The 71,156-nt window shown below is 44.2% G+C and overlaps 2 long non-coding RNA genes across 3 annotated transcripts; one reads left to right on the top strand and one right to left on the bottom strand.

Annotated features, from left to right (window-relative positions):
- The first annotated feature begins 15,299 nt into the window (after positions 1-15,299).
- LOC118177298 lies at positions 15,300-54,703 on the top strand. 2 transcript variants are annotated; one of them, XR_004755747.1, is made up of 4 exons: positions 15,300-15,370; positions 43,097-43,321; positions 44,010-46,904; positions 49,424-54,703. It is a non-coding gene; the product is annotated as an uncharacterized LOC118177298 (long non-coding RNA). The 2 variants fall into 2 exon arrangements; XR_004755748.1 differs by lacking the exon at positions 15,300-15,370 and adding an exon at positions 22,552-22,795.
- A 13,870-nt stretch (positions 54,704-68,573) lies between these two features.
- LOC118177269 lies at positions 68,574-69,987 on the bottom strand. Its single transcript, XR_004755725.1, has 2 exons — positions 69,905-69,987; positions 68,574-69,371 (listed from the first exon to the last, which is right to left on the bottom strand). It is a non-coding gene; the product is annotated as an uncharacterized LOC118177269 (long non-coding RNA).
- Positions 69,988-71,156: the final 1,169 nt, after the last annotated feature.

The raw sequence follows: 71,156 nt of genomic DNA, 5'->3' as shown, positions 1-71,156 counted from the left end.
CTCTTTTCCCTCGCAAAACTAGTTGAGTAGCCTCACGCGTGAGAAAGATGGTGCTTTTAGTGAGGCATGCTGATGGAAAAGGCTAAGCCAAGTGCTTTAATGACTACTGTGCACGCACTATGAAAACTCTAATAAGCTTGGTTGTCAAAGCCAAGGTGACAGTGTAACGTATCAGGAGAAATTGACCTGGAAAATTATCCCAGTGGGAGAAGAAGGCTGAAAAGTGGATTTGTCAGTTAAATGGACTCTGACCACCATGCACACCAAAATGTAGCAGCCTTTGGGAAGAGGAAGTACTGAGTGTCCTTGCCATTAGTCACCTGACTGCATTCGATTGATGAAATGGGCAGTAAGTGAACTGGGGAGAACTGTAAGTGGCTGTACAGCAACAGGGAACAATCCGAGGCACATTTTGCACACCTGAGAGGAGCTGTCTCTCAGATATGACACTGTCTGAAGGTGAGTGCACCATAGATGGAAGGCTGTGGCAATCATTTCTCAAAATCACAAGTCTAAAACCTCGTGTTTCATTAAAAGTCTGATATCCAGTTATAAACCCTCCAGCAGGCTGGTGTCATGTGCGCGAAGAACAAAGCAGCGTGACATTGTATACAGATAAGCATTTTGTCATACAGCTGATATGTACAAACTATATGAACTATGCTAAATTAAGCAATAACACCATGTACAAACAGAATAACTTAGGTCCAACCCACATTCATTTAGGTATTAACCAAATCTCATGGAATTTGTCCTGAGGTTTCTTCTTGTATCTTCCCATGCATTTTTTTTTCTTCTCCTTCCCCCTGCTTCCGCCTCCATCCAAAGCTTATTGGGAGCATTGCATGGAAATACAGCTGGGACTATGGGTTCAAGCCTGTAACTTTGTGTGAATACGTTTTTAAGGCTAAAAGCTTTTAAACTACAGAAGAAATTGGAGTGGGGAAAAAAAGCGTGGGTGGGTGATGAGATGGGGCTTAGGTGCTAACTGGGGAAAAAGGAAGAAGATTTTTGCACTCTTTGTCCCTCTACGGTTACACAGGATGTGGTCTGACTTGTGTGGGCAAAGAGAATGTAAGAGTGAGAAAGAATAGTTAAATTGCCACAAAAACTTGAGCCTCTCTACTTGAGATCTGTAGATACCTGGGTGGTGAGATCCAGCTGTTTGTGACTGTGTGGAAATGCCGTCTGCCACAAATGGCTGAGCTTAGCAGGAAAGCGTAGCTGTGCTGTGGCGAGCTAGCGCCTGCAATGATGTGATAGTAGCTTCAATTAAAAAAAAAAAAGTCTGGTCCAAGTACAACTTTTTAATTTGGTTCTGTTATTTGACGTTGTTTGAAGGAACGCTAAGATATAGTCAGTAGCTGAAGTGTGCTTGTGCTGCTCTTGCCACCAGCACGATGAGGTCTGCTGACACGTCTAAAAGCTGCTTTGCATTTTTGTCATTTATTTTTAATGCTTCCTGGTGAGGAAAAAAGGTGAAATGATATAGTGTTTGTTATTTTAAGAGCCTTGCCGTATTTTTATTGTGAGCAGCATTCACATAATTGCATTTCTTTTTTTTTTTTTTTTTTCCAGGTGATTTTTGTTCCTTTAGCAAAGTGTTAAAAGTATTTTAAAACCACAATTTCAATAACAAGTGATGCAGCTCTGAGGTGTTTGCTGCAAATGATTAGGTCTTTATCATTTAGGTGACTGTAGCAGGACTAATATGGACGGGTTTAGGCTTCAGATCTGTCGTACTCATTTTAGGATGGCTGTCGTTTATAAATAAGTCATCTGTTTTGTTGCAATTTGACATCCATCGAAATAGAATATTCTCTTCTGCTTCACAATCCCCGTCCCCCACAGGAATGCCGTCAATTGGAGCGGAGTGCTCGGCTTCCTAAAACACTCGGGCTCTTCCAAAGCGTTGTAGTGCAGCTCGTCAGCTCGTCAAGTTACTGTGCCTTGATGTCAGTGCTCGTAAAACTTTGTCTCTAAATTTCTGAGGGCAATTACTCCCCTTCAAATGCCAATATGCAACCGTTCTGTCCTAGAGCACGATCCCTTCTTGCAAACTTAAGCCTCATTCTGCTCCTTTTTGCTTGTGATCTCCATTGTGTTCACGCTGCAGGCCCCCAGCATACAGCCAGCGTTTGCGTCCGCTCCTTATGATATGAAGAATTCTTAGACCTAAGTGAAATCTGAGCCTTTTAATGGAGATAAGGGAAAGGGAGACATGCAAAGAGTTCATTTTAAATACGTGTAAACAGATGCTCACTGTAAATGGTGCTTGAAAAAATTTTGGCAGGGATTAAAAAAAAAAAAAAACCAGAAAAATTTTTTTAATAATAATTAAGCTGAAGGTAACAATTTGGGGATAGGTTAACTGTGGAGGTACATCTTGTTTGCATGCAACTTTATGAATTACGTAATGAACAGCTACTGGGTAATGTATTGAGAAATGAGCCACAGGAGTCACGTTCAGGACCTTACCTGGCTGAGGGCACTTGCCATTAGATATTAGGGAAATTTTTAGGGGAAAAAAAAAAAAAAGAAGCTTTTCATCAGCACTTGCTGCCGATTCACATGCAGCCCAGACCACTGCTGACTGCAAGCTTGTGCTGTCTGCTGTTGGGTGTGAATGGAGCGTGCCAGCCCACTTCCCAGCGTGTCCGTGTCTCAGGCCCCCAGATCTGGGATGCTGGCTAATTTGGTAGATACCAGCACCATGGGCCAAACTGCAAATGCTTATGTTGAACCTTTCTGGCTTGACGTTCTTCTCTCCTGTGCCCCAGCCTATGCCATAGATGCAGCAGTCCTTCCAAAGGGCAATGATGCTGAAATACACCTTGGGGTTATTCCACCCTCAGGAACAGGAGCTATGTTGTTCGGTAGCAGCTGTGTGCGTTCTGTTCTGCTTGCAATAATTTGTCCAAAAGGAGGACGGCAGTTTTTTTTCCAGCAGGCCAGGCCCCGTTCGAGTGAAACAGATGGAAGTCTAAAACAACTTGTAGACAAATGAATCACGCAGCGCAGCAAAGGGCTGCCTCGGATTTTGGAAGCATGGCTAACGGATGAGATAATGCTCGTAAACATGTAGTAGTCGATGTAAGGTATACGTCCTCAGTAGTAAAGCCATCAGTTTTGCGTGTGAGGCTTACAGAAAAATAGGGTGTGTTTAAGTGCTCCTGCCTTGGAGCCAACGTGACATTACAGAGCTATGTCAGCTGAGAATTGTGTGTAGTGGCTCCATCGCACAGTGACTCGGTGCTCTGTCAGGTAGGGTTTTTTTCCTTTGGCATTCTGAGTTTTTATCCTGGCTTCTTCCATTTGTGCTGCAGCTAATAATCAGCACAGGTAAATGAAAATTAACATCTCCTGAAACCCATAAAACAGTTTATGTGAAATGGGAACACACTAGCTTGTGTTAGGGCATGCTTCCCTACCCCACCCAAGCCACAGATCCTTTCCCTGTATTGCACACTAACACTGTCTGTACCCGAAGTCACCCCCGACAGTATTTTACAAGTACAGTTGGCATCGTAGCAGATCTGGAGGCAGATGCTCTCAGCTTGCAGGGCTGGTGCTCAGCAGGAGCAGCCATTTGCTCTTCTGTGCCTGAGCTGATCTTAGGATGAGTATTTTCTGGAGATGCTGCTCACTTCTGGTCCCACTGCGTCGGGTAAGGGGCATGAAGAAGGTAGAAGATCAGGGAAAAATAGAGATAAAAGATAAGATTCCCCCCTCAACAGCATTTATTTTTTTTTTTCCAGATAAAGAGAAAAGCAAGTACAGATTTCCTGTCACTATTATCACAGGCTATGTTGGCGGGTACATAGTTACTTTCAAAAATAATCACTAGAAGGTAACAGCAGTATGTGAATGCTCTGTGTTGTTGACCATGATGCATGTTCTTTGATTTTAAAGGGAAATAAAACCCCTGAACCTCTGCTTTTAGGTCTTAGCTGATGGGGTGGGTGTGGTTTTTTTTTTTTTTTTTTTTTTTTTTTTTTTTTTCTCTAGTTTGAATTTGGAAACAAATGGTGAGTCTTGTCCAGGAAGGCATTTTTACATATTTTTCAATTTGTGCCAGGTATTCGCCTGCTGTAGACTAATACAGTCCCACCGAGAGAGACTTGGGAAAACAGATGCTTGTAATCCACCCGTTCTGCTCTCTGTAGCACGCTGCTGCCCTGCTAGGAGGATTGTATCGTGTCTATTGCATTCAAGAAAAAAAAGGTGTGATTTGTGTTCCCCATCACCACCCCCTGTTTCCGTGTGAAAACTGAGCACACATCACAGCAGGCAAACAAGAAAAAAAAAAATGTTGGAGAGACCAAAACGGCCATTAGTCATATTTCAGTGGTGTTGGCTGGACCATGACCTTTAAAATTAGAACCAAAGCACAAATCAGGCACGGCAGCTCAGAAATTATGGATGAGACAAAAAGATTCCCCAGGTCCTGGGACCCCTATCACCACAGAGTTATTTTCAGCACGACCTTGTCTGATAAGGGCAAGTTCACGCAGGTGCCACCAGTCCTTCAGCAGCCTTGCTGCTGTCCTTGCTCTAAGTTAGCAGGATTTGAAGGAAGCTTCCTTCAAATACCCTGCACGATCCTGCTCTCAGAGCCGTTAGCATCGTGCTGCTCTGTTGCTTGTGCCACCAGACGAAGGAGATGGAAGCTGGGCGACAGCTGAGGGGCCAGCTGATGCAAAACGGGACAATTTGTGTGTGTCTGCCATCAGCTGGGTGAAGCTGAACACATTTTCTTCATTTTCGAGAGAGTAGCTTGAGCCTGCAGCTCTAGTGGTCGAATAACTGACAAAAAGCCAAGAGCACCAGAGGTTAAGCATTACTTGAACCAAAATGCCCGGCTGATAGCAGTTTAGGGTCTGTATCTTAACTAAGAACCAGCTGAAGCAGGGAAGGATGGGGTTTTACTCGGGCCACGCAATTACATTTCTACTGCTGTAGTGACAGTTATCTAGGTGGAGGGTGGTGCTGCACGCTGCAGTTCAGGAGGAGATTAAACCTCCTATCCTGCCTTTGATTATGCCCTGATTTATCGGTACGGTCCGTGTTCCTTACTGCCAGTGGCTGGTTCAGGTAAAACTGCTCTGGGTGCCCCCACGTCCTCCTAGTGCTGGCGCGGGCTGTGGGCTCTGCTGGGGGTCCTGTGCGGCTCTGCATCACCTGCGATGAGCGGTGCTGGTACCTCCAGGAGCTGTGAACCTTTGTGCCCGTCCATTTTCTTCTGTTAGCTCAATCTGTCAGCTTCTGCCGCGTGGACCGAGCCTGCCTGCCTGCCTTCCCTTGGTCTGGGCTTGCCTGGAGCCTTCCCTGGGCTCCTGCATGCACTGCAGGTAGCCGCAGAGCATGGCCGTGGGGTGCTCTGGAGTCTGGGCAGACCTCGGTGTGGTGGGCAGCTCGGGGGGTAGCAGGCTTCGATTTCCCCGGAGGCTTGCTGTGGGTGTCTCCGTGCTTTTTATGGCTTGTCTTGAAGCAAAGCAAGGCTGCCTGCTGGTTGCAGTGAGCTGTAAGGCAGGTGCTAAATCAATCCAGATAAAAGCGTGTTTGAAAGTTAAATACTCCATCTATCCTTCTTTTTTTTTTTTTTTTTCCTTCCCAAAAAAACTTAAAGCCCTGTTGTTGTTGTTGTTTTTTTTCACTGAGCTTTGCCTCCAACCCCTTGTGCCGGCCCTTCCATCTCCTAGGGTGAGGGGGAGCGGAGCAAATGGTGAGTGCCCAGCCCCGAGTTGGTGCCGACGGGTGGCATCGAGCGAATTACTTCCAGGGGCTGCCAGCCGCCTGCCAAAGGCGCTGCTTTTCCTCTTGGCTGTGGATCTGTCTCCAGTTGGGTGGCGTCTTTGTGTGGGCCTGGCTTCATGAAGCACGGTTATTCCCGAGCAAAACGGCTCAGGGCTTTTTTCCAGCCTCGGCAGAGCACATCTAGCTGACTGCGAGCCCTTTTCGACTCTATTTACTTTGGCAGGCCTGAAGCTGAGAGGTTTGCTGTTTTGCAGTTCGGCTTCCTTTCTGGTTTACATAATTAGGAAGACCGGTTTTATCAAAATAAAATAGGGTGATAGCTTCTTAAAGCTTTCTGGGAAGTTCGGTCAACTCAGTGCCAATGATTGTTTCGTGCTCCTGGTGGAAATCTGCCCGACGCACCGAAAGTAATGGTGCAATCCCGTGTCCAGGTTTAACCTCCTCCGCCTGGGAGGCAGGAAGTGAAAAAAGAGCACAAAGACTTAATGGGGAAGTATTTCCTCCTGCAGATACATACCTGTAGGAGAGCTTGCTTTTTCATTTTTGCTGCCCAATCGCATTTTGGTCAGGCAGAAAATAGCCAAAGCCCCCGGTGCCAGGAGTTGTGTCAGTCAGTTTTTCAGCCGCCAATAGACCAGCTCTTCAAATTACACAAAGCTGAGGCCGTTAGTTAAGGGGAGTTAATTTAACGCTGTCTAATTCCAAAAGGGGAAAAAAAAAAAAAGGAGCTGATACCTGATGTGGGTGTCCTGGATTCAGCCCACAGCCAGGCAGGGCTGTCCTGACGTGTCGGGCAGGCTCTGCTATTAATTTCTCCCTCTCACAGGGGCATTTCGTTGACAGTGTTGAAATCTCTGCCTTGCCCTTCTCCTTCTCTGGAGTTTGTGATGGGAGTTCTGCCTGCCCAGCTGTACAGAAAGGAGCATCCAAAATTTTTATTATTATTATTTATTTATTTCCTGCAAATCGCTGGCAGTGCTGGTTGGGTTGAATTGCCAGCCCAAACCTGCCATTCTTTGCTGGCTGTCAATCATTCTGGCAGCTTTTAGCAGCTGTAAGTGAGCATCCGTTGTTAATTACTTTTTCATCAATTTCCAAGGAGGATGGCAAAGATCCTAACTAAGTTAATTGCATGATAGATTAGGGCGAGCTCTGAACCACGCAGAGTATTTCACTGCTGACACCACTGGGAGCATTAGCTTTTTTTTTTTAAATGAAATAAGTTCAACTTCAATACAATCTAAATGTTCTTTAAAAAGCAACAACAATATTACCTACCCAGACAAAGCAGGACTTTCCCAGTGGAAGCTGATGTTCCAGTCTGAGCGTACTATTGCAGTGCTCCTTTCATAACGCGGGAGAGGTTTTGTTATCTCTTGAAAGGCACCAGCTGAAATCTGCTCGAAACAATACTTGGTTGTTGTCGTTATCAGTTAATTGTTATCATTTTAACATCCCATTGCAGCATAGGCTAAGCAAGAAACGTGGAAATACAGATCTGCATCAGGCTTTCTGTACTCTCGGTGGCCTCGATACAAGCTTGCAGCAGCTTTCATCAGCTGATGAATCTGGAGAGTGTTTACGAGCCTGCGATACAAATATTGTCCTGAAACCATTGTCTGTGTTGTAACTGGTGCCTGCAGGTCAGGGTTGGGAAACGTAGCCTGCAATTGTCACCCCTCTTTTCTCTTCTCCCTCCCACTGTGCTCCAGAATTAGAATTTCCCCGTTACGCTCAGGATACCCAGAATGAAAGAGGCACGGCGAGCCGAGGGGTCGTGCTGCCGCCGGGATGCGAGCGGCTTCCCTTTGGGCTTTGCTTATTGACCTCGCGCCAGTTACTCGGGAACAAAAAGGCAGCATTATTTTCAGGCTTACTGGAGAGCACACGAAGGGCTGGAAATGCTCAGGCTCCGCGCGCTAAGTGCGTGACATGATATCTAGGCTTTCTAGCTATACGGTGCTAGAAAGCGCGATGCAAATGGGGAATTCAAGCACCACTTGAGAACTCAAGGAGTGAGAAGTAAATGGGAACAGCTTCAGACATATATGCTCACGAGCCTCGTCTTACAATGGCCCCGTTTGTGAGCCCGTGCCCCTGCCCTCCTTGACATATCTGAGTGCTGCCGTAACTGCAGAGGAATGCTGAAGGACCGGCGAGGAAAGAGAGCCAAGAGGAAGATCTGCTGACAAAGGGAGCTGAACCCGGGGCGAGGGCAACAGCAGAAGTTAGGGGAGTGGAAAAGCAATAGTTAAACACATCTGTGGGGAGCCAGGTCACAAAGCAAACACCTATGGGAGACAGCATTTTCCGGGGGGGTTGTAGTTAGGTATTACTCTCTGGCAGCTGTGCTTTGTGTCAGATTCTAGCTGGGCGGATGGGCTCTGATGCTGATCTGAAATATAGGTAAGGGAGCTGGGGAACGACACGGGGAGTGCATGTTGTACAGCAGGCTCCTGAGACCCATGGGCTGCAGGTTTCAACCAGGATTTAGCCTGGGATGATTCTGAGATACAAAGCAGATTTTTACTCTCCCACGTGCTTCCCCTTTCCCATTGTGTCTAAGGGGCAAAAAGCCGTATCCCCCTCTTAACAGATGCCCTAGCCCAAATTCTCAGTAGATCCTATGTGATGGGACTGGATGGCTTAGCACAGGGCTCAGCTTGGATGTGCCACTTTTATTGTACGCCTTCAGCTCTCTGTGGACCTCCAAAACGAGAGGGATTGCTGAAGCACCTTTATAATATTGCTCTTTGTAGATTGCTTTGTTTGTTGCATTTCAAGCACCACCTGCATCCCCCTGGCTGCCTGTTCAAAGTTAGAACAAAGCACTTTTGTTGCTCTTGGCATTTAAAGCTTCTATCACTATAAATTAAGCACAACAACACGATCTAGGTTTATCAGCAGCCCTTAAAATCTCCTCTTATATCGCACCAAACGAGTGCTAATTAGTTTTTAAGGCTCACCGCGAAGCAGGCTGCTGAACAGCACCTCCAGATTCATCTGATGTGACCCAGCTTCAGACACGGGGGTAGGGCATCGGGAGCAGACCCAGCCTTGTGAGGACAATGTGATTCGGTGTATTTTAAGGCACAGCATACACAGAGAGAATTTCTCTAGCTCTCTATTGGATTTATGTAACTGAACTAAGACCTGGCCTGTAACGGCAGAAATGCCCTTGTGCATTTATCTATTTTATTGAGGCCAGGCGAGCTCAAGGAGAGAAGGGGACTTGTCCTTTCTATCTGGCTTTCTGGGCATAGATTCTGCCTGTTGGTGTCTGGAGATAACCCGCTACCTCTGCTGATCTTCCCAGTATTTGGCAAGGAAAGCCGAAGAGTCCGAGCATCTCTGTGCTGCTGGTTCCTGTAAGTGCATATAATGACCAGAATAACAAGGAAAATGATAAAATAGGCTTATGTTTATTGTCTAGCTACAACCTGGGAGTCTTGCACGCCACTTATCAGCTTTCTAGCATTACACATCACTGTCTGTCACTACGTATTAGGGTTATGACCGGCTGGTGCCTACACCTCCCAAAGGTCAGGTGTATGGAGGCTGCTGCTGGCTTTTCAGCCTTGCTGCTAACAAGGAGCTCTTTAATCTGCTGTGCCTTGCCACGCCGCCCCTTTCTCGTACAATGCGGTTCCTGCTGCCTCGGGCACTATCTGCGAGGCCCGTCTGATTATTCTTGCTTTTACCAGCATCCCAGTAAATACTGCTCGAAGACAAGGCACATATATCGATGTGCCGGTTTACAGCACGCCACAAAGCTCTTTATGGCTGGGTGACACAAAGTCCAGGACCGTGACCTTTGGAAAGCTCTCACTCTCCCCTAAGGAATTTCATCAGTAAATCACTGCCTCTTTTCTTGCTGATAATTGTGGTTGAGCAGTGGGGAGCTTGTCCCCTACCTTATTTGCCTTTTTTTTTTATAGCGTGCTATACAGGGAAGCATCAAAAGAAGGGGCTAAAAGAGAAGGGGATGTTACTTGATATATGTCCCTAAAGTTCAATTAAAAAATAAAATCTTGAAATCAGAGGCTTCCATTTCCTTCAAAATACTTGGAGCAGCTGTCTCGCTGTTTTAAGCTTGATTTGTGAAAATCACAATTCATGCCAGCTACGAGATTCCCTTTATGCCTTGCATACTTTCCATGTTTTAGCCATGCTTTGCTAAAAATGCACCTTCTGAAGACAAGGAGGGGAATGAGAACTTTGCCTCTCCACAACAAAACTTAGTTTTTAGTGTTCTTGTGTAGGAGCAAATTGAAAACACTGAATGCTTGCTGGAAGCCAGTTTCTGTCCCTCCTAGAGGTAAGACTCTGCTCTGCTGTCACAATATCTAACTAGATATAGCTCAAAGCAAACGCTTGTCTTGCCTACAAGTGCTCTCACTCATGACCTGTTTCTAAGAATGCTCCTCTTGTTAAAAAAAAAAAAAAGCTAGATCGGTCTGCAAACAAGTTTTACAGCTAAATCCCAGGGAAGAGATGGCTGGAGATACTTGTTCTTGTTTACATTTTGAAGGCTGCAACTGCGTCAGTTCTTGAATGAATCTTCTTTAACAATGATGGCTTGAAGAGATAAGTGCCTTCTTTATAACCCATGGTTTATACAAGTAAACAAGAAGCTGGTCGTGACCAGTATGGGAACAGGACCCGTCCTGTCGCAACAAAAGCAAGTCCCATCTAGCTCTGCAGTTCTTGGGCTCTAGGAACAGCTTGCCCAAAAGGGAGGCTGGGCAGACACAGGGAGTTTGTGTGTCTCTTTGCTCCCACCCACCCAAGGAGCAAGGGCTCTGAGCAGCTTCTGGTGCTGATATTTACTGTAACTAAAAAGAAAAGGATCTTTTGTTATGTCCACATTACACGAAAACCATTGCAGGGCTGTGATGCTGCGAGTGGGAAAGCTGCGATGTGTGCAGGAAATTCATTCTAGCTGATTGCAGTTTGCACCACTTAATATTTGTATATTTTTGTTGTATCTGTCTTTTCAAGTAAGAGCTGGAGGCAGATGAGGATAGCCAGTTCTGTCTGTCTGTGCAAACCTGCGTGTCCGTGGGAGGCAGGCGATGGCCCAGGCAAGCAGCACGCCAGGTACCGAGGGCTTTGTGCAGCATGTTTTGCTCCTTCAGCCCCAGGTGCCTTTCACCAGGCTGTGGACATGAGCTAGCACCCGTTTTTACAGAGCAGGAGACCTTTTATTCTGCACAAGCTCCCTGAGTTAGACCCCAGCTGTTTTGATTTCCAGCATCTGTCCAGCAGAAGATGGAGCGGGTGTTTAGCACCCAAAGACCTCGGGGCTCCAGCCTGCACCCCTTCCCAATTCAGCAGGAGCTGGGAGAACTCGGGAGCCTTGTTTTCACCTCCCAGGGCTCAAGTATCTGGCATCAGTGGAACAGGAGGTGGGGAGCATTGTGGAGGAGAGCTTGCTCTTTGCTCGATGCTCACATGGCTGCTGCTCCACCCCTTCCCCTTTGTTCCGCGGCACATAAGAGGGCTTTTCTGGTTCTCAGCTCCAGCCCCGGCTCGGAGGCCTCTGCTTTTCCTGGGAGGTGCAGAGTCCTGCCGTGGTATTTATAGGCAGGAAGAAAGGCAGGCCTGTGCAGTCAGACAAAGCTGGCATTGTGCTGTGTGCTCAAACAGAGGCTTCGTGCACTAAACATCCCCGGGGCAGCGCTTGCTCGAAAACCCCAGGGTGAGCGGAGTGAGTGCCACTTACGTGAGGATGCTTTGTCTGCAGGGGAAGGAGAAGGCAGCCCCAAATCAGAGCTCAGTGCAACCTACAACCTGACAGAGCTGGCATCTAAGGCATCTAAAGAGTGCCTTAAGAACACAAAGGAGGGTGGGATAAGAAGGGAATTGCACTGAAGCAGTGAAGGCAAGAGGGTGCTGCTCTGCTCCCACTGCTGGAGGCTCTGGGCAAGGGTTGGCAGGGGGTCCCGAGGCCCCTTCATGCACTGAGCTGAAAGGGATTTTTTCATTTTCCCAGCTTCCTGCCTGGGTGATTGCCCAACTTATCTTGCTTAAAAATACCTTCTGGGTAATCTTCTGTAGGACTCTCTTGTAATTGGCATAGATTAGCTGTCAGAGGGCTTTCATCTCAAAGAACCAGGCAGCTTCACCAGTTTTCACCCATTAGTGCAAACTGTACAATCTTAATATATCCTGCTTTGGAGCAACAAATCAAACTTTCCTAGCAGAGGCTACTGGAGAGGAAGCAATGCACCACAGCACCTTCCATGCTCCTTTATGTTTGTTTGCATCGTAACATTTGTTGGATATGTGAAACTTTGAAGCTTTTTCTGGAAGCTCAGGTTTTCATGTCTCTATAATGTCATTTTTCTTCTTTGTAATAAATAATACCACTGAAAACTTCCAATATTGTGGGTTTTTTTCCTTTTTTTTTTTTTAATAAATGTTTGTTCTTTTTTTTTGGATGGGGATATGACAGAGTTTCATATACTTCTGATAGCAGTCAGAATTTTCATGCCACAGTTGGTTCAGAAAGCATTGTGGGGTATCAACCATCCAGTAAAACTGTGACCCTCTGCATCATGTTCTGGACCACCATTCCCTAAAATGTTGCTCATCATCCAAACTTCGATCATCTGCCCCGAAGGGATGCCTCCTGCAGCAGCAGCCCGGGACAGTAAGTGGGATGGGAGTGACACCTTGTGGTGCCCGGCATAATCTCACGAAATGACAGGCAGCTGCAGGATGGATGCTGAACCAGTCTGCATGCTATCCTGATGTGGTTGTCGCCAAAATTTCATTGCTTGTTTGCTCCTGTGAGGTCGAAGAACTTGGTGGAGTTTTTCCAGTAAAGAAGTAGTTTTCAAGGAAAAAAAAAAAAAAAAAAAAAAAAAAAGACAGAGTGAGAAAACCAAGTTTTTGGCTTGGAAGGTGCCAGGTGCCACTCCAGAGCTGAAGAGCTGGTTCTTTGCATGTGGTAGCACCTCACAGCAGTGAAATGGCGAGGCGCACACTATTAAACATCAAAAAGAATCCAATCTTCCTGAGAAGCTGTCTCCGAGCTGCATTTTTTATTGAAGATCGGGAATCAGTACAGTGGAAGTATTTGACATTTTAATTGCCTTGGTTGTGAATAATTTTGAATATGTACACCACCAAAAATAATGGTGGCTGCCTTATTTTTTCATTAGAGATTATTTCCTCATTCTCTAATACAATTTCAGTAAGGAAATTTATTTCTGATTAAGAGGGAGAGTGAAAAATAGAATCTCATTATCTGTTGTGATGATAGGAGAAGGGCTTTACGTTGAATGAGGAAAGAAAAAGCCCTACCATCACATTTAATTTTAGTTTGCAACCTGTCAAAAATCTCCTGCTTCATGAAAAATTCTGAATCGGAAAACATAACGAAGAGGGCAAGTGGGGAGATAATATTTGAAAATCTAATTCAAAGCATATGCTGCCCTCAGATAACGCAGCAAGAGGTAATCTGGTTCTCCAGGTAAATATCCCTTCAAGAGACTCAGAGCTGAACAGTGATTAAGATGAACAGAGCATGTAATTTCATGAATTATCTACATTCCCACTTCAGATTCAGTAGGGAGAATGCTTTATCTCATCCCACAACGAAAAGGGAGACAAGTGGTCTGAGCTGCTCTCCGAGGGATCCTTCATTATTTCCAATGTTGATTTTGTTTTTAAACAAATTTCGACTCTCAGTAACGGCGTTGGCTTGAAGGCTTCTGAATTTTGGCAGAGCCCTGAAAGTATGGTTGGTAACAGTGCGAGCATACCCACATGAATGTGTGTTTTAGCTTATGAGCCTGCATTTTCATGTGGTTAGAGCATCTGCCCACCAGGACAAGAGGTCAATCAAACACGGTGAACACAAGTAAGTCACTGAGGAGTTGCTAGAACCAACTTTTTATCCAGCACATAATGGGAATAACATCAAATCCCTGTAAATGAAATGCATCAAATTAAACTGCAAACAAAACAAAACAAAAAAAAAAAAAAAAAAAAAAAAAAGTGCATTTGGAAGAAAAAATATCTTTTCTGAGTGTGCTTTGCTGTGGAAAATGTGCTTTTTCTAAGCAAAAGGGGAGTTGCTCACTGCCCAGTCTTTATAATGACTGCTAGCTACTCAACACCAACACGAAGCAGAAACCACCCAGTGAAGTTTAGGGTCCAGTTCTAATACTGATGAGGACAGCAGTTAGAGCTGAACGAGAATGCAAAAGCTGATGTGGATGCAGGGCATCCCTAGAAGGAGGACTAATGAACAGGTGAGGGATTAACACCTCTCCCCAGGTAAACTCCAGCGACTGTCAGGAGGCTGCAGTAATGTAGGGCTTGTAGTTCTTGTGGCATGTGGGGTGGTTCAATTATGCAGTATACAGTACAATTAACTGCCTGCAATTAGAATGAGTGCCTTAATTACTGTGTTTACATCTTGCAACCTCTCTGCTCTGATCAAACAAAGCCTTCTCTGCATATAAAGCTGGGCATAAACATTTTGCTTTTCACTCTTGTTTCCCCACCATATGCTAATTTAAAGAGCCAAGATTGAGTTTCAGCAGATGATTAGCTCCAATAACATAAAGGAGCAAAGGGAGCAGTTTTTACAGTTATTTTGGTCTGGATTTTTTGCCTTTATGCTTAATAGATATGGATGTTTACTAATCACTTCACATGCATTCATAATGAGTCCTCCCATTTGTAAGCAGACATAAAATGGACTTTAAAGCCTCTTAAAAGATGTTTTGTCTGGAGTTGCCTCTTTTCCCTAGGCACTTTGGTTAAACAAGTCTTTGTCTGCTGTTGCAGGCAGGAGAGGATATTTTCCCCCTGTCCCAAGCGACTGCTGTGTAAGGTTTGATCCTGGGGTGTTAGAGAAGTTAACAACATATTTTCAGCTCTTTCATGATATCAGGTTAGGTTTTTGAAAGTCCTGAACTCCTACACTCTGTAAATTTGGCCAATTGGCTTGCATCGTAACTTCACCACCGAAACATGTACTGTTTCCAATGTGAGATGCTGAGATATCTGTACATCCACTGAAAGGACCCGAGTGCCCTATGTTGCTGCATTGTAAAATGAATTGCTTATGTTGACTTCACCTATGAGCTCGCAAAATAAATCCAAAGCAACTGATAAAGCAGTCTGGGAGATCACAATACCTCTCCACTGCAAACACAGTAATGGAAAGGGCCACACTGGAGTTCAACATGCAGGTGATGACTCCTAAAACAGATGCATAATTTCTCCAGAAGCTGTCAGGTCTGGCAATTCTTTGAACTCATTCACTTAAATCTGCAGTATTTCCTGATAACAGATCCGTACCCCATCAGTCTGCAGATGTTTTTTATAAGAGCCTCTAAAGATGCTTCCATTTTCCATTAAATTCTGCTGCCTACAGGTGAGGAAATGAGGAACAGACCCAAAAGAAGGCCGAGCTAGGTGGTGTCTTGCTGGGTTGCAAACCTGAGGCTTGTAATCCTCACCACCAGGTGTCAGCAACTATTAATAATGCTAAAGCTGGAGGGGCTGGCCCTTGGTAGGGTGCTTAGCACCCAGACCATCTCCTACCTGCACAACCAGAAAGCCCAAGGTCTTGCAAAGTCCATGGAGAACAGTGAGTTTTAAATGGGTCTTCAGGTGCTATTCTCTTGTCTGGTATGGAGCACTACCTTTCTCTTTCTGACCCCAAAATTGCACCCTTAGGGATGGCTTTGGCCATAGGAGCGCTGTTTGCTTAAAAAAAAATCACCCATCTGTTGTTTCTTTTCAAAAGGAAGCATATTTTTAAATGGCTATAATAAAATAAGGTAGTTCTTGGTCTTCTTCCTGTCCTCCATAAGCCTCTGAAGGATTTTGTTGAGCACATGCAGGGAAGAAGGGAGAAGTTGGCCTTTGCCAACCAGTTCACCCGTGAACATGCTGAAGTGCTAAGCTAACATACTGGGGTCATTTATCTTAGTAAAAAGAATGAAGCCTCCTATTTTAGCTTTCGTAGCTGCTTGGCCCCTCTCATTTATAAGAAGTGCTGATTCTTTGCTACTTGTAATTAACTCATTTTCTCTCTTCAACTTTCTCATGTGAACTTTTTGGAAAGTAACAGAAAAGTTGTGTGGTTGAGTTCAAGTCTGTGTTTGAATAAGAACTCTCATGCTTTTTTTTTTTTTTTTTTTTTTTTTTTTTTAATAACCACAATTTTTTTTTTTTTTTTTTTTTTTTTTTTTTTCCTGATTCCCCCTACTTTTGTGATAGAATATGCTCCAAAACGTTTTAGTGCTATGGATATCGCTGTTCTGAGAAGCAGGAAGCCAATAACTGCAAATCACTCTGTGTTATTGGCTGTGCTTTGACCTGGAGAGCAGATCTGTGAGCTGCTATTGAAAAGCAGTGGAGAAGAGGCAGGCTCCAAGCCCAGCTCCCTCCCCTTGGCCTTGTGTTAACGACACGGGGATGGGTGGGCCAGCAGAGAGTGCAATCATCATCAGAAATGGTCTGTTCTTTGCTAAGAGGTTCTGCTCCAAGCATGAAATCACTTAAAGCTCAGGGGTATTTATGTCTAGGATTATTTTCAGGTTTGTGTCTGCTGTAGTTTTTAATTTAGTTTTTTTTTTTTTTTTTTAATATTGCTTCTCTGTGTTCATTATTGTAAAAGCTCCACTGGCAACCGTGGTCCCTCTTGCAGTTCTTTTATCTTCAGCAGATAAATATAAATATGTGAGAGGCTGATACAGCAGCAGTTTTGCAGTATTTCAGGGTTTTGGGAAGGAGAGGGAGAGCAGCCTGTGTAAAACACGTTTTATGGTCAGGGTGTTAGGAACTAAATATTGGTACTGTTCCCACCAAAATGCAACAGGTGACAACCTGTGTCCCTTGACATACCAAACCTAGCTTCATGCTTTCTGCCTGTCCTTTGTCATCTTACCAAAAAAAAACCCACAAAACTCTTATTGGGCTGTGTCTTCCTAGAAGGCACCTGGCCTTGATTCTTAAGATTTCCCATGGGGGAATTCTGATATCCTTAGGTAAGCTGCTCCTGTGCTTTAATTTCTCTTGTGATAACTGCTGCAATGCTTTTACGCCTGCAGACCACCCTCAGATTAAAGCAAGATGAAGAACAATCTGTTTCCTGGTGTCTTTTGTGTGCCATCCCTCTGGTCTGGGCAATGGGAGCTACCACTGGGCAAATATTTACTTTACAAATTGGGTTAAACAGGATGGAGAGACCGAAGTATTTTGTGCTCTAATTGGAGTAAATTATCAGATTATGCAAGTAAACCTGTGTGGGAGAGGTGACTTTATCTGTTTGCCTTATCTTAATGCACGCTCAAAAATAGGAAGGCAATGATAAGGATGGCTCATGAAGGGAGGGAAAAGGCTGAAGGGGCAGAAGTCAGAGGGCAAAGGGATGAAAGTGAAGCCATTTACAAGTGAATGTCCCAAACCTCAAGGATTTAACTCTGTGCTCTGCTGGTGGTGGTAGAGGGGGCTCAGAGCTGCATATTTCAGGGTAGGTGGAGCTGAATGCTTGAGGTCACCTACCCCTGAGGGGTATGAGGCTCTGTGCTCCAAAATAGTTAAAATTATCTTCAAATCAAGTTCTTTTTTAAGGGTATTTCATGTCTGGCAAGTTAATTGACGTGGTCTAATAATTCTGAAAATACAAGCCTGGGTTTCCTTTCCTGTAATAGCATCAAAGGCAACAGAAAATGTGTTACCTTTCCTGTGCTGTTCTCTTTGGTGATGTTATCTGCTCCAAAGATACTTTTATTTCACTGGATATTAATGAGTCTTGAGAGGAAATGCAAAAATAGGAGCTGGCGGAGAGACGTGTGAGCTGATTGCAGGAGCTGCATTATTTGATCGGCTAGTACGGCGTGCATCCTTTCTGCTTTGCTGGTAAAGGACAAGTATTTTGGGCAAATGCAGAGTGTGGCTAGGTAGTAAAATTAGAACGAAGCTGTTCTTGTTATTCTCTTTAGATAAAGGTCTGTGATTCCTGCAGCAGCTGCGTGGTCTTTATGCTTACGTGGGGCCAGTTTGGGGGGATTTGGATGGGATGAGGGTCTCTGCCTATGTCCTGCTGGATGTGTCCCTTGCTGAGTGCTGATGGAGAGAAGGGATGGAGCTGAAGGCGAAATATTTTTAAGCCATAGGTTCCCTCTTCATGTATTTTTCACACCAGACAGGTGTTTACCAGATGTGCGCTGTTTCCCTTCCTCGCTCCTCTCCCCATCAAATTTTGGGGAATGTTTTAGCAGCTAATTACTATTTTTTTTCCCCGATTCACGTGGAATATCACATTGCTTTTGGAGTAAACTGGCATGGAGCTGCAGCTGTATTTACCTTTGCTGACTGCTTACGGTAATCCTTCACCTAGCTGTAGGTGGAACTGGGCTAAACATGGGGCTGCTGCTTCGCAGAGCTCCAAGGGCTGCATCGTTGGCAGCCTAGAAATGTCTTTGGCACGTCGTGATGGCAAGCAGGCTCTGTGGGTTTCAGATGTCTCTGGTGAGACAGTCTGAGCTGTAATGCACACACAACTGCCAGCCTCAATGAGCGCTTTTGTCACAAAATCTAGTGTGCAGCTGAAGAGAGAACAAGAAGTAGCAGTCTGTTGAAATGGAGGTGGCTACGAAAGGTGCCAACCTCTTTAGGGAAGACCAAACTGCTGGATGCATCTTTCCAGCCAGATGTCTGTGCTTCCCTTTGTTCTGCTCCAGTACAAGCCTTGGTGGCTCTGTCTTCCCCTCTCCTCCTTTTTTTCCTTTTCCTTTTGCAGCCGCAGCATGCTCTGCTGCAAAAGAGAATCATCTCAGCAAGAGAAATCAAACGTTTCTCCTGCTACAAGGCTGGCTCTCTCCCTGAAGCTGTTAAGCTCTGGCTTGCAGTGTTAACTTGCAGTGTTGGGATAAGAAACAAAGGACTCCTCCACCTGGGCTGCAGCCAAGGCAGTCCCTCCTCTTACTGGTGCCACACCTGCCCCCTGGCACTGGTCGGTGCCTTCTGTGTGTCCCAGTGACTCCCAGTACTGGCCAGTTCTCCGGGGACCTGCTGCCTTTCAGCTGGCCATTTGGTCCCCTTGGCTTCTTTTCTGCAGGCTGAAAATACACAATTAACTTGGGTGCTGCTTCCACACTGTGTTTGTGCCCTACTGAGAGATACAGGTACTACTTCAGGGCACTTCTACAGGAAAAAATAAATAAACAAAATCTGTCTCCGAAATAACTCCCATTAAACTTTGAACTAGAAATAGATATGGCTGGGTGGAGCCCAATGAGCTCTTCCCCCTCATAGGAGCTTTTGAATATTTGAGGATCATAAAAGAAGTGGACTCCTTGAACACAGAAGTTATGTTGTAACCAATGCTTTCATATCATCACCATCCGCAGGTTAATCCTCCTCTCCCAACGCACACCTCCTCCTGCAAGCTGTTCGTTTATACCGGTTGCCTCTTTGCTAATAAGCTTTGAAAAGCAAGTTCGTTAGTGTGCTGGCTGCCAGGCTGTGCTTTAATGAGCCTTTCTCAATGCCTCCTATCTTATCTTGAGCATGATAAGTACAAAACGTTCCTGTGACATTGCTATAAATCACATTTTATTGATGCATCTCAATACGGACTGGCTGCTGCAGTTTGGTGGTGTCTGTTTGCCTTGGAAGCGGCAGTGCTGTACAAATACAGCTCCGTGAGGCTCTCTGGTGACACGGGGAGAGATTTTTCTTGAGGTACTCAGGAGGCTTTAGCATGCACTTGGAGGAGGAGGACGTTGCCAGCTGCCTTCCACATCAATCGTTTCTTGAAGCATGCAAGGTTATTGTTAATTCCGGGCATTAATTTTGTGTGAAGTGAGGACTTCCTCCCCTCATCCTGGACTAAGCAAAAACTCCTGGGCTGCCTACAACAGGTAGGCCGGTGATTCAGCCTGCCCGTGGCTAAGTGAGGCATTTCTGCTCTGCTTTGCTGGCACGTGAAAGCATTTACAATGAAGGCAGAAACCAAGGAAGTTCACATAATGAATAAACTATGCTGCACAAAGCCAGAGGTTAATGTGAACTCTGCTCAGCGTGAGGAACCTACAGGCATAGGCAACCCGTGCTGGGGCTGTTTGTTCCCCTTGGGGTCTCTCCAGCAGCCCTGGGACTGCTGGGGCTCACGGCGGAGCATCCTCCCAGGGCTGTGCCTCCCACCCTGCTGTGGGCAGGGAGGTGGAAACTGCCTGCAGAAAAACCTGATTTAGCTGCTTTTTCCAGAGTAAATATTCTTTTTCTGCCAGTGTTCAGGGACAAGAGGGCTAAGCTCTAATTAATCCTGTAAGCAAGATTTGAAATACCTCTGTGTCTTCTGCATCTGCAAAGGACAAACACTTTGTGCTTCCTACATCCCCACCCAGGATGGGGAAACAAGCCATGGCTTTGAACCCCTGGTGATGGATGATGCCCAGCAATAGTTCCCCATTGCTGTGGGCAGCATCTGCTGGAGAAACAGCTATGTGCGTGCCACCGAGGTGTCCCAAGCTGGGCGTGAGTGGGTTTGCTTTCAGCAGCATCAGTCCCGGCTGTTCTGGAGGTTTTTTGTTTCAGTGCTTTCAGCTGATGCACGGTGTTATTCACAGTGCTGTTTGTCTACCTGAAAAACAGGCCAGCCGGTCTTTCAGCCCTTCCCCAGCAGGGTTTTTATTTCCAGTTGATGCAAATTTTTAATGGCTGTCAGGAAGTTGAATTTGGGGAAGTTTATTGTTTTAGGATTTAAACAGTAAATCGCCGCAGTGTTCAGCATAGCTGTGAACATTTGCCTGTGCTTGCAGGTGAGAGTGTCTTTGAAGTCACGCTTGAACACTAACATAAAAAAAAAGGTATAAAAACTGCCTATAGGTTCACATTTTGATGCTTCTGCTGTGTTTGAGATGGAAAATATTTTTTAAAACTTTTCTGTTTTCTTTGTGCCTTGGTCAAATACAGATTCTGCATGGTAGTTATCTGTAACTGTGGTGCCAAGTGGCTTGAAAACAATACTACTAATACCTTTGTGAGCCTCATGGAGTCTTCTGAGGCATTTGAGAGTTGCATGATGCCTCCTGTTGCTTCCAGTGTTTGCTGGAAAAGGTAAGCCCGTGCCTGGGTTCAGAAGCCAGCCCTTCCACCACCCCTGCAAACGATGCAGCTGCAAGTTGCATCATCTGCAGCACATCCAATATCCATGTGTCTCTAACAATCCTTTTTCCAGAGCTGCTTCCACCTGGAAAGTTCCACATTTATTTTTTTCATCCATGTTCTTGCTTTTTTTTTTTTTTTTTTGCTTTTGGTGCAGGTAAACAAGGAAACGCATCGGTCTGTTATAACCGCGCGCACGGCTGTTTGTACACCGCAGACAGGTGTTTGCTCAACTGTGTTGTGCAATAAATGATGTGCGTGACAATAGGCTACAGAAACGGTGCTCTGAGTTGAGTGTTGACAATTTGTTTTAAGAGAACGTTTCCCTCTTCTCTGAAATATGTCTGGCTATGCTGTATCTGCCTATTTCCTGCTCACGGATGAGGACAGACCCTGCAGCTTACTGAATGAGGCACGTTTGGAACAGAAAGCAAGATGGGAACAAACCAGGGAATTTTGTTTTTCTGCTTCCTGACCAGCCCAGAGTCTGATTTTTTTCTGGTCCAACAACATGTAATCAACAGAGACAGCAACTTTAAATATCTGCTTCAATGGAGCTGTAATTGTGCAGGTGCTCAGCAGAGCTAATTCTGCAGCTTGCAGGGTAGAAGAGGGAAGCTGCTACCCTCTCCTAAGGAAAAACCATGAAACCTGGGTATAACAATATGTAACTGGGTACAACGTGGTGCCTTATGCAAGGACAGAGGAATTTGCAGTGGGGCATTGCCAGGTTTATGGTTTACTGTGTCTGCGTGTGCTTCCTCCTGCAGGAGAGGCGCAGCTTCTGTACTGGGCTTTGTTGTGAGAACTGATGTCTATTAACCCAAGGAAATGCTGTCGACTCATGGCCTGGAACCTCAGCAGCCACAGAGCATTTTGAAGAACACGCATCCCACAGAGGTGTTTGCATGTGTGTCCTCTTGCAAATCCAATCTGTAAACGTCCTACAATTCAGGGCACCAGGCCTACTCCCAGTTCTCCCACTGGTTTGATATATAACTTCTGGCAGAGCTGAGGTGACTTGTTTCTTTGTGTCTTGCCCCAGATTTTTGCATATTTATTCCCTGACTTAAGGTAGACCCTCCTAGATTGTCCTGATAACGTGCCCGGCACGGTGGGGCCTGGATCTCAGGAGGCCCTCTGGAGAGGTAAAGCCGTACAAATAGCAACTCGAATCAACGATACTGCTAACTGCTGCTGTTTGAGCAGTTCTGAGTGGATTCAATGGTATTAGCTACACATCAGTAAAATTATTTTTGAGGGGAAAAAAAAAAAAGTGAATTGGGAAATCATAATCTGCAGTTCTTGAAGGAAACGGCCTCTCAATCCTGTGTTTCTCTTTATTTTCCCAGAAAAGTTCACCAGCTTTGCCCTAACCTTGTCGCCCCCCTTTACCCCCCACGATGGGGTAGTCCAGGGGATGGCGTGTGTCGCTGATCCCCACCTCCCCCGAAAATTAGGAGCTCTTGTTCCTGCTAAATAAATAAATAAAGCCTGAGCGAGCAGACAGAATGTACGAAACCCTGTTTTACCTCCCCGAGCTGAAGTTAAAAATTATTCAATGTAAAATTCCTGGCCTGTGAAACAGAGGCTCCGTACTGTACCAGGCAAAGATTTTCACCAGCATTCTCTTGCTTAGCCAAGGCGGAGATAACAGGCACTGCAAAGCACTGGGAATAAATCTGCTCCTCCGAGAGTCCGCCGGGGTGTTCATCTCTCACCTTGTTTTTCCTTTGCTTAATAAGGTACTGTGTGAGCTTAGAGTTGAGATTTGACTTGCCTTTTTTTTTTTTCCTTAATGTGACCCAGGCTGAATGAAGTTTGATGTTTTGAGGGATTGCTTTTTTTTTTTTTTTTTTTTCATTTAAATGACAAGAACAACAGGAGAGAGCAAGTAAGTGGTAGACTTTATCAAGTTTTCTCAAGGGGTTGTTATAATTGTGGTTTGCAGTCTTCTGAGGGAGTTCTGAAAGTGGGTTAGGAACAAAAGGGTAAAAATTACTGAACTTTCAGGCACTGGGGTCGACCGAAATGACGCTGAATGGCAGCAGTGCCTCCGGTCCAAGGTGACTTCTGGAGGCTGTGATTAGTAGCGGGGTGATTCTTGTTGCTGACCTTTGTGTGTTAAAAGATCCAGCCGCAAGTTACTTCCTAGCGTTCTGATCACTTCTGAAAATGCTCAGACACGGTCGCTTGAGAAACAGGAGAGAAATTGCCAGTGCGATAAAAAAGGTTATTTGCTTTTATTTTTTTTATACATGGGGATCTGCAGTGATTGCCTGTAGCCACATCTGGGCTATTTACTTGGTGAGGTGAACTTCCAGTGCTGGCTTATTGGTGCAGTCATCGGCCACCCTCTGAAACCTGCCTCCTTGCCAGGGGATCCGGGACCTGTTGTACCTGTGCTCGCAGCAAAGTGGGGACGTTTCCACTGCTGGGCAGTTCTGGTGCAAAGAGATACGCAGAGAATCTTTCGGCAAAGTACCTCTAATATTGAACCTGTGTGTGATGAATGCTCAGCAAAGAACAAGGCTGCATGGAGGGGTGCTGTTTCTAGACGAATAGTAAAATGCATGCAAAGGTTAAGCTGTAGGAGTATTTCCAGCCTGCTGTCTGAAAACTAAGTAACTAGGTACACTTCTCATATTTTTTGGAAGCTTTCATATGTCTATGAATGTCTGATATCCATAGGGGAAGGAAATTATTTTTTATAGAAAGAAAATCCTAGCAAAACTAGATGCTGTGAGTTGCAAATTCAGATTAATACTATAGCAGAGTGCAGGAGGCAAATGTGTGATTGGGCTTCAAATGAGACTACTGAAAGGAACATAGCAAGAATAATTTGCAGCCTCTGCTGACATGGTGCCAAGCATTCAGGGCGACTTGAAAAAACAAAGGAAGCCCTAAGGTCACCTCCAGGCGGCCTGGAGAATGCTGCAGGAGCAGCTGCCACCTATTTCAGCGCGGAATCTTCAGGCAACCAAGTGTCTGTCCCCTCCCTTTTGGGATCTGTGCACACTTGTAAAAAATTGTATGGACTTTTCTGAGACTTACTGAATAGGCTGATAGCACCCTTCTTATTGTGGTGCCTTTTACTTAACGCTGGCAGGGAAGCTTCCTTTTGTTCCATGACAGGGCACAGTGGAAGCAAATCACAGCATCAACAGGGCCAGGGTTTCTGATTTTTTTTCCATTTGCTTATTGCTAGTGATTGCAGGCATTTATTCTGAAAAAGACACGTAAACAATGTGCAGGACTTGCAGGATTTTCTTCATTTTCATTCTTTCCAAATGCTCCTGTCCTTCTGGCTCTGTGCTGCTTCTTCCTAATTCCTAGCATCATTGGTAGGCAGGCTGTGCAACAAGCTGCCCTCGAGCACCGTGACCTTTTTTCTCAGTGCCACGGCCTTCAGCTGAACTGGGCTGGCAGTGATGGAAGTCACACATCAGGGGTGTGCTGTGACACCGGGCACCTTTGGATGTCTGGGGCCAGAGCCAGGTGCAGGACATAAAGCTTCAATTTGGCCTAATGAGGTTTTCACCTCTGAGATAAAATCACCACCTAGGATTCTCGGCTATATGTAAATGTGTGTATATGTTTATGGATGTGTATGTATAGCAGTCTAGGCTATATGTAATTGAAATTTCCTAAAAGCACATAGAGGACAAGAGGAAATATCTTATCAGCTTCCCTGGAATTTGGATCAGGATTTTGATGAATATCTGCTGTCTCTTTTCTAAGGAAAAAAAAATGCTTTTTTGATATTTTTTCTTCTTTTTGGCTCAAGAAAAGAGGTTAAGTTTTATGATTTATAGAGTAGAGACAGGTAAAATGAGAACACATTTCAAAAGAATGGCAAAATATTTTCTTGGGAGAAACCACACTTCAGTAGCTTTCTGACCTTGTTGAGCAGCTGCTGGGGGGGGCGGGGGGGCGCACAGGGGGCTCCTTTCCTTCCCGTTGGACTGGCACGGGACTGAATTCAGGCAGTTAAACACAACCTGAAACAGTGCTGATAATATTAAGTGTCATTCCCTGTGCTGGAATCTCAGTGCTATAAACCCACAAGACACATCTGTTTCCTGTTGCTGGGAGGCAGAATTTGGGATACTTGAGTATAAACTGCCTTTTGGCAGCGTGTGCCTTGTGAGCTGTGTGTCTCCAGGTCTGCCAGCACAGGCAGGAATTTATTGCTCCTCTCTGCGTTCAGGTGAGCATGCTGCCTTGTCCACAGGGATCCTTGCTGCGATATGATCTACATCATAATATTGCATATTCTGCAAAGGCACTATGAGTCTTGGTGGTTTTGGAAATGCCTGTGTGGCTCAGAATGAAATCTGTGCTATGCTATCTTATACTGCCTCGTACCTGCATATAACAAGAGGATTTGGTATACTGACTGAACAATAACAGCAGAATTAATGCATGCTGGTAGGGACTGGAACCACAGCACTGCCTCCTGCATCAACGCTCATACAGAAATAGAAAGTCTTGTTATTCATGTTCCAATGATACCCAACCTGAGCGTAACGCTGCCTCAGCCTCACTTAGCACCCACGGAGCTCACTGGCAGTCTTTCCACTGACTTTGGGCTCCGATCTGGGTGCTCGATGGATACCTAAAAGCAACCAAAAGTAGGGCTTGAGGAACAAGAAGCTCACATGGAGCACAAAGCACTGCTGAGCCTTTGCAGGGTTGACACTTTTTGCCAGAATTCAGGAAGGGAGATCAGCTTTCCTGAGGGTTAATCCTACTGGGGAAGCAAAAGGGTATGTCGAAGGGATCCAGAAGAGTGTAATGTCAATACCTAAAGCTGTGCCTAAGCTTTAAGGTAACAAACATGGTTCTGGGCCCACGAAGGCTAGCATCAGGGACCACAGCTAAAGCAGCCAACCTGGAGTTGGGGACAGGATCTCCTGATCCTTAGCTGTAAGCTGGAGCAGTCTGTAGGTCAGAAGAGGCTCTTGATACGGCTACTGCCAGCTTTTACTGACAAGGCAAGGAGCAGTGGGACAGACTTGGCGTGCTACAAAACATCCTGACCCGTCCTCCTTTTGTTGCAGTGGCAGGGTATGCAGACACATCCCTGCCACTCGTCCTGCAGGGGTTAAAGAAACTAGAGGAGGAAGCCGCCTTAAAAACCTCCTCTGCTGTCTGTCAGGCATTCCTCCACCCTAGCTGATAATTCACTGGTGTCTTTGCAGTTTCCAGTGGGCAGCCAATAGCCGGGGTGTGCGTGTGTGCTGTGAGTCAGCAGCCTCCGTGCAAAACCTGACCCTGGCCTCCTGCACTGCCCCTGCCCTGCTGCTTTCCCTGCTTGCAACCTGGAGAGTTTCCCCAACTGGACCTAAAGCAGGTGGAACAGTTGTAACTTCGCTTCTCGGCCGATGCAAATCCATGTGCAAAGCCCCTCTGCTTTTAATTTCTTGTAACAGCTACCCATTAAAGCTGCCACCAGCAGTCTCTGCCTTCTGAAGGAAAATGTTCCTATGATGGGATTGTATTTTTGTTCCTTATTTTGGGAAACACCACCCAGCAGGTAGAAACGAGGCTTTGGAACAGAGGAACCACGCTTGGAAAGACCGTGTGATAATTTTAAGCTGATACTGATCTCTATCCAGGTAACACACCTGTGACAGATGCTCTGTGAAAAGAGAGGGGAATACACGTTATGAAAGGTAACACTCCGAAACTCTCCATCAGATTAACCTAACCATTAGAAAAAAAATAATAAAAAATCAGAATGAAAGTGGATGCCCAGAAAGAAAAGCATTAGAAGTTCCACTGTGGAGCACTTTTATCCACTTGGAAGTGCCAATTTTGTAAAGTACTGTGACAGCATACAAAATGACTCTGGTCTGCGCCTTAGTAATTAAAAGCAAATAGTCTTTGGTTTTATAAGCTCAAAGTAATACAGTAAGGAGTGAGATATAAGGGCGTTTTTGCTTCTTAGATGTGGTTTAGATATAATAGGATGGTGTTTGCTCTGAGGAATAAAATCCACATCCTTCCCTATCTATGAGCACCTGTCTGCCAGCATATTATGTTTTTTCTTTTTCCAAAATCTCATCAGCCTTTTAAAGGAATTTTGAATTCGAAACACTGACAAATAAGTTCATCTTTTCATGCTCCATTCTTGAAAGATAAGGACGCTGTAAAAGGACAAGAATGATAAAAGCTGTAATATGAAGGGCCTGGAGCACGTATAGGGACTTCCCATTAATGTAAGACCTGGAATGCAGAAAAATATAAACAGCATGCATGTTGCAAGCTTTCTGTTTCACAAACGAGTGTGATATTATGAAACTAAGTATGTATATAGTTTTTTGTTTGTTTGTTTGTTTTCCTCTGGAATTAAGTTTGCATGCACTGCCAGTTAGGCCTAACTTCCTTTTCCCATGAATTGGTGGTGCCAGAGGTTTTAAGTTCTCAGTTCTGGACCTATTGATCTGACCTTCGAGCAACCTGCCTATGTGATAGCTCCTTACAGTAAATTCTTCCTAGTTTTCGAGTCATGTGGATTGAGGGGTGCTCTGATTTCTATTGAGGGACGATCAGAGTTAGACGTGGGACTGTGGGAATCGCTGATCTCAGTCTCTGATGATTCATGGCAGGGGTGTGCAATTCGGAGTGTTAGCTCACCTGAATTCTTCTTCCTGGTGGCACAAACCTGTCTGAGGTTACTGCATCGAGGTGGCTCTTGCATCATCCTGGTGGGACTCACCCTCCTGACAGATTGCAGTGACTCGCGTGAACTCTGCAGTGTTTGCATTTAGGGAGCTGCACAAATAAATGATCTTGAGGCATCTTTTCCCCACCTTGGTGCCTGTTTTTAGGTTTGGACCTAGCAGCAGGACTGGGTTATGCAAGGACTTCATGTAATTGCTCCTTCTCTGCCTTTGGGATTGCTTTTTGGTGCAGCTTTCAGTGGAAGGAGCGAAACCACATTAAGGAAAATACATCCTAGGTCTGTTACAACATCTGATGGTGTTGAAAAGCCCCCAGACAACTGCTTTGTCTCTTGTCAGACTGTTCTGAACTAGGTGTGTTTGTTAGTTAAAACAAAACAAACAAACAAAACAAACTGAAGTTCAACTAAAAAAAGGTAGTAGAAGCACTTTGATTCCGTGCAACCCATGATAATAATAGGGATGATCTCTTTGTGCTTTCTCATCAGCATACAGAGAAAGCAGGTTTAGCTCAAGCCTATGAGTACAGCGTATAATTTTTTGTTTATAGCTGAAATGGGAAAATGTGCATTTTCCTTTTTGTTGTTGTTGCTGCTAGCTGCTCTACTGGGGAGAGGTGTTCTGCACGCCTTGTGGAGACAACCTGATGAGGAAGGCTTCTTCACAGCTAATCTGTAAAGAAAGCACAGTGCTTAACCTTCTGGCCCTGCCCAGGCTGGGATGTTAGTTAATACTGATTCACTACTTAACGTAAAGTGCTGTCGAATGTGCAAATGAGCAACATGAACAGAGTTCAGAAATGATGATAATGAAGTCCTTCAGATGAAACCTTTTGATTTTGCTACCATTTTAATTCCCCGGATTTCTGTAAATGTTCTAACTCATTAGGTGCATGTTTGATTTTTTCCAGGCAATTGTTTTGCTTTGAATGTATGTGCTAATGACCTTAGTGGGTTAGGCTTTCAGAGGAGTTAATCGTGTGAGACTTACTCATTGGCCACCTACTTCAGCTCTTGTAGCTCTTTTTGTACAAGGGATGCTGTAATCAGCCTCAGGTTGAAGGCTTGGATCAATTAGCTAGGAAAGCTATATGCAGTATAAAGGCGAAAGCACAGGAGAGGCTGAAGTGTGTCTTTCCAATCTTTGTCACACTGTGCTTCGCTGCTGGAGCTGAGGCTGAAGCCACCCTTACAAAACATGCAAGGAAAGTTTAGCAGAATGGGAATTGTCGTATGACAAGCCACATACTTGGAAAAGACGGGAAATATTTTTTGCGGTCATTGTGTGAATGCCCCTGCGATGTCCTTTTTCTAAATGTTTTGTCCTAGAGTCTTCAAATACTAAAGATGTGCTCTTTCTGTGCTTACTGAATCTGATCTCCAGCCACTTCTGTTTAAAAAAAAATAAATCTCTCTTCCCTCTCTGGCCTCTCCAGATCTGCTAATTCATCACTGCTCTGATCAGTAATGCCAGGAAATTCAACATCCAGTTTTCCACCTAGCTACAGGTTTGCTGGGATGTCTTCATCATGTTAGCATTACTTCTGCTGTCCTTAATAAAACACATCTGCTCTCTTCTTCAGGTATCTTAGCTGAGCTCTGTGAAAGGGCTCTGCTCCGTGTCCAGAGTGGCTCTGCCTCCTGCTTCAGGCACGTCCCTGAGTCTGCGAACAGATTGTGTGTTTATCGTGTGCTATTCCTCAGCTTCTCCTTGACAGGCACGGCCATCTTGTCAAAAGGCTGGTGAAAATTGTAGTATCAAAGTTTGAAATCCCACATATAGCATGTAAAGGGCCAAAACTTTGGCAATACTGATTCAGGAAGGGCAGTGAAACGTTTGAATGCAAACATCGTATCAAGCAGTGAAAGGTGTCCAGTACAGATGGGAAATAAGAGGATGGGTAAATCATTCTCTAGTGATTCGTGTATCCCTTTTCTGCTTGGGCTTCAGCTTTCATAAGGCTGTTTTTTGAATCATTAGTGAAATAGTTCACAGAGCCCAGGTGAGATGTCAGCTGCTTTAGCTTCAGCTGAGAAAAGTTCCTGGAATTATCCAGACTGACTCTGGATGCAAGCCTAACGCTTGGTCCTTGTTATTATTTATCCAGTACAGCAAGCTGTAAACAATTAGGATAGTAAATGCTTTCAGTGGAGACGTGGCCAGTGGATATCATCGGTAATTGTAGGACAAACGCTTCAAAAGGGGTGAAACAGCAAAGTGAGGGGTTAATGTGCTGTAGGTCAATTTTTTTCCAGTTCAACCCAAACTGCCAGTGGATCCGGTTCCAAAGCTTGGTTAAGTTCCTGCACAACCCCCGATTAAACAGGAAAAACCTGTGAACTGTTGGCTTTGAATCCTGGACTAGGGACAGGGTGCACTTGAGTAACATGCATGCTTCAGTGTTTCATTTAAATTTGTAAAGCCTCAGAGGAAAGGGAAAAAAAATCTAGGTCTTTCTATAAGAGGGGGGGAAAAAGATCTAATCTGTTTACACCCTGCATTCCTTGCGTTCCTTTGATAGTCTGCTACTATAAAAGCCCTCAGTCCCACCTACAGCATGAGCTTAATGGAGCTGCAGCAAAGCTAAATCTCTCTGAAGGCAGACATGACATAATGTACCTGGAGGTCCTGGCTTATTTGGACCCCAGAGCATCTGAGCTGGGTGTAGTTAGTGCTCTGAACAGATCCTGGCTTTCCTTTGGAGGAGGAGATGTGCTTGCACCCACCTTATTTCAAAAAGGCTCCTTTTCCTGGTAACAACTGAAGTGTCCTGGGATGGGAATGCCCTTTTTGGAATATGAAACACTTTTTTTTCCCTCCTCCCCTGTGTTTGAACGTGATGACTCAGACTTGGTGCAAATCCAAGGCAAATAGAAGGTGCAGGCGCCTACAGTCAGTTAACTCCTGAGCTGCTGGGAATGGAGATCATGAAGCAGACCCAAACTGCTTCCCGTGGCGTGGGCTTCAGTGGGCTCCAGCGGGCTCCAGCCTTCTCCTCCCATCCCCCTTCAGGACACGGTGCTCTGGGCATTTCCCTGGTCGTGATGCTGAAGGTGTAGGTGGGAGCTGAAGATTTTTTTGGTTACTAAATCACTCCCTTTGCTGCAATTTGTTGCAGCAGTGGGGTTAACAGCACCTGGCTTACCGAGGTTTACTTTCCCATGTGCAGGCACAGAGTGGGGCCAGGTGCTTGGTTACTTTTGCTCTCGTAGTGCCGTTGTGTAGGGCCATCGGAATCCACCAGCAGTATGCCAACTGGAGAGGGGTCAGGACCTGTAAAGCATGAGCATGGAGCGATTTGCTGGATCAGGAAGCCATGGAGTCCTTGGGGTGAAGGGTCTGGCTGAGGGGGGTGCTTGGCATACTTTGGTGCAGTTTGGGTATCAACATTTGAATTTCCCCAGCTGCAGTGGATGCTGGAGCACCGGTCCCAGAGGTGGATTAACTTCTTCCCTTCTTGGATACAAGGGCATTAACAGCAAAAGGCTTTTCTTCAGGAGGGAAAGAGAACCCTAAAACCTTAGTATCAATGCCATAAATGTAGAGTTAAATGTCTCCAGGGGGTATATCATGGCCCTAGCTTTCAGGTTCTGCAATATTTAACTCCTTGCTTTAAAAGTCATTTATTCCATTTGGTCAGTCTTGAACTCACAGGGCAAAGAGATTAACTTTTACCTTCAATGAAAGCACAGGAATTTAATGTGTCTTAGTTATCTTCCTGTGAACATATTTCTCTAGCTTTGCTTTGAGAAGTCATTGAAGAAATCGGTGACTCTAATGATGAGCATTGGAAATAAGGGCACGCTTTGCATGACTAAACAGTAATATCCTGTCAGGTGTCCCTGAAACAAAGACAGTGAGTGGAAAAAATGCCAACAGATTATCAACAGCTTCCATCAGAACTAATCTAGGCTCAGTGATCAGCGTTTCATAACCAAAATGGGATTTGAATAGTAAAGCCTTGACTGGAATCACAGCTTCCTGCCTTGATTTACTGTCGTTTTGATTTTTATTTGCAAATGAAGGTGTAAACAGCAATATTTGTTTAAATATTTAAATATTTCTGGAAAATAGCCTGAACATAGTGGCACAAATCCTCAAAGCGTTCCAAACAAACAAAACCAACACAATTTGAATTCTCTGTGGCTCAATCTTCTTACATCAGTTACAAATCACGCATCTTTCTTCCTGTTACCTTTTCATTTTCCTTTCCTCCTATCTCCCTTAAAACTAAAGATACTATTCAGCCTTGCGTGGTCTGGCATAGCCACACTTGCTCTTTTTGTGCAAATCCTCACCAAAATCCAGCTGGGCCCCAGTGTTGTTTGCAGCCCTACCAGAGCAGGGGAGGACCACTGACTGGTTGCCTGTTGCAAGAGTTTTGTCTTCTGCTTCAGAAAGAAACTGAGCAAATCATTTTGAGCTATTACTGCAAGCAGAAGAATCAATCCCTGTTCCTATCTTGCTCTCCAGAATCTGGGAAGTTCTGGAGGGCTGTGCAGCTTTCCACGACAGCGGGTGCAGAAGCGATTTGCTTTCGGAAGCTCTTCAGCAAGCTCTGGGAGCGGGTCGGTCCTATAAAAGGAGCATTTTAAGAAGTCCTTTGCACACCATTAGCTCAGGAAGCACTTAGGAAGCACCTCATCTCTGGGGCCAAGTCTTGCACACACGGCCGCTGAGCGGAGGAGTTGCCCCAGAGGTGCAGGTGGGATGCTTCGGGCCAGGACCACCGCTGGCTTCCTGCGGCCTGGTGGGTGCTGAGGGAGAACACACTGCCTGGCGGTGGGGCAGCATGATAAGCTGCGTGTTAATGAGTTACAGAGGCACTCAGGGTGATGCAACCGGCCCTGCACGACTCTGCTTTGCTTCAGAAAATCTGGTTTTGGGTAGCTCTGAATAAGGGAATGCTCCCCAGAGCTCTTCATGTGCTCAGACCTCTCAAACTCATTGCGTGTTTTTGGGGGACTTCCTGTTTATTTATTTATTTTTTTTTGCTAAGGATCTACATTTTTTTGTAGGTGATTCACAATATTGTCACCTGATACTTCCTCCTGTGGCTGAGGGCACGCAGTTAACTGCCCACCCCTCCCACCATTTTAATTAGCCCTGTGCCTTTTCCACCCTGGGAGGACTTAATGCCCCAACAGAGCACAGGAGCAGCAAATTATGGCAGTGTCAAGGCTGACGGGGCCCCTTTCTGGTGGCAGCATCCCCATTGGATATAGTCATCTGTAAAAAGAGAAATAGAGAAAGAAAATCAAGCACCATACAAAGGTAAAAGCAAAGTGTACGTTCTTGAGGCAGGTAAAAGCATTTACTTCCAGTATGAATGTTTAGAAGGACTTCTCTACCAGGCTAGCTCTGCACAGAGAATTAGATAATGTACAAAACAAAACCCCAGCCCTTAAATACAGCCTAATTTTTTTACAGCATTCTTTTTCGTTTCATCATTTGCATCCCTTGGCTTCCATTTGTCATTTGTTTTGCTGCTTCTGTTTCCCCCAAGGTACCTCATCTCTGAGGAATGAGATGTTTTGAGCCAATGCCTGGAGGCCCCGTGTTAATTTGTTTTATGGCCCTTTTCTCTTCCCTCCTATTTTCTGCAAGCAGAAATTCCTTTTTCATCTAGAGTAGCCATTTGAATCAGCAAGTTGAAAACATCACCATCAATCAAGGTCATGTTCCAGTCTAATTTTCAAGTGTCCAGGTGATTTAGAAACTAGATTTCTATTTGTAGAAGTGATCAAAGCCCGTATGCCAAATTTGAAGGCATTTCAGTGTTTACATCCATTTATTTGAAGGAGACCTCAGTTCCTAAACATGTGCCATAATGATTTTATGCCTTAGGGCAGCCATCCTCAAAGGTATGTAGCTTTCTAGCATCTACTGAAATCATAGATGCTATAAGAAAAGAATTTAGGTGTTCCAAGGTACATTTTTCAATATTATGGTCTTAATTCAGAGACCGAGACTTTTTTTAATCCTAAAATCTACAGCTAAAAGAAAAGCATTAGTGCAGACAGAAAGTCTGCATATCTTTCCCTGCTTTCAGTTCTCCTCCGCTCCTTCTCCCCCAGCTTTCCTTGTTTTGGAAGGAGTCAGATCTTGGGGTGCATGGAGAAATACCATCTCCTAAGCTTTTATTTCAGGCATTAACTTGTATGGGATTGTCTTTTCTGCTTGGAGCATGTGGACTCTGACAATCCAAGTCAACATCTGACCTCCAATCCTTCCAGAAACATGTATATGAAATTGTCTTCTGCCATTCCTAGCCGACAAGGACAGCTCTATCGATCTGATGTAGTGAGCCTCCTGGAAGAGTTTCCTGCACAGCTTCCTTATGGCTTGTTGAGAGATGTTTTCTGCCTTCCAGTTACAGATTTAATTAAGGGACAAGTTCATCTTGGTACAAATGGCTCAGCTGAATGATTTTCTTACAGTACACAGCACCAATTTTGGCTATAGTGAAACACGGGAACAAATCGAAGTCAATTGCTATTGCAACACGCTGATTTCTTATGCTGAAGCAAACATCTCTTCCCCTCGCTAGTGGGAGCGTAATGAAGGTCCAAATGAGGCTAGCATATTCAAAGTAATTCAAGGCCACTGGAGAAGCAGCTGTTCCAAAATTATAGTAAGTTAAATGATGTGGATTCCAATGACTTCACACCATCTGACCTCGGACCGCTGTGATAAGGAAAGTCTTAAATAATACTAAAACAGGCTTACGTACTTGGTGATGGCAGCTGCACTGAAGGCAGGAGAGGGAGCTCTGTTGGAACACCATTTTATATATTATGTGCGGATATCTTTCTGCAGCTTTTATCTGATAAGTGTAGTAGGATATTTAGTCATGTGCTTGCTTCCTCTTCTCCACAAATGTTAGTGCCAGGTGGGAATCCAGATGCAGGAGAATGGCTGCTACATGCCAATCTTCGTCGTCTTTAACAGAAGCCCTGTCTCTTATACTCAAAGACAAACAACTTTCTCATCTCGTGTTATATTCCTTCTGCCTGTCCTTCTCAGAAGGCTCAAATCAGCTCTGCCGTGGGGCAGATGGAAGTCCCAGCCTGCATTTCTTTTTAACAAACTTAGTTGTTAACAAACTGTTTACTGGGCTGCTTCTCCAGAGCAAAAGAAACAGCATCACCTATAGGCAGACGTCAGCTGAATAGGGTTAGGGCCACCATAGGGAACATGCCAAGCTGCTGACCTGGCTGTGTTGGCTACAGTCGCATCAAGTTTGAATATTTGATCCATTAAAAAAAGATAGCGAATTCAACCGCAGTGAGCCGTGATCAGTCATGCCTCAAATGATTAATAGAATAAAGTACTCTCCTGCAGCTCTGAACTGCAGATTAGCTCATCTGTCACTCGAAGCTTCATTTTGTTTTTGTCAATAAGCTTTGGGTTAGAAGGAGGGGGTTTTGAACCTCGCAAAACCCTTCTATCTGGTATAAATAAGTCTTTAGCCCTTCCAGCAGAATGCAAATAAAGGGAAGAATAAATTATTTTAAGGACTAATTTTCATTTTTCTTAAGCACTTACAAAAAACAAAAGTGGTGTAACATTATTGGGATAGCAGATTTCTTTAAAGAAGCATACACCAGCTTTTTCAACAGATACACAATTTTAAGAATAAAGAACACAAGAACACATTTTGTGTTCTGCACTGAAACTGTTATGGGGATTGTTTTACTCTTTTAGTGAAAACTATATTAGCAATTCTTTAAAAAGACAGAGCAGAATGAGTAATGTTTTATTGATCCTTTTTCCTTTTGTTTCTTCTAAGATGACAAAGAATCAGGTGAGGCGGTGAAAGAGAAAACTATGTATTCCATGCTGTTTTAATAATCTTTCAGCATGACCCTTAAGGAAGGGATTGCTTTACAAATAAAACATAATAATCCCAGTGCATTACAAATGACACAGCCAGAGAAAGATGCAGTCCCCTTGGCGACCCCATTTACAGCTTCTGTTGCGGTGGGAATTCTGCATGCTGCACAACGTTGAATCGCATTTGGGTTTTTTCATGGCATGATGCTGTAAGCAGCAAAAGAATTGTGGGGTAGTAAGTGGCATGATGAGTGATAGCTCTTGGCAAATTCATTCAACAGCAGCATTATTTCTCGTTTATACGTTGCCATCAGCTAACATAGCAAAATACAGCAAGCAAAATGAGCATTACAAATGATAGATTCTTTTCCTGAAAGGGTCAAGTCCACTGCTGCAATAAGCTCTTGCAAGCAGTGAGGGAAAATGATCAGAAAGCCATGGATTTGGTGTCAAAAAGAATAGAAGGACCTTGAGAGGCCACCTAGTCCCTTCCTCTATCCTGGATGGGATGAACTCAAATCACCACCCCAGCAGACTGTTGATGCCATTAACACCTTTCGCTGTCAGGCATTTTGCAAGATCCTTTATGACCAGTGGAGTCGAGGCATTTCCAGGGCAGGTGAGACGTGAGGAATGCACAAAGGAGTACTTGTACATCATCTGCAAGGCCACTCCAGGTGTTGTGGAGGCCACTGGTCCTGACGAATTACAGGGAAAACAAAAATAAAATCTTAAGACCAACACCTGGGGTTTTGTTCACGTTGACGCTGGATTTTCCTGTAGGATTTTTCCTATATCCTACTACTGTTTTTAAAGATGCACAATGATTAATTATGAGAAAGCCAGTTTAAAAGTTCCTTTGGCTTTGTCAAACAGCTTGTCAAAGCTAGCAAGAGCTTAATAATGCACTAGTCACATTTTCCATTTGATAGTTGGTAATTAACAATTATCAAGGCCAAGACATCTCAGATTAAGCAATGAAGAGGCCATAAGGAGAGATCTAGTTTCAGTTATTAACACTTTAGCTAATTTGCTCACAAGTGAAAAAGCACTGCTCCAAATAGAAGGGGGCATAGCAGCTGGGGCCACCCCGTGCTGCTCACCTACAGCAGTGGTGCACGTCTCCATCTCCAAAGGCCTGTCTCTGCTTTGTGATATGCTAACGTTTCTCGATGGTGAGTCGAAGACAGGGTTCCACCACAATTCCCCTACAGAGTCCTGTGCAGCAAAGGGCGGGATCTTGCACCTGGCTTTGCCCTATCTTGGGGCTAATTAGGGTTCTCCAAATTTGTTCACAGTGTTAAGCAAATCAATGAGTAAAAACACCATCATCCAAGGCTTAAATGCAAGCAAAAGAATACATTTATCCCAGGTTTTTGAGTTTCAAGAAATTTTAAGTAGTGGTAGAGGAACATCACCTATGGATTTTTTTCTTCCCTTAAATCTTTCTGTGCCTTCAAAATGTGGCAACTTTCATTCTAGACTGCTCTTTATCTCTGAGTCCAATTAAGATATCCTGCTGTCTGCAGTGCAAGGATCTCTGAGGAAGTGTAACTAGGTATATCAGCAGAAAAATCAGAATCTTTCCTTTGGGTTTAGCCTACTTATGCAAACGTGCATCTGCTGAGATTTTACACAGACGTGTTGCTCAGTGGGCGGTTGCCTGTTTCCACCAAAGCAAACTACTTTGGGTTACGCTAAATCTGAAAGTTGTCCATCAGCACCCGTGCCAGGGAAGGCTTATCTCCGAACCCGTGGGCTGGAGGTGACTTCACGTCAATTCTGCGCTAAATCCCAAATGCCTGATTAGCAGGCACTTCAGGGTGGGGCTTTCCCCTGTATTTAGGTGTCACGTAGCATAAGAGCATCTGGATCTGTAGTCTGGAGATCCTTGAATACTGGTTGGCTCTACGTTTATATATATATACACCCATATATATAGGAAAATAAACAACTAATAAGAAATCTTGACCACAATCCCTGGTTATATTTAATTTTTATGGTTAAGTTTCATTGGATCTACTTGCTGTGCTGATGTATTCATATCAGTTCTTAAGATACGAAGACACATGTTCACATTTAGCCAGCAAATGCCAGGGCCCAGAGCATTAAGGCTAAGTGCCCCATGTTTGTAATGCTTGGTCTGCTTTGACACTGGCCTTGTGCCAGAGCAGATGTGAAGTATGGTGACCAAAGTACGGTGACCTAAGACAAAGAGGCGTTCATAGTAATCTCCAGTATTGTTTGGAAGAACTTTTTGTCACCTGCTGTGTCCAAATTGCAATGGCTAAGATTGTTATCCTTAATCGGTGCTGCGCTTTTCCACATCTGCTTGAGATAGGTGCTCAGCATGGGATGGAAGAGAGGGAGGCGGGTGGGTAATGCTAGCAGGAGGTGTTCTGTGTAAGCCAGGCTGCCAAAAAAAAAAAAAAAAAAAAAAAGGTAAAGAGTTGCTTGTGTGATCCTGAAAATGCTGGAGAAAAAATGTAGCATGGAAAGTCGTGGGGACATTGGAAACTAAGTTATTTTCCTACACCTATGCGCCATCAGGTCAATGAGGGCTATGCCAGTGCATCCAGGTTTAAAACTGGAAGTAGTTATGCTGGAAATCATAAAATAGGTGGGGAACACAGCCTGATTTTGTCTACCTGGGTGGCAAAAAGTCGTTTTTGCTCATACTCTCCATTCTTTTTATTGCAATACTTTTCATTGTAATGCTCCACTACCCTTTGAATGCAAGTAGCTGTCTCTTGGCGCTCAGCTTTAAAATCTCCGCCTTCGCTTCGCTCAGGAACTCCTGCCGTTAACGAACAGTTTTCGGCTAGCAGTAAGGTGGGAGGAGGAACAGCACAGGCACGGAGCTAAGCGAGGCCACGCCAAGTTTCTCTAGGTACGGCCGCGTTTGGCAGTGACTCACCCAGGGAGCTTCCTGGCCGCCAACACCCTTCCTGCTCGCTGTAGGGGTGACTCAGTGCGCCCAGCAGCGCGGCTGGGAACGGCGCTCCCGTGCCCTTTCCATAGGGGTACCTCGGAGGGTGCCAAGAGGGAAAAAAAGGCATGTTCTAACTGGCTGCTTCCCTGTGCACGAGGCAGCTTTTACATAGAGGTTGCTTTGTTCGAGGTTGGAAAGGAAAGCAGGAAGTTCAGAGTTAAGGGCTGCACTTGATCTATAGGTCCTAAATACCTGCTGGATGGCACCAAAACATTACCATTCCCACTAGGTTAGTGAAAATCCCTCCTATTAGCGCAGCATCGGTTGTCTTGTGCAATTAGCTAGGCGATCCTGACCGGCCAAGAGAAGGGATGGGAAGTTTTTTTTCCCCCTCTCACTTCCCACAGGCTCAGTGGCGCGGGGTCTGTCTGGACTTGCAGAGGGCAAACCTCACCTCAGCCACTTCAGGTCTGTCTGTCTGACAGATACGGTGTAATTTAAGGGCAGGAGCACCTGACCTTTCGTCCAGAGGAGTCGTTTCCTGCAGGAAAAATAGTAGTTTTAAGGCAAGCCCTTTTCACCCCGACTAAACCTGAATGAAGTTTTAAGAACATAACGGTTGGATGCTATGGGTGTCACCAAGATAAAGAAGAAACATAGGAAATGAACAAAATACTTTTTTCTAGATTTTTTTTTTCTAGAAGTACATCAGTGTTGTTGTTTTTTTTTTTTTTAATTTTATTTTTTAGAACTGGACTGAAAAGTCCCCCAGACTACTGGCCCCACATTCTTGGCTTCAGGAAATCAAATGAAGCATTTTTAGAAATCACTGGCCTTAACCGTTGTGTTTTAAACAAAAAATATCAGGACACAAACCTTCTTTCCTTCAATTATCTGCCAATAGCCTTTCTCCCTTATTTTTTTTTGTTTGGTCTTCTGTCAGATGTTTCAGGGTTTAATTTTCCTGCACCTTTAGAAGACTAGAAGATTACAATGTTTGCTATGAGCATACTTCTGTGGCATTTGCTCATGCTACCTGCTTTACTAACTTGGCAACTAATGAAAATGTAGATTAAAAACTGACTATGTATCTTCACCTGGCCTGTGAACTGATTGATCCTATTCCACGTGCCTGCTTTTTGCCTTTTTTTTTTTTTTTTTTCCTGGATAGGGAATTTCTAGAGTTTCAGTACCATTACAGTATTAATAATAATATGTTTTGGAGCCCATTGCTGTCCCTGGATGTGTGCCTGCTCTGATCTAATTAAGACAGAAGGGAAAATGCACTCAATGGATGCACTTGTATTCTGGGAAATATGATAATGTTTATAAGAAATGACAAGAACTATTAACCTTAAATACTCCGCTTTTGTGAACAGACCTTTCATTACGTGTAGAAATAAAAAGTTGCCCTGAACAGTGAGACTACTGGCATAGTTTATTTAATTGATACTTGCATGGGCTGAACTCTAAGTACAGAGTAAAAGCCTACAGGCTATGAAACACCAGCTTCAACCAGAGGCTGATGTTTGCACATGTTCGTGCACTGGCGGTGGTTTGGGTGTAATGTGCGAACGAAATGGCAGGAAACAAAGACGGTCTTGAATCAAGTCCTCTTGCAAGCAAGGGCAGGACTGACCATGAAGGGTTTGGGAGCAGTTTTGGTGAGTGGTTCACAAGAAAGACAACATTAATGAAATTAATCCCTTCCCTTTTTTATTTTTTTCCCTCCAGGAAATAGTAATCTAAACACTTGTGTTTAGAGGGTTTTGCATCTCTGTGTTCTGGCTTGCTCCCTGTGGAGTATCTACGGGATCACTAGATAATGGGGAGTTTCCAAGCAGCGCTTGCTACCTCTCTGTTAGCCATAGGCTGACTTTGGTTGCTCTTACTATAAAAGATTTCCCCCCCAAAAAAACTTTTCAGGATGGAAATGTCTTGTCCACTGCTGTACTTACTGGTATAAGGATACTAAAGACAAGGCAATGAGTCTAGCTGTTTCTGAAGGCTTGATGGGGTTCTGTAACTAGACCAGGTAGCAAAGCTGGTCCCGTGTAGTCGTGTGCCTGCTGCAGCTTGTCAGGAAAATGAGAGGCTGCATCGATAACCCTGGCTTCTCAAGTGGTTCTTGTAAGAAAAGATCACCTCTGAGCAAGCAGAAGGATAAGGAAGGTTGTTTATACCTCAGTCAATGAGAATCAAAATGAGGTGGAAGTGGTAATTATTTGACAGGTGGAAAAAAAAGATGCGTTATGACTGATTGCTTCAGTTCTGCTCTTCTATTGACCCATGCAGCTAGTGTCCAGAACATCCTGTTTCAACATGTTGGCATCACTTGGGGTTATACCACTGCCTACTTTCTGTCTATATTTTTTTTCTGTTGTTTTTACACGAGAATGCTGATGGCTTAAGAACCACTTTATTTACCTCTTTTATTGGCAGAAGCTGCTGTGATATATGTTTGCGTGGGGCAGGCTGTGAATTTAATGGTCGCCCCATCTGCTTGCTTTAAAAGAAAGGGGAAAAAAAAGATTAAACCCCATCTGACAGCTGATGTAAGGCTCAGCCCTTCTCCCCTCCTCCTCTCCCTCCCCAGTAATCACGTTATTCACTGGGATGGAAAAAAGAGTCGGTGTTAATTTCCTCCATTCCCACACCTTGCAACCCAGCACAAGTCGCTGCCATTTCTCGTCCTTCAGAGACCAATTATTGCAGGTGAAGTCAGGCACAGGAGCAGTGTTGCTAGGAGTGGGAAATGGGGACTGGGGCTTTACACAACTTTTTGGGCCCAACAAGATGCAGAAAACTGTACGGGTCATGGGAAGCCTTGTAGAATGGAAACCTGGGGGCAATTTGAAAATAGCATGTATGGTGGCCACTGGGAAACATCCTGAGTCAGGTCTCATGTATGGGATTTCCATCCTGAGTCAGGTTCCATGTATATCAAGTCCTGTAGATGTAAATCTGGAAGGACTGTGAGGGGTGATGTGTGGATGGAGTGCTGAGATGCCCCCCATATTCTCGGATACTGCTTTGAGGAGGGATGCTGCAAAGGAGTTGTGCAGCACCAAGGTCCTCTATGCTTTATTCCTGTGGGCGTTCAGTATTCTTTTGTGTCCGTAATGCGAAACCTGTCCGAATCCAACCTGTCATTGGAATAATAAAAGGTGTGCTTAAATACATGCATCAACCTCAGTGTGTTTAGACTTCAACTGGCACAAGAAGACGTGATTAAGCAGTGATGGAGTGGCTTGTATTCTTTTCATGCCTCTGCCCCTTCTGTTCCCTCTGACTTAGAGAGAAAAATGAGCTATGTACAGTTTAAAAATGTCCAAAAAAGCAAAAACAGCTACCATGGAGAAAGAGATACAGGATGTCACTGTATCTTTCCTGCTTCTTTATTTGTCTGGTTTTGTCTCTCTTCTTTCAGCTTAGATTGTGTGGGCACAGCTCCCACCGTCTGTAAACACATTTTGGGTTTTGCTCGTGTGTCTGTATCACAACTTCTTCCTTGAGAAACAGCCCCCTTTGCAGCTTTGTTCCTGTAATTACAGTGCAGCACAGGATAGACTGGGAGAGAAGAGCCGTAATTAGGATTTTTTTTTTCAAAAAAACATTTCCTGTGCTGACTACTGATCTCCTGCCAGTCCTGCACTGCTGTCTCTTGAATAATACCTGCCTCCTTTCTGAATGTAATGCCACTGATGAGGCCAGCTGTCACAAAGACACAGTTTGTCTCCTTTCTGCTCTGTGGAAAGCTTCTTTTTTTCCGTTTTTCCCCTGCCCCTTTCCCCAATGGTGTTGTCAAATGAAGCTCACTGTAAAATGACAGTGCTCCATGCTGCTGTAGCATTTTTCATCTCAAGCTTTCAAGTTCCCTGCAAACAATCATATGAACTAGCTTGTTTTTAATTTTTATTCATTTTATGGGTGGGCAGACTCATTTTTCTTAGATTTAAATTAGGGCTACGGATAATTTTGTCACTTTTATTTTTTCTTTAGCTACAGCTTTGGAGACTTTTGATGCATTTCTTTTTCTAAACAGCTACCACTTGGAGGAGGTTGGTGTAGAGAAATGTGATGTTTAGACCTTTTGGAGTGTCCCAGTGCTAAAGAGATGTGGCAGCACTACTTACCAGGAGATACTCCTTCCAGAAGGGATTTTCCGTGTTGGCAGACAGACAATCATTCTAGTTCCTGCAGCAATTTCCACGACAGTAGAGAAGGCTTCCAGTGGAGTCTAGAACCAAGGCTACTATGTAGGTCTAAAGACAGCTCCTCTTCCAAATAGCCACGTTCCAGATTCCTGGAATGACAAGTCCAAGTCACAACAAGAAAAGTAGGTCAAGTTTTCCTAAAGTGCACTGTCTTTGGGGCAAGCTGACATTTGAGGTTTATAGAACTGATACACCATTTCCCTTACAATAATAAATTGTTTTAATGGGTAAGAAAAATCAGCACTGGTCTCCTGTTGCACAGCTTTTGCTAAATGCATCTCTAGTACTGAACGTGCAATTTGTAAAATTAACTAGACCTCCAGCTTGTTGGAGCTTAATTTTAGATTCTTATTGCTCTGATTAACCTAACATAAAAAAATAATCCTTGTTATTTATTTTAATACACACTTTGGGTCTAGCCATACGTAGACCGCCAGGTCAGACAGCGCCTTTATCTCTGTGATTCCTTGTACCAAGTGTTTGATTTTTCTCATACCAGATATATATATATATTTTTCCAGGAAGATACCAACCAAGAAACTGGCGTTGCCCATTGCTTTCCAGGAAGACCAGGAGGATTTGTGCTCTCTATCTGGACAGATTCCCGAGCTATCAGGAGGGGAGGTGTGCGGAGACCAGCCAGGAGCGCAGTGTGCCCAGCTCCACGTGCCTCCCACCGGCAGCTCTCGCCTGCCCAGGCACGCATGGAGCACGCCGTGCTGCTTGAGAGTGTACGAAACCACCAGGTATGTGCTCAGGACAAATCTCCTGGTATCCCAGGTGCTTTTTGGCTACACCAGAAGCCGTACTTAAGGAATTACTGCCTAGTCTGGACGGTAAATACCATCTTCACCATGGCAGCATGCATTTCTCAAACGTCTGCAGAGATGTAGCTGCAACCTCCTCTTTGCTGATACTTTCCCTAGGTCTGATCAAGTTCTAGATGACTCAAATGACCGGAGAAATTATGGGATATGAAGTCTCAGTGGGTAGAGACCCTACAGTTAGGTACAAGCACATATTCCCCACTTGGAGCAGGAAAGAGAACCATCGCTTCTGAGGCATAGAATTTGATTAGACACAAAGAAACCTTTTTTTCTAACCAACTTCACCATTTAACACTCAAGTAAGACCCTGTAGAAGGGTCACTGTGCATCGGTGTCCTATTGCTGAGTCACCTGCGGTATTTTTTCCTTTATAATTTCCCAGGATCTACCAGGTTGGGCTGGTTAGTTTGTGTTTTTATTGTCCTATTATTTGGCATTCAAATGCATGCAGTCAGTGAAGCGCTGGTTGGTATCCTCATTTGAATTATCCATGCAAAGTTGATCTCTGGTTTTCAAATGCCAGTTTGCTCAGATGTTGGCCGCTTATTCCAGAAGTTGGCATGGATCTGCAGCGCTGGGGAAGCTGTACCAGGTGCTTTTTTCTTAGGCATCATTCCCTCTTCACGCGGGGAGATGAAGCAGGAGGAGCTGCTCACCACGTATAAATGTCTGTAGAGCAAGAACTGCTATTAGTGTGTCAGTTTTTGAAGTCTTGCTTTAATCAGTGTGCTTTTGTAAGGGCCTCAGAAACTGCTCATACTCTTGGCATCTTCTGTTTTCCCTGCATAGCATGTTTATATCTACAATTGTGGTTTTCTTTCTAGTCCTTTTTTTTTTTTTTTTAATCATCCCTCTGAGGACAACCCTTGATACTTCTTGCCCTGATGATGCACTCATCATCTTAAAGCTGTGTAAAACAGATCTAAAAGGCACCGTATCAGGTCGTGTGTTTGTCCCGTTGGGTAGCTGCCTTGCTAACGCTGCTCGAAGTCAGCAGGCAGGTCGGTGTCAAAGATAAATTAATAAGATAATTGACCACACATTCAAATTTTTTGGAGTCATTCCACATTTTAGAGTAGGCATTTGATCAGATCTGCTATTGTAGTTTGCATTATGTGTTTTACTCTTCCTAATGCTACTCTTCATGCATCTAAGTCTGATCAGCTTACTAGACACCAATGTAAATTGCTTGAGTTGGGTGAATTTACTTCAGTTCTGCCTGACAAATCAGACTGAGAGTGGTATTCTCGCTATTTTTAAAATATCTGGGATAGGTAGAAATAACTGGCAGCCCTTCAGTGTGTCTCCTTAAAATTTCTCTTTGCTGCCATCTCTTCCCTCCAACACCTAACAAAGCACCATGTTCAGGTCATCTTTCAGCCCCTTCTTCTCTCAGGTATGTGACTGTTCTGTTTGCTGTCTGTGAAATGGTTTGAGCTCATCTAGGGAAGCCAAAGTATTTTTATCACAACTGTAGATGTCTGAATTCCAGCAAGGGTCTCAGTACTTTCCAGTACACTTGCAAAAAAAAAAAAAAGGGAGGGATGGGATGGCAGGAAGGAAGCTCCATCACGGCCACCTTCCTTTTGTATCTGCTCACACCACCCTATGGTCACTCAGGCCCTGGCACCAACCTTTCAAACTGCTCCCATCTGCTACTGCAAGCGATGTGAGTGCTTGCAGGCACCGTGGTGTGCTTGCATACCTGCTACCTGTCCTGTCCCATGCCTGGGGGATGCATCCAGCGAGCAGTGTTCCTCTCTTGCTGTATTCCAAACTCAGCTGGATTTACCTAAGCCTGCTGTATCTGCTGACACAGGTACGGTTGCCGGCAATGTGGACAGCGGCAGGTAGACAGGTGCAAGTATCGCAGATTAGGAAAGCCGCTTTAAATTTAATAGCCGAACAGTTGGTTAGAGTTGAAACAATCCCAACGGAAATAATCCTCCTGCATGTAAACCAAGTCTACAAAGGAAAATGCGATGTCGCTGCCGGCGGCCCCGATAAGGCAGGGCGATGCTGAGGATTTCTGGCCGAGCGCTGGTTTGCCATGGAGGCTGCACGTCTGCAGCCATGGCTGGGTCTGTCCCCTGAGCCCTGCTGAGGGGAGACCTCCGCCCGTGCCAGCAGCAAAGCCAAGACGCCGAGAACTTTTATTCCCTGGAGCTGCTGAGAACCCAAGGTGCTTTGCATTTCATAAGAGCAAGGGTGTTAATTGCTGGATGCGTGCATGTGTCTCTCCTGTCAGCAAGGGTCAGCTGCCCGTACCGTGGGCTTGTGCACCTACAGGCATCCGATGCTCTGCTATCACCCCCTGAAAATGAAAAAATAAAAGCAGAGCTCGAAGCTTAGCTAGCTGTGGTTGGGGTGCCCCAGTTTGCTGGCATGAGGTAATGCTGACACCTTGTCATTTGCATGCATGTTCTACTTTATGAGGTGGTAATGAGGCTTTGTACAGGCCTGGTGTCTCCTCTGCAGTTGTGTGTTTACCATCACCCACATCCTTGCTGCTTGTGATTTGAATGAGTAATCCCTGATGTTTGTTTCCAAGCAGGTGGCTCTGGCACACCCTGACTCCTGCATTCAAATACAAGAGAAAGGTGCAGGAAGGGGTGCCATGACCTCATTTCATGGGGCAGGACGGGGCCATCGCTCCACCAGGTAAAGGCACAAGTGGCACCACGTGAGCATGTCTCTGGTTGCTGTAGATGGAAGGGATGCATGCAACTGAAAAGATGGATTGCTATGGGGCAAGCAGGTGCTCCCTAACCTTCATTTTCACATTAAAGACAGGTTCAGACTGAAACTCACAGCATCAGATTCTTGACAAACTGTTGGAAGTTCAGCCACCTGCCACAAAACAGCATCTGGGCTTGATGTTCCCAAATATTCACACCGTAAAACCTCTGCCTGTGTCACACAAATACTAAAGCTATGTGGCAATGTCTGGCTGGAGCTGCGTGCGACCTTTGGACCAATTCGGGCCCAAACTCTGCTGAGTCTCCCAAGCACACGAGTAGGTGACTGTGTGCTGTGAAGCTGAGCCGAGCTGCCCTGAGCAGGAGCAGGGCTGTGGGATGCTCCCAGGTCTAACAGACGCACGTTCCTCCGAGCAAAAGGCTGCTCAGAGTACAGCGACCCATGGCTGACCCTTCCAGACATTGTCTCTGTGCTGCATATTCATAGACTAATGTTGTTTAGAGATTGGCAAAGCTCATTAAGTAACCTAATTTTTACAGATGCTTTTGGGCTGCTGCGGGTGGTACTAGTCAGTTGTTTTTTTTTTATGAATCGCTGTGTTACATCCTCCCATTCCTGCCATGAAGCCTCCATTTCAAAGGCCAGGCTCTCTGTGCTGCTCCGGGGGTTCCCTGTCTGCCTGGGAGAGGTGGCGACTCGGCAGCTTTTTGTCTGCTCTTTCAGCTGAGAAAATGGATGTGGACCTGCCACGGACACGCGCTGGATTTTTCGTGGGGGATGCTGTACCTGAGCCACACGGCAGGTGAGTGCTGCAGCTCCTGGCCCAGCCCGAAGATGAGGAGGGGAGCTGGCGCTGGGAAAATTCTGTCCCAGCTCAGCGAAAGTCTGGAGGCTTGAATTAGGCTGCTCACTGTTTTTACAGATTGGAGGACTTCCGCAAAGCTAACTTAGGTGGAGAGCCTTTCTGCCCCCAGCACGCAACCCCCAGCTCAGCACGGAGGCACCTGTCTTCACCCAAGACTGGTAATCAAATAATCGATGTGCATATTCAGCCCAACCCAGAGCAATAATTTGCACAAAATAAAACAGCAGCATGGCATGTCCAGTAAGGTAAAGCAGGTTGTTTGTTTCTTTTTTCCTAATTCTGAAGCGTTTCTTAGCAGTCAGTGCTAAATGCAGCTGATCTTTGCTGTTCAAAACAGGAGGTTAATCAGGGTGTTAGATCTGTTTTTGCTACATGGCGGTCTGTTGCTTTAAACAACAGGCCGTTGTATCAGACTCGTGTGAAAAAAAATACCAGGAAACAAGATTTTTAAAGCTGCTCTTGAAGGTGGTGTGTTTGCTCAGCACCGCATGGATTTGTATGTCAGAGGCGATGGCTGCATGCAGTAAGCCAGAAATCAGAGCAGTTTTTATTTCTTTTGCCTCATCATTTTATCATTGGTAAAAATTCAGAGCTTTGAAATTATTTTAGTTGCTTCTACATTGCAAGCAGAGAAAGGTATGTGTCTGCCAGGTAATGCAACTGGTTTCTGCCTCTTCTAGCTGCGGCGCTGGAAAATAAACGGCCGGCCAGGCAGGCACGGCCAGCAGTGCTTGCAGGCGTGTGCTTTCTGTGGAGCACAGCCACCCCGTGCAAAAGCAGCTCAACCAAAATATTTGCCTTTCTGGCAACACAGAGCAGCAGCTTTGAGATCATCCTTAAGGACTTGATCTGTCATTTTTTTCCTCCCAGTTTGCTTCTAAATATTTACGAGAAGAAAATACATCAGGAAGTGCCGATTTCCAATTGCAGTTGTCTGTGTTGTGGGTGTGAACCAAGGCTTAACTGTATCCAGGACATTTGCTTATCCAGGACTATCTGAATTGGGAAAAGAGCTCCGAATCAAGCTTGACAGATCTTTTAAGTACCCATTGCAGTTGTTCCAACAGTATGCTTATAGCTCAGTAGAGCTTTTGATGGTGAGATATGGCCTGTCTGAGTATTTGTCCTACCCCAGTTTCCAAACCAACAGGCTATCAACATCAGCAAAAAATGAATGGAAGGAGTATAAAAGCTCAAGTTGCTCATATATATGTGTGTGTGTGTGTAATTATGGTCATATATCAATATCAGAATGGGCAGGTGACCTCCTCTGTGCACTCTGCTGCTTTTGTTGCGATAGAACCGAACTAATACAGGAAAGATGGATGTGAGGTGGGCAATGTCTTATGGATAACCTTGGAAGGAGAAAAACACCACGTGCTAAGGAAATATGAATAACTGTAGACAAAATGGGTTATTTGTGTGAGCAGATTGAACAAAGGTGGGACTGTCAGTGGAGCACAGTGCACCGGAATATATTTTCCATCCTAGGGAAAGGAGGTGAGCGAGGCTGAAATCAAGTCTCAGTGTGGATATGCTGCATCAGCCCTGTTTCTCCAAATGGTGTCTCTTCCTCTAAGAAGGAACAAGCTTTGAAAGTTTCATGGTGCAATATCTAGGAAAACAACGCAATCCCAGAGGCAGAAGTGGTCATCTGCCAGGGTGCTGCGCTTTCAGAACTACCTTGCTCCAAACTTCGGGGAGAGAGCTGCTGTGTGTGGTCCTAGGAAGGCTCAACAAGGCTTTTAATGTGGGAATATTAAAAAAAAAAAAAAAAAAAAAAAAAAAAAAAAAAAAAAAGGCTATGAAGGATTAAGCAATGCCATGGCTGCGTACCAAAGTTAAGTTTACTGGGACGAAAGCGGCCAGCCCGAGTTGTACCAAAGTTGGCTAACCCAGCTGGCCTAAAGGTGCTTTCCTGAAGTTGATGGCAAAATTCTTGCTGTCCTCAACGCGAGCGGGTTTGAGTGTAATCATATAGCCAACGCGGTCTGAAGTAAGCAAGCTTTCAGATGGGTGGATTTCTTTCACCGATCTAAACAATGTATTGCTTTTTAGGGTCTTTTATGGTATGTCCTGGGTCTTGTAAGTTTTCTCTGAGTTGTAAGGTTCTGTTCCCTCTGCTTGGTGTGTGCCTGCTCTTGCTATAATCTGGAGCTTGCATGCTCTGGGGAGTGAAAATTATGCCCATTGTTCTAGATTTTGTGGGTATTTGTGCTGCAATTCACTGACTTGATCTGCAGCAAACCTGTTTTTAACTGCAGATCTCATGTGGAAGATTGTTCAAAAGGCAAGGTGTGTCTCCCTGATTAGCTGAGTTGAAGTCACCTGACCCTGAACAAATAGTTCCTGACCCGAATTTTATGTTAACTTTATTTACTTAATATAGAAACGTTAAAATTGGACTGCAGCGAACTGTGCCTTTAACCATTTCCTTTCTTTCATGTCATTTATAGGTTTATGGAGGACCTAACTTAAGGATCATCGTGAAGCTTGGCATTGTGCTATGGATTTGATGATTTTTCTGCTGGGTCGTTTTTCCTCCGTGGCTTCATCAGCTTGCCAGGTGCAGGGTTTCGAGAAAGCAGGTAGATGCAAAGCTGTTACAACACGCCGTGGAAGTGCGATGGGAGGGAGACGCTTACTCACGGAGCCGTGCCGTGGGCTGGTGATTCAGATGCCTGCATGCCATCAGCCCCGCACCACGGGCTGTGCTGGGGAGGCACGAGCAGGAGGAGGGTGCTGCCGCTGCTGGTAGAGCTCACCCCTGGCACGAGGCAGTGGTGAAGTCAGGGCTGTATTTGCACTGTCACGCGATGCAATTAGGAAAGAGCTGCTCCGTTGGTGGCTGCTGTCTGAACCGGCAAGCCGACATCAGAATTGAAACCATCTCTGCGTGGGCAGAGATGTTGACAGTGCCACTCGGTTGCCCAGTAGGTTCCTGATTACAGATTAAGCTGGTCTGAAGGGAAAAGGAATACTGCTTGCCCTAATGAAAAGATACGGTTTGTGGGCGAGGAGAAGAAAACCAGATCATTGTTCAGAGGTTCTTTGCTGGACTGTGTCAGCTGGAAAAGCTTGGCTGCTGCTGCTAAGCCTTGACAGGCATGTGGAGATAAATAGTGTGTAAGCCACTCTTCTTCCTCGTGTGATCTTAGCTAACTGGCTTTTCCCTCAGCCTCCCTTTCTTTACCTATAGCATATGCTATGGCAGTTGAGGAAGTTGGTCAGTCATTCCAGCAAAACAGTGTGGGATTCTCAGCTATTGCCGGTGTTTAGGCTGTGGTACTGGGGTTATGTCTACATGACCTCTTGCAGGTTCAAGACAGCCTTGACCCTGCTAACCCAGCAGCCCTGTTACAGCTCTGTTTCATGGTGACTTGGCCAGCCTGTGGTCTGGTACCAGCCTAACTGCCCTTACCAACAGCTATGCACATCTTCCAGCAGCTCTGAGCACAAGGATGTGGTTCATACCAGCCACCAAAGCACGGTGAGCCCTTAAAATCCAACACCCAGCATGAATCAGGCCCACGCACTAAAGCTGCACGGCTTTGAAAGAAGCAGTGCTTCTGCTCAGCTGTGAGCACGGGCTTTGTGCTCGGGATCGTTCCAGAAACTGATTAACTATCAGAGCTTTTCAAAGCAGCTCAACATCTCACTTGGTTTTAGAATTCCACATTTGAAGAACAAAGGTCTGTATAGAGATGAAGTGCGATGAGGGAGAGAATGTGAAATGAAACTGCATGCAAAGGGCAGAACATTTGTCAGGGCTGCTCTGTAGAGCCATTAGCACGGCCACCAAGCTCCATTTACCTGTCTGGGACACGGGAGCAGTTGCTGGGCCTGTCTGAATGTACTAGAGATTAGCAGGGCAGGAAAACACCTGCTTCCACTTAACTGATCCGAGAGGAAACAAAGGGCAAGAAAAGCTACGGCCTGAGCAACGCAGGATTGGATGAAAGCTAATATGCAGCTTCAGATTGGCAGTTGGCAGCCATAACCCTCAATTTAAAGCAGCTGAGAGCCCCAGCTCTTTAGATCTGAAATCTTGCTGCTATGAAGATGAAAGACTTTGTTTTCCCTCCTTTTTTTTTTTTTTTTTTTTTTTTCCCTTTTTTTCTTTTTCTTTTCATTCAACTGTGGCCAAATGGGGAGTAGGCAGATGGGAGTCCAGGCAAACCCAGGTGCTGAGTTGCTGCACTTGATAATAGGCAGCGAGGAGTGGCAGGCAACCCTGCCAGAAGGAAAGGCAGAAATGTTCAGATCCTTGTGCAGGAGCTCAGGGAACCCCTTCAGTTTCCCTGGGGGGAAGATGAGGTTGATTGGGACTCACTGATGAGTACAGTATAGGCTTCAGTGTAGATGTGGGATTGACATTCTGGTGGTAAAGAAGGGAATCTGGGGCTTCTCATTGACTTTGTGTTTTGCTGCTTGGCGTCTCTGCAAGGAAGGCTTTGAGGAAGGCTTTTTAGGTTGGATTCTCAAAAATAATTTATTGAATCAAAGAGCATTGAAAAAGCGAGCAAAAAGGCTAGACAGTCCTTATTTGAGGCTCAGCTCCATGGCCTGGCTCTGTGAGCTGCGTTTCATTCACAACACGGGCTCAGCATCGTTTGAAGTATGCTGTCATTAGGCTCGTGTTTTAACTCTGTTTGCTTTGATTGCAGCAGGAATGCTTCTGCTGGCTGCTAACAAACTGGTTATACCAGGGATACCCACCACAACGCCGCAGACCAGGCCCCTTGAAGGCTGCTGTGCAGTGATTAAAGGAATGGCCCCTGGCCTCTCCTGGGGCTCTCTTCAGTGCCAGGTTCAAGGGTTTTTATGGGTGTGCAAGGGAGGGTACCTTACCTTTCCCTTGTTCACCAGCGTGTGCCCTATGGAAGCGTAATTTAAGTCTGGCAAATTGAATGGTTGGCTCCAAGTTAGCATGTTTGCAAAAAGGGAAAAACAGAAGGCAAGGTTTCTAAGATTATAAAACTTTCTTTCCCTGTTCAAATAAGCATGTGTTAGCCTGACTTGCCTGCCTACCACTTCGGTCATCTTCAGAGCAGTAAAGAAACAGTGAAACGTACCCATGACCTTACACAGCACCACTGGCAAAACGTGTTTTAGCTGCAGAGTGTTTGATTGCATGCAAGCTGTCCCTCCAGGTTGTTGTACCTCTCCGAAGGCTGCAAAGAGCAGTACGCTTCTCCCCTCCTCCTTTGCTTGCTTAACTTGTTAAGACATGGAAGGTTACTCCTGCTATGACTCCTATTCCTGACCTGACAGGTGGTGCCTTGCACTGAACTTTGCTCTCACAAACGCAGTTGGGTTTCACGTATCAGCCTCCACTTTAGTGGGCTCGCCCATCTGCACAGAATTTGGTAATTCTAGCAAGGTGTGCTGCTGCAGCCGTCCCTGGTGCGGGGCTGGGGAGCGCTGCTGAGCGCTTGCTGCACAAACAAACAGGGGTTGGGGATGCCACGCGTTTAATCTCACGCCTGTAGCTCTGTACGTTGTGCAATGAGCTGCTGAGCGCAGGTACGAAGATGAAAGAGGTGGAGGTGATGCAGGAAGCGATACTGCTGTCTGCAGCCCGCAGATGAAAGGAGTGAGCACCTTTATGGATCTGCCCCAGTGTGACCCCTCGGTGCAGAGCTGTGCTAGGAACAAAAGAGCTGTAATATTGGATCAGAAGTCCAACGTGCTTGGCAGCCTGGTTTCCAGAACTACATAATATGAACTTACTGGAAAAAAAAAAAAAAAAGATAAAAAAGTGCTAAGAGGAATGGCTGTGAGATAGTTTGGTGAAAGGAAATGTTTATTTTTGACACAAGAAATGCTACGTTTGAACTGTGTGGCAAGGAGCATTTGCCTCGTTTCTTTCTTTATCCCATCTAAAACTGTGGGCGTGCCCCTATAGCCAGGGTTAGTGTGTTTTCATCTATCTGAGCATTTGCTTCCTACCAAAATTTTGGTGTCAGTGACATCCTGTGGTGTAGAGTTACATTAATTGGGATGGTTTTGGGGGGCAAGATACCTGTGTGCTTCAGTTTATCTGCATTTACCTGAGGAGGAATTATTAATGTGAGGATTTGGTTTGCTGCCAAGTGCTCGTGGCCCAGATGTAGCCCATTTGTTCTGATAACAACAGAAATGGACGTTGCAGTAGTAGGTGTAACAAGTTGCATGTTAATCTTGTTAAATATGAAAATTAGGTAATAAGGTTTTCTCTGGTGTACTTCATGAAGATTTATAAAGTACAGAGCCAACATCTTCAGCATCCTAACAGTGTGCCAGGAATTAAATTTTATTTCAAGGATAGTTTATATCTCTAGTTACAAATAAATAAATAAAATGGGCAAGTGTTTGTCCAGTCTAGTGGTGTTACGTTGTGTGCTGGGTTTTGCTGCTGTGATAGGGTCAAGCTTATAAGAGCAGGAGGAAGCATTTGCATCCCTGGAGCACAAAGAAGGGGTTTTTGTATGTATGGACTGCAGACGTGGGGAAAATGCTATTTGCACAAGCTCCAAATTAGTTAATTTATCTGTGTAGCAGTTTTGGACCTGCATTTGAATCTCTCAGAGTCTGACATGGGGTACATGCTGCTGAGCTAGTTTTCTGGCCAATGGAATGATGGAAATCTCTCAGCAGCTTGCTTTCAAAGATCATAAAGCCCTTGAGAAGCCTCACCTCAGCATACAGGGGAAAAGACTCGTTTACTATTGCTGCATTAGAAGAGAATATGAGAGGCTCAACAAGCCAGATTGTTATATAGCACCAGCAGGTCCTGTATGGCTTAGTCCTCTGCTGCATTATACGTATGCCACAAAATGTTGCTTCTGCTTAATGTTATAAATCATTTATTGAGGACTTGTGCACTTCTGAGTCCAGCTGATACAGGACTATTTCTGATCTAAACAGGCTGTTAACTTTTGAAGAATATAAGTGAAAATTGTTTTTAATTTCACAGTCTTATGTGGCAACATCGTCCACTGGCTGTCAGTGGTTTTACTGGCTGAAATAGGAAGGTAAGGGAAATCAGAGCAGTGGGCTGGAATGTAATAGCTTGGATGTTCTGGCTCTACAACAGATTTTTCTGTATGATTTCAAGCAAGTCACTTCAGTTTTCCTAATCTCTCTGGTTCAATTCCTCCGATATAAAACAACATTCTTTACAGATATCTTGAACATCACGACTTTTGTAAGGTGTGCAGACAGTGCAGATGGGCTGAAAGATATCCAAGACACTAAGCCCAGACTCGTTCCACAGACAGATCAGTGGTCAGTTGCGTTACCATATGTGAGGTTTTCAAGGGGAATCTTTTAGAGATGTCAAAGAATTTTGTAAACCAAATTAGCATAACTCTCTCATTACAGATGCTGGGTAAGTCTCCCTGATTTGAAGCTTCTCCTATGTTTGCAACAAGGTACAACAGCGACGTACAGATTGGACTGAGATGACAGAGACGTGTTTAGCGTTACCATCAAGCAAGTATGTCATATGTAAATAGTCTTCGTTTGCAAACAAATGGCCCTTGTGTACTAACCAAGGCCAGAGTGCAGTTTATTGCAGATAATAAGTAATTTCTTGTTGTGATAACAGAGAGGTTCATTTGCAGTCATTTCTCGTCTTTTTCTGTGGAAAGATATGGTTGCCTTATTCCATCACAAAACTCAGTTCTCTGTGTTGCCTGTCAAGGCCAGCTAGAAGCCAGCTATAGGTGAAACAGTTCAGAAAAAAACAGCTGTGGGGAAATGGGGCTTGGTTGGAAGAGTTCCTAAGGATCCAGTCTCCTGGAGTGGAACTACATAGAGGATAATGACTATTGCTCAAACCTAGGGGTAGCTTGGATAGGTCACTGGAAAAAAAATCAGAATGGGGGTGGCTCCTGGGCTGTAACTCAGGCAGGATGGAGATGTTGATGCTGTTTACAAAAGGAGGGGGAGGCTTGTGCACTAAGGGGGGTAATTCATATATACTAATATAATTCATGTACCTAAGCCATGTCCTGGCCGTTTCCTGTTGCTGGAGAAAATATGTCTGTTTGTGTGCCAGCTAAGATAATAATCTATACATTTGATGCTCACATAGGTTAAAATCTCAAATATTTTAAGTGTCCAGATGGCCCAATGTGGAAGTAGGCTCTAACTATATTGTCATACAGGATGGTGTTGCAGCATATGCTGACAGATTTGTGCTAGTTTTATTACTTTGGGTTTTGAATTGCTGTCAAGACAGCTGAAAAGATCAAAGTGAGTAAATCTTTTGAGAGATGTAGGGCCCTGGCACCAGGATTTTACCACCTGTGTCATGGCCAATGTCACTCCAGCATCACTTGTGCTAACTAGACGTGCCTCCACACACCTCTGCCCCACGTCATGGTGCATGTATCCCATTGGGATATGTATTTTGGAGGTGGGTAGTTTCCTATAGATTATAGATGCTATCTATGCCAACTGCCGTCCAAAGAATTGGACACTGAAATCCTGTATTTGGAAAGCTATTTACTAACTTTGACTTTTAAATTCCTTTTGAGGGTGCACAAATGCAGACTGGGATGCTGCAGGCATAAGTTTCTTCTCCAAAATGTTGTGGGCTAGATCTGTCCCAGGCAAAAACACGTTTCAAAGCGACAGCTCCAGCAAGCGGGAGAAGAAAAGGAGAAAGCCAGCTTGCTCTGAAGCAGTCGAGAGTACAATCTAACTGCAAATTGTATAACACCTTGCAGGAGAACTCAGTCTTTCGCAACTAAAGGTTTCCAAGGTTTCTCTTGAGTTAGCTGTGGGGATAAGTTGTGTCTTAGGGGAATTCTTCTGCCAGTTGGGCTAATTAACATGATAATTTGTTGTTTCATTAGCTACATCTTTCATGGGAAATGTGAGTGCATTTCCTTCATAACAAGGAGAAAATATTTCACTTGTTTTTCTTTTTTCGTGACACTGATGAGAATTTGCTGAAAACTTCCTTGAAAAGGGCTGAAATTGGTGTAAAGAAAGCCACAGTCTGGCTTTGTTTTAAATGCAGTTATTAATCATGGTGAGGAGTGAACAGTGGTTCCGTATCAACCCCTTTCCTGCATCCTTCAACACTTTCAAAACAAGGTTATCAAGGAAGAGATTCCACTTGTCAGCATCCCAGAAGCATTTTGTACAGGGAAAGGGAAGTATGGCTCTGTCGACTACAGCCAAAACAGGACCTTTTGCTAGCATTGAGAATGGGATTTCTACCTGGCTAAACTAGGAGTAAGTACCACAGAAATATTAGGAGTAAATACCACATGTCTGCGCTGACGTGTGCTGTGGTCATTGTAATTTCAGTCATGGTGCCTGCGAATGGATTTAGGAATCCAGTTGTAGGCCTCTGCTCTTAGTAGCTTGTGTATCGGTGGACTTGAGTTGTGGTTGGACTCTTTATTAGTTTCTGAAATAACTTTGGATGTCAAGACTAGATGGTGATGGGATTCAAGCTGCTCTTAAGATTTGAAAAAATAAAAAAATAAACTCTTGTGAATTTACCAGCAAAATTACATGCATGTCCTTGCATCTGTGCCTCAGGTCACCCTTTTTAGGGAAAGAGATCATCAGCCCATCCACGTAACTTCTATTCCATTGCAAACTGGGTGACCTAGGAGGGTTCCAGTTGAATAATCTGATTTCTAATTCAATGGGTGTCATATTCTGATTGACTGAAAATTAGTTGGTTTCTAAAACACTCGAGCTATCTCAGCAATGTTGAATGCCACTTCCTCCTGGAACCTTGGGTGCTGGTAGACCTCTATTCTTCTCCTACACATCTTAGGGTGTCTAGAAGGGGTGTGAGACATACTTTGGAGCAGCACTTCCCAATCCAAGCGTGTGCTCGGTAAATAGTTGAATCTTTGTTCACGGCAGCAGTGCGGAGACCCGCGTGCCCCCGGAGAGGCCGGTGTGTGCAAAGTAGGGCTGCAGCACGCCAGTCGGCCCGGCTCGGCCGCTCCCCGAGCGGAGGACACACCTGTTAATAGCTAGAGGCCATGAGATTGGTTGGACGCGAGGAATGCACCTGCGCAGGGAGGGGTGAAGGACTACATGTAAGACGAGCCCGTAGACACTCGCCGTCTCTTCTCAATTCCAGCTTAAACAAGCAACAGCGCTCTGGGCTGCGAAGAAAGCCATGCGTGGTTTCATCCTTTGCTTTCCTTTTTTATTTTATTTTTTTTTTTTTAATTTTGTTTTATCTCAATAGTCTGATACGATTTAGAAGTGTTGTTTTTTTTTTCAGGTACAGTTGTATTTTATTTTTAAAATTTTTTTTGTCTTCCGTCGTTTCGTGTGAATCTCGCTGCGAATGCCTCTCGCTCCGAGTTCGTCTTTTCCAGGACACGGAAAGATCAGGCGATGGAAACCCTGGCGTGCGCTCTCCTGACGGTCATTGCGTCCCTTTTGTTACCTCTCGAAGGCTGATGAGCTTGGTTTGGGAAAAGGTGGTTGTGCTTCCATGCTGAAGTTACTTGAATGTGTGTGTGTTCATGGTCCTGGTAAGCCTTAGAGTCCAGGTGCTGTGGTAAAAATGATCTGCCTAGCATGCAGCATGACTTCTTTGATGCCTTTCATGCCTACGTTCATCAAAATTCTCCTTTCAACTTCACTTTTTTTTTTTAGGGCTCTGTCCTCTTTTCTCTTCCTCCTTTTCTCCCCAGGTAGATTAAAGAGGGTTTTGTTGTAGGGATCAGGTTTTGTCTGCTCAGTTCTGGGGGAGGGGGAAGCGGCGCATGAATTCGAACGTTCATTTTCCAACCAGCAAAACCAGTCAGGGCAGGTAGGAGCAGAACCAAGAAACCGAATAGGAGGGAGCCATGGGGGAAAGAGAGTTTCACCAAGGTGTCATGGAGAGCCTGGAAAAAAAGACGCCTTCGGAGAAGTTTTATGGCGACTGAAATGAGATTAGTGTAAATTTTAAGAGATCTATGCAAAGAGAGTCGTTGCATTTCAACGAGCACCTAGCGTGGGTACTGCTAACAGTGACCCTCCGAAATGCAATGTGCTATAGGCTCCTTTTCAATTTCTTTGTGGCGATTGCCACTTTTCAGTTAGTTTTTAAATTAACTGGCATTTTAGTGTATTTTATTGCATTTGCAAAATGCCTAACCCTCTAGTTTTAGACATACTCTCATTACTTCTGCTACTTTGGAGCCAGAATTAATTCCTCAGCTGCTGTGCTGGAAGTGAAGGAAATTGATTGGGAACTTTTCAGCCGCTGTTGTTGTTCAGGTGGAAGGGGAGATCTCGTTCTGCTTCAGTCATCGGTTTCCGCTCATGGCACGGAGGAGCCATTTTGGGTTCGTTTTGTTTATTCTTTTCTTACCTGAGGCTTTTATGTGTGTGTGTGCCTGACAAAACGAGCATAATTAAGTCTTCTCCCCGTTCTCGCGCTAGTTCGCTCTCGTTGCGGAGGGAGCGGTGCCAGCTGCGACTAGCCTTTACTTGTGCTGCCTGCTTGGACACCAAAGAGGCAGAAGACAAAACAAAGTGGTTTGCTGCATTTTTGAAGTGTTGAAGTCTAGTAGTGGGCTGGAGGCAGTCGCTGCACTGCTTTCTCAGACGGGCAGATCGAGTCGAGGTACCCAAAAAGCCCCTTCTCTCTCGGCTTCTCCGCTTGGGTCGGCAGCTGGAGGGTGATGCTGTTGACGTGGTAAATTTGGATGGAGGAGTAAGAGGTGTTTTGTAAGGAAGCAGGCTTCTTGTATAATGCATCTACCCGGATTCACGAAGAAGCTCTGGGCTGGCTTTGCAGACACTCTGCAGTCAGCAGAAAATGTTTGCTCACTCGTTCCCTCCACCCCTTTGGTAAAACAGCCTTCGAGAAAGTTCTGCGAGGCACCGAGCTGGGCCGAAATAACGCCAGGGGATCTGGCTTCTCAGAGCCAGGGAGCTTGAGCTTGCCCTGATTTAAATGCTGTTTGATTTAACTGACTTCAGGAAGGGCTTTAATAGCTTGTTTCTGAAAAAAATTGTCAGGATCGCATGAAATACTGCTAGATTATGTACCCCTTCCTTTCCAGTGAGGTTAATTCTTCATTTTTATTTTTACGTATATTTTCTCCCTGTAATTGCAAGTATTTAAATTCAGATGACTTAACTTCTTCCTTGAAAGAATTATGATTTAAAGATGCTTTTGTTTTGTTCTAGACTCCTCTGTAACAGAAAATTAGTTTGCGTTTGTGTGAATCTCAGAGAACAGCATTACTATGGAAAAATGGCGTGCTGTTCTGTTGGTACACAAATAGCTAGCTGTGAGATTTTTTTCCATTTAATTTTTACTTTGCAAATTCTATACTGGTCCCAGTCTTTTTACTTGGCTTTGATCCATTTTTTAATTTAACTGGCATTACAGCTTGCAGATGTGGGTGTCTGAATTTCGGTGCCTGCACAAAGCTGGAGGTGTTACATGCAAGACTTTTGCAAGCACCTTTGCCTGTGGGTGTCTAAAGAGCTCTCAAAATCAATCATTTTAATTATTGAATCATTGGTTATTACTAAGTGAGAAATTGAGCTGTTAAAAGACACTGCTTGGCATATGGGCAACTGAAGTTGAACAACCAAAATGTTACAAACTTGTAGAAAACCGTAGGAATGCCAGGATTTTGGAAACTGTTAACTAAATACCAAATTCCGTCTCCTCTTCCCATTCTGCCCAGCAAGCAATGATCTTGGTGAAGATTTCTCAGACAAAATAAATTACTAGCCATGGTAATCATGAACCCAGTCCTGGCTATTTTAGTACATTTCAGGAAAGCTAAAAATTACAACTTCCAAGTCTGGTGTCTTATAGAAGTTGCTGAGAGCTGGCGATGACCAGCATCAAACTCCAGATGCCAGATACAGTGACGCTATTTGGTATTCCCAACAGAGCAGGGGCTCAGTTCTTGTCTGGAGCCTGCCCCTGTTAGCACCAAGGGAAACGCTGGTCTGTGCAGGGAATGAGTTCAGAGAAGTGTGGGTCCTGAAGCTGACCCGCTGACACAGTTTTACTCATGCATGTTGCTGTACAAAAATGGAGTAAAATTTCTTTATTTCAGAAAGAAGAAAAAAAAATCCTCCATGGAACAAAGATTTTAATTTAATCAGAATTGAAATGAATGAAAGGGCACATTAGAATATACTTCAGTTATGATATACCAGTTAATGATAGTGTTTGAAAATTGCTTCGATATGATATTCATTTAACTTTAAAAACCCTCCTAGGTTTCCCCTTTTGTGCGAATGTTTGCTCGCCTAGGAAATAGGGTTTTCTTAGCCTCCTTAGTTGGAGGGGAAAAAAAGGGGGGGGGGGGAGAAAAGCTGAAGTGCTTATTTTCTACATTCCTAATAAATAAATGAAGAAGAAGAAGAAGAAAAAAGCATGTAATGAGATTTCAAATTACAAAAATGTAAATTGGACATAAAATATGAGTGCAATCAGATGTTAATTTGTTAGACATTTTGTTTGCAAAACAAGTTAATTAGAATGTTCTTACCATATTTTGGGCAGGGGAAAGTGGCCCGAGGAAATCACATTTCACAGTCGGGATGCACATTTCACTTTAATTAGATTTTTTTTTTTTTTTTTTTTAATGGCTCTGTCATTAGAGCCAAATAAGTCTGTTTTAGGGGCTTACTATTTTGTTTTTCAATCTTTGGTGGTGGCAGAAGTAATCCCGATCAATAAGCCATCTGAACTCTAGAAACAGAACTTGGTTTGCCCTGATGCTTTTAAGCTTTCAGCTAAGCCTGGCTGTCCTTTCCAACTCCAGGTACAGCTTTTATCTGATGGAGCTCCGAGATATAAAGGCTTAAGTTTCACATGCTTTGTTCTTTTCGTTGGGCTGTGCCTATTGATTAAGGCTCACCCTGCAGGTTAACCAACAAGTTATTTTTTCCCCCACTGGAGCTGCATTCCTTTCCAGACCTGCAGCTGCCTGGGCAAAGCCGGGTACCTCTGTGTCCCCCCTGGCATATCTGATACCCCATTAATTGATACCCGATTGTTTTTAAGGCTGGGGGAACTTTGTCTACTTGAGAAGTGTGGGGGGGAGGTGGTAAGAAGTAGAAGAGGGGGGGAGAAAGAAAGGTAATATAGGTACAGAGCTAATTACTCACCATGTTTAAAGAAAAAAAAAAAAAAGCGGGGGGTGGAGTTCATTTGAGTTCCTTGTTTTCCACTCCTCTTCAGTCATTCTTTCCTTTTTTCTCAAGGCCTGAACATTGGTAATAGTGGTGATGATTAACTAAATGAAGTTGGTAACCTGGGCGACCATTAGGGTGGTTTTATATTTCATGGGTACCGCATAGGCAGAGAAAGCACACTATTGAGGACTCGGAAAAATGAGATGGGGCGCTTGGGGTTTTTGGTGGTGACTTGTTTTTTTGTTCTTTTTTTTTTTAATTATTTATTTTGTGGTTGTTTTGGTGGTTTTTTGCTTTTTTTTTTTTTTTCCCCTCATTGTGTTTCTTTACTTTGTGTTTTGCACCTGGGTGTTTCACAACGGTAAGGCTACGAGCACCTTCTTCCATGTTTCCCTTCTGCTCCAGTCTTTTTCATTCCTTCTCTCCTTGATCTTTTGAAAGATCCTGTGTCTGACTGAATTGCAGTTTCCACTTGTATGCAGGCCCACCTGGAAAACACTATCTTGGGGAGTAGGAGGAAGGTGAAAACGATTTATTTCTCAATTTATTAGATATATTCTAGATTAATTGGCTTGGAGATTTATCTTTCATGATGCATCTTACATTTGTCCTGCTTTTGACATAATAACATAGTGCTATTCTCTTGAGACAAAGCATTTAATTTTGTGCTGTCACCATGCTTGTGTTGAGTGTACCAAAAGCAAGTGCAGTCTTCTAGAACAAGAAATTCTCGAAACCCTCAGGCCTCTGGTGGGCATGAATTGTTTGTTTCACTGGCAGCATGAATGTAAGCAGCAAGCTGGTGCCATAGCTTACGTTTGTTTGTTTGTTTGTTTTTGAGGGGGTAAATATTAATAATTTTTGTGTTTTGTAGATACTAAGTCTCACTCAAAACAGACAAGAAAAATAGCTGAAAATGATTAGTTTACTAGTCAAGTGAGAAATAAGCAGGTATCAGTTTCTAACAAACTATTTTTATTTGGTGAACTAAACGGAAATAAACATGTTGGACTTAGTATTAAAAAAGAGGAAGATCCAGGGTTATGATTTGATGTGAAATGAGGGTTCATCTAGGAAATGTGGGCTTTATAAGTGAATGCTTCCTTTTGACTTGTCTTCGTGCACACCATGCTGGTTAGTGGGATCCACAACTCATTAGAAAGGTGGCCCATGCATTTTGGGGGCTTCTGTGCCTGAGAATTTGTCGTTGCAAGCATCATGTTGGCTAGAGCAGGTGGCTGGGTTTGCTGATTTTACAGCATTGCCTGCGTCTCCAAGTAACCTTCTTAGGGAACGCTAAGCAAAACATTCAAACCGTGGCCAATTTTTGGCAGCTTTTGCAGAAAAGAGAAAGAATTATGAAAGTTTTTTCTGTCCTGTATACAGAGTTGCACATGCTGAAGTGAAGATCAAAATGTGTTTCTCAGAATATCACACAAACTTGCATTTAATCATTTAAGCTAGTTTTTATAAAATCATTTTCTGAACTCATACTAGTTGTTACTGGGTTTGGTGTTGGCCCTTTGGCTGCCAACAGGAAAAAAAAATCACCTCATTTTTTACAAGTATAAATTTCCTTTGATTATTTTTCTATTATTCACTTCTGAAATTTGTTTTGTATATGAAGCATCTCCTATGGTACTAGGGAGGGAAAGTTAAACAGATGTAGTGTTGTGCAGAAGATAACACAAAGGCTCTTTCTATTTTCTGTATTCCATTATTGACAGCAGTTAGGCAAACCAAACAGATTATTATTCATTCAGTGGATTAGCTCTAAAACAGTTCCAGAAAGTACAAGGTAAGAATTTAGGTCTTCCTGGAAACTGTTTCACAGCTTTTGTTTGCTACAATGATAGATTATTTTTTTTTTTTCCCCTCACAGAAGACAACATTTTCATTGCACGGTGCTGAGGGGTAGGCCATAAATGATATGAAATTTTGAGCAGAAAATTCACCAGCCGCTGTTGGGTTGAATAATGATTAACACAAGAGCAAGGAATGAGGATTGTGTGTTAGAACTGCATTATGCAGCCAAGAAATACGTGCCTTCGAAGTAGTCATCTTAGCGTGTTACCGTGTACCAGCTTATACAGGAAACCCATGCGGAGCTGCAGAATTTTTGTTTGTTTAACTACATTGTCCTCTTTGGCTTAATCTTCAGGTGTTTCTTTCTGGTGTAAGTCAATATAGGACAAGCCCTAGGAGGTGTCTGATGAGGAAGTCGGTGTAGCACTGATGTACAGTTCTGATACTCCTTTGAGAAGGAGTTTCAACTCCTTTGGAAGTGCTAGGTTGACTTGGTGTGCCAACAACATATTCTATTGGTACACTGCACCAATAGAGCCCCTGTTTTCACTCAAATGGAGGACATTACAAAGAACCCATTTAATGCAAGGGCTTTCAAGAGCCCAACCTAGGGCGTCACCCAAGCACAGGACTCTCTTGAGAGCAGTTCTGTCAGAGACCAGAAGCGAAAGAAGCGTGCAGGAAGGGCTGGATGACTTCGCAGGTCTGCTCCAACCTCTGGCTTTATAATATTATACTATTGTCCCTTCATAATAATACAGTGAGAGTCGAATCCTGCTCCAGGCTGCCATTCCTGACGTGCTGTGAATGGATAGTAAAACGTGTTAGCAGAGGGCCTGGTATGTCAAAAGGATTTTAATTAAAAACATCTCCTTTTAGCAATGGAAAAAAAGAAATAGGACTGAGGCCTTTCGCCCTTCCATGGTGAATTTAATCAAGACTGGTACTTTTTTTTTTTTTTTCTTTTTTATGTCTTTCAGCATGTATGAAGGGAATTGGTTGATCCAATTTCATTTCTTTAGGAACAGGCAGACTGTAGCTGCACACCCCCTCGTGGATTTCTTAGCCTTTTGTTCGCAATTGCAGAAGGGAGGGTGAGAAATAGCAGAGCTTTAAAGGTGGATGGGCAGTTGTGTTTTGTTTCGGGTCCTCAGAAAAGTGCCTGGACACTTGGACTGAGGGTTGCCACATCCAACTGCTGCTTTGTGCTGGTTCAACATGGCCATTGCCCCCTTCCCATGCCTTGGTTCTTCTGCACTGAAGAAATTAAAGGTATTTTTCTATCAGGAAATATGCCAAAGTCAGGAGGGTGAAAGAGTTTTTAAAGGAAAGAGTCCTGAAAAAAAATCTTGTTTACTTTCCCTTCTGCCTTTTCCCTCTGTTTACACCTAATGTGGAAAGAAGCAAGGCTTTCCTATGCCACTGAAATATCTTCATTTTAGATGCTCTCCACCTCTGCTGGGTGGGAGAAATGTGAGAGCTGATATAATACTGCTTGCCAGGTACCACTGCCACTGATTTGTACATTCTGGGCACAGAAAGATGTGTCCCATTGAAGCTCTTGGAAAGATTTGCATTTTATATCTTTGAAGCACTAGTTCATGACATTATGTATATGTTTTCTGGGTTGAACATGTGTCTTGGTCCATATAAAATCTCTGAGATTGTTGAAAGGTTTCAGTAATGGGCTTAAGAAAAGATCCACTGAGTCCAGGAGCAGTGAGTTTTTAGCTTAGGGTATATTTCTAGTACACTTTTGCTCTTGTGCTCATGAAAGCAGGAGATGTTACCTTCTAGCTGGGTCACAGATGAAAGTGTTTTGGATCAGGCTGAAATATTCCTGCACCATCAGAAAACAGCAGGATCATGCCGCCTTTTCCTGCTGGGAAAAGCAGGAGCTTTTCCAGAGCATCATAAATGAAACGGTGATTGCCTTGAACTGTCCTTATGGCATCTGAAATACTAGGTGGGGCTGCTAAGGGTCACGTAGTCTGATCCAGGGCTAGATGGGGTGGCTCAGCACCTTTTCCAGCTGAGCTCAGAAAATAGGCAAGGACGCAGGTTTCACAAGCTCTCGTCTCACCCGAGCGGTGACACCGGTCTGTGACACACGCAGCGTCCTCCATCTCATCTCATGAGAAGGTGGGGCAATGACTGGGCGCTTGCATGCTAATGTAAAATGTTTATGCATTTTTCCTTTTGCTGTCACTATTTTAAAGTGGCAACATAGTTTCCTGGCAGCTTTCCAAGGTTATTGTGGTGTAAAATGTTAAGATTAAGCAAAGGCCCAGTTGCAGCTTGAAGAGGACATTTTAAAAAAGATAAATCCCTGTGTTCTCTGTGAGCGCTGACATCTCAGGTATTTTCTATTCCAAGTTCAAGGGAGAAAAATGTTTCCTGTGCACCTCGGGTTGCAGGGAGCACTGGCAAACTCCATCCACACAGCAGCAAAGGCAATTCCACGTGGTTTCTGAGGGCAGGACTAGATGGGTGAATTCAAATATGCGATCCCACACTCATCATGATAGCACGTATTCAGTGGACTAACTTTCATCCACAGTGACAACCTCTCAGCGTGCAATTGGTTGAGGTTCTGGCCTGTAATTCTGCTCTGCTGGATGACCTTTTCTATTGAAGGTCTGGTTTTATTCATTACGACCTTTAGGTTTGACCCAGGACACTTAATATGTGTCTATCACCTTCCATCTCTGAGGATTTTATGAAATCAATGTAATTCAATATTTTTCCCCTAATTATAACTAAGCATCATGTAATTTTTTTATAAACTGTGGTCAGTCAAGAAAATTATTGATGAAACAATCACAGTTTTGATACACATCAACCTGATCTGTTAACACAACCTGAGGGTTTTTTTTGCATGGAAATCCTACATTCTTGCTATTCTAACTAACATGTAGGCTACTGTAGACAAAGAGCTATTGTTTATTTCTTCTTGTTGACTTTCTTCATTCAATGTTATTGATGTAGAAATGACAACTTCTGTTGTAACGGTGAAGTGGAGCATGTCTGTTAGCTGCCTCAGGAAGCTTTATCTTTCTTGACGCTTACCTACTAGCAAGGGGCTGATGGTGTTCAGTGTCTTCTTGTTAACACCACCACAAAATGTGAAAGCAATCCCAACCCTTCTCCACCCATATGTTTTTTTTGCAGTGGTTTATTTAGCTGTTCATAAGTTGGCCTTCTGAAACAGAAGGGGGAATCATATGTGTATTTTTGCTCAAATGTCAATGCAAGGGCATGGCACACAGTACAAAACTTTAAAAGTTGTGTGGGGTAGCCTCATGGAAGAGTTCTTGTAATGTTGGCATCAGAAGTTGACTGGAATTTCTCTTAAGTGAATCTTGAGGAAGTGTTGTATTGTAGTGACCAATCTAAAATATCGGGTAATGTAGAGGGTGACATGAGAGTTGTACATCTTAAACTGGTGGGATTCTAGTTGCAACAACAGCTTCATTTATCATTTCATCACATTTCTGTCCAGCTGTTTTTCACTTTATTTTTTCCACCTTTCTACTGAATGCAGTCCTACTGTTCCAGTGGTTGCTGTGCTGCTGAGAGTTTGGGAATGGCTTTCACCTTACAGCAGTTTGGAAGTCTTCATGCAAGCAGTAAGGGTTGTTTTTGCTGTTGTAAATTAAAACACAAGCTCCCTTTATTCAGGAATTTAGCTTTTTTGACTTGGAGTTATCTGGAACCAAACTAAAACGTCTCTTCCCCTGCTTTCAGCTGCACCTCTTGCCTCCCTGAATGCTGGAGGTCATTTTGTTGTTGTACCCCATCACGAACCACCCCGGTGTGGTTTTGGCTAAGAAACCTAGCAGCTGCACAGGTAAAGGAGGAAATAGGTGGAGGGAGGGAATGACAAACCCCGTCCTGTAGCCACACTGTGGGTGGAAATGGAGATTTCCAGCGGGTTTTGGAATGCAATGGAAGGTGTGTTTGTCAGGTTACCAGTCCTGGCTTCGTAAGGGTATTAAATGTCAACACTGAGCCTCTTTGTGCTGAAGAAACTGTAGTCATGCATTTAGCTGCTGCAGAGCTTTTTTGGAGGATTAGGTGTGTTTTTTAATGCAATGCTTCAATATCATAAAAATCTACATATGCAAAAATACTGTGAACGATGAGAGGATCCAAATCCTCTTTCTTTAAACACTCATGCCTTCTTTGTATCAACTATGCAAAAAATAAATCTGATTAGAAGATGACTGAAAAGAATCAGCAAACTTTAATTGCTTAATAAAAACATGGATAAAGGTTAAAGGGCTGGAGGTACCAGAAGAAAGGTAAGAGTCGTATGCCTAAGGCCACAAGCTTGCATTGCTTCCTGGATTTTGCATTCCCCCACATTTTCAATTGACGTTACCAGGTAGGGCATAAGGTTGGCTGTAATTGCCCATACCTCAAATACCGTCCTGTTACAGTTTTCTGCTGGTGAGTGTGTTCCAGTAAGTGTAAATAGAAAGGAGAACTCTCCTTGGTAAGTGACAGCTCTGAAAGTGTGCGTGGGGAGGCAGAGGATGGTGGGAAGAGGTAGGACGTGTGTGTATCATGACCTGTACAAGTACTTCTGGGATAATTTTCAGAATGTTGTTGCATCTTCCTCTCTCACATGCATAGTATTTGGTAATTGTTGAAACCACAAAGGAGGGACAGCTACAGGTGGTGTTTTTCCCCCCTCCCCTTTTTTCTTCTCCAAATAATGAGGCCTTCTAGCTTGTTCTATATCTACTGCTTGTAGACCATGATCCTGAGATGCCATTACCATCTTACTGGGCAGCATTGGATGTTTTCTGTTTTTCTAATACTGCCTGGTAATGATGATTATGGTGTTTCGTGTACAACGTGGAAAAGTTCAACAGCAAATTTGGAAGCAGAGGTTAGTGGCCAGTAGAGAAATCCATGCTTGATTGACTGTCGAGACTCCCCAAGCATGATTAAATTTATAATGAAATGTTTCCTGTTCTAGAAAAAAGGATAAAAGCAAATATAAGAAAATCTTGTCCTTACTGTAGAATTATGAAATAATTTTAGAGTGAGCCTGTATATAGAAAATCATGTAGAATGTAAAGGATAGCATGTTTCATGCTGCAATGATAAGAACACATTCAAATGAAAATGTTAAGTTTTGTAGCAATGACGAATGCAAGGAATCTTCTACAAATAGATTCTTTCTATTTACTTTCAAGTTATAGTAGCTTTCAAGAGAATGAAAGTAAACATTTTACTGAAATTTAACATTTGAGTTTTCTAGCTCAATTTTCTCTCAAAATCAATTGTTCTTCTGATCTAAATATAAGAAAATTTAAGAGACGTCTGAAATCGAAAGTGGAATTTACTTTTTCAGCTTTGCTATGGTAACTTACTCCTTCTTTTTCATATCAGTTCCTCTAGACTTCTGTCCTCCAGCAAGATGTTCTAATAGCAAAGGCATTTATTTAAAACCTTGAAATTTTAAGTAAGGTATACATTATTTATTTTATTTTAATACAGATCTGTTTTTATTTCCATTTATTACTTTTTGGTGAGAGAGGGGGGGCACTTAACTTCCCTTCCCCTTGATTGTAGCCATTATTTTAGTGGATGGCCACTATAAGATGTTTTACGATACAATGGACTTGATTCTTACTCTGTGAGGTTTCTTTCCAGAAATGAGTGATACTGGTTAAAGTTACTTGGAAAGAGCTAGCTCAGTCTGAAAGGATTTAGTGTGAGAATGTTGTCTTCAATGGTTCACAGATGCTTTTTGTTCTTTTCTGGGAGTTAAAGCAATCCAGGAAGTTTAACTCCTCCAGTTATCAGATACTAGAGGTGCTGTATAATGGCTATCACCAAGAAAGGTTATTATTGCTGATAGATGCTTTTATTGGGCCTGGGGCGTTATGGGCAGGTGTTTCAGTGTACCTGGCAGGTGTGAAGCACTCCAGGACACAGCAGCAGCCCCCCTTCCCACCCAGGGTCTCCTACTGGCACACACTGTGCTGTGGTGTTTAGTCCCTCACGTGAAGGCTGGCTGGTCCTTGAACCCTGTTCAAAAGTGAAAAAAATCATAGATGTGTTGCCTGGATGAGCTGAGTTCTGTTACAGCTGGATCTTATACAAAGCTTGCATATGCCCCGTGAAATACTGTGCTGGATCCACAGTGTCTTAGGGCTATGATAAATATTGCATGCAGTACAACAGTGCCCATGCAGTGCAGCTCGGAGCAGAGCTCTCCTGCTATTGCACGATAGTACCTTGAAAGGTACAGCTTGCAACCAGGGGGCCAGGGAAGGGAGCTGAACAAATCCTGCTGCCCATCTCCTGCGTGTGCAGAGGGTCAGTGGCAGCCAGAAATCCAGCATCCTTACAGTGGCACAGAGCTCTCGGGTAAGGGAGCACCTCGGGCTGAGAATTGGGCTAGATTTCAACCTTCTCTATTGCATGATGTGCTACAGCAAACTTCCCCTGCTTTTGGAAAAAAAATAAAATAAAACAAAGCAGACAGCAACCCTTCATCTTTATCATTACCATTCAATATGCTTAATTACTTTACCAGCAACTGCACACCTAAGCCTCCCGTGACTTTGATTTGAGATTCAAATTTGTCTGTATCCCTTAAACCCAAGCAGTACAATAAAGTATTTGTTCTAAAAGCAATGAACTGTATTAAATACTAGGCCATCTTTGTCACTTCTTGTGCCCTTCCTAGCACTGTTTTGTTTGTATGCCAGTTTTCAGTTTGTCCTTTTAATTGATTGGAAAGACTTGAAGCTGTTGGTATTTTGTGATTCAAAAGGGAGGACAGAATGAGGAAAGAGAGAAACAAAACAAAGGAAATCTTCCTGCTTTTACACTGTGTTGAAATGGAACTTAACCTTGTGTTTCTATTTTAGATCTTAAGTAAATCAACCTTCTATATCAACTTTGTCTTCTGAAATCCGCCGTGATCATCACATTATCTTTTAGTACCCAGTGTCTTCCTTCTGCCCACCACCTACCCGGTAAATGACTTACACGCTCAGTGATGCAAGGCAATCTTTCTCAAGCCATTTCCAGTAGTTTTCATGGACCACTGACATCCCGAAGAATGTGGAATCCTTAATAGCTGCTCCATTTCTCCAGCTGCTGGACAGACCATGGTCCTCTGTGGGCATCTTACTAGACAGTGCTGGATTTCTTGGATCTACTCTAACACTGTCTGGTAACGATGTTTAAAGGGTGAACCAAACAACAACATGCATCGGGAGGAGCTCTCACAGAAAGACATTGTGCCACAATCTAGGCCAAAGTGGAACATTTGGACAACAGGGTAAGGACATTGGCTATTGTACTAACGAGTATTTTTAGATGTAGCTACAATCATAAATACCTCCAACCATGGAGCTGCTGGAAACCACTCCATTAGGTGCTGTTAAGCCTTGCTGTTGCTGTGGAGGAGGTGTGACAGGATACATCGGCTCTAGCATACAAAATTCATGTCTCCATGGAGGCACAGTGCTGCAATCTTCTCTCCCAACAGTGGGGTTGGAGCTGTGATGTGTTTGCATGGCACAGCTCTAGGCCAGGAGGCTGAAAAGGCCAGGAGGCTGAAAGATTTGCTTGTAGCATGGCTGTGAGAGGTGGTGCGGGCAGGATGCTGGCTGCAAAGGTCGTTCTTCCCAATTACAGTTCAATTACCTCCATGGTTGAACGGCCCCTGAACTTCCAACGCTATAACCTGCCCTGTTGCAGGCAGTGCTTGCAGCTGGTGGGTTAATCACGCTAATCGTTCCATTAGGAAACAATGCAATTTAACCCAGGCAAGGAACAACTACTGAGCACTCGCCCTGCTCTACCTAACCAAGCAGAGGAACACGAAGAGCTATGGCCTCACAAGAATTTATTCTGACTGGAGCAGCTCACATGGAAATAGTTTGCTGCAATGAGTGGGGGAATGGGTGAGGTGTTGCTTTTAAGCTGGTGCTCCCTCAGATGGCATAGAGATCAGTTATAAACAAGATTTTGGGGGTGATAGAGGAGAAAGTGTGTGAGCGAGGGGCACTTCCTTCACTAGCAAAGGACTGAACAGGCCAACTCTGTTGGCTTTAGGGAGGAAAGCTCCCAAATTCTGGAGCTTTCTGAACCTTATTTACATTTCCCTGTTCTATCCCACATTTAAAGCACTGAGTCCCTTTACGAGATGATGATCCAGAGCAGTGGAGTTAACAAACGGATAATTTTGGCTTCACCCACATCCAGATGAAGACTTGG

The sequence above is a fragment of the Oxyura jamaicensis genome, chromosome 21, assembly GCF_011077185.1.
Source record: "Oxyura jamaicensis isolate SHBP4307 breed ruddy duck chromosome 21, BPBGC_Ojam_1.0, whole genome shotgun sequence".
NCBI classification, from domain to species: Eukaryota; Metazoa; Chordata; class Aves; order Anseriformes; family Anatidae; genus Oxyura; species Oxyura jamaicensis.
Note: the sequence above shows the minus strand (reverse complement) of the source record. Positions and strands in the feature narration are given on the sequence as shown.